This window comes from Dromiciops gliroides, chromosome 3, assembly GCF_019393635.1.
Source record: "Dromiciops gliroides isolate mDroGli1 chromosome 3, mDroGli1.pri, whole genome shotgun sequence".
Lineage (NCBI taxonomy): Eukaryota > Metazoa > Chordata > Mammalia > Microbiotheria > Microbiotheriidae > Dromiciops > Dromiciops gliroides.
Genome location: NC_057863.1, coordinates 644,873,196 through 644,944,198, shown reverse-complemented (window position 1 = coordinate 644,944,198; position 71,003 = coordinate 644,873,196). Strand labels below are relative to the sequence as shown.

At 44.4% G+C, this 71,003-nt stretch overlaps 3 protein-coding genes and 2 non-coding genes across 6 annotated transcripts in view; 3 read left to right on the top strand and 2 right to left on the bottom strand.

Annotated features, from left to right (window-relative positions):
* NOP53 (NOP53 ribosome biogenesis factor) overlaps positions 1-4,810 on the top strand; it is a 6,297-nt gene extending 1,487 nt beyond the window's left edge. The window contains exons 3-13 of one of the 2 annotated variants that reach the window (XM_043996710.1): positions 383-467; positions 1,069-1,271; positions 1,502-1,572; positions 2,064-2,159; positions 2,285-2,389; positions 3,071-3,238; positions 3,390-3,565; positions 4,125-4,191; positions 4,428-4,504; positions 4,593-4,649; positions 4,738-4,810. In XM_043996710.1, coding sequence (XP_043852645.1) covers positions 383-467; positions 1,069-1,271; positions 1,502-1,572; positions 2,064-2,159; positions 2,285-2,389; positions 3,071-3,238; positions 3,390-3,565; positions 4,125-4,191; positions 4,428-4,504; positions 4,593-4,649; positions 4,738-4,744 — 1,112 coding nt within the window. In that variant the 3' untranslated portion in view covers positions 4,745-4,810. Of the gene's footprint in view, positions 1-382; positions 468-1,068; positions 1,272-1,501; positions 1,573-2,063; positions 2,160-2,284; positions 2,390-3,070; positions 3,239-3,389; positions 3,566-4,124; positions 4,192-4,427; positions 4,505-4,592; positions 4,654-4,737 lie in introns of those variants that run through there. The other variant, XM_043996711.1, reaches the window with a different exon arrangement.
* On the top strand, positions 4,236-4,360 carry LOC122752404. Its single transcript, XR_006356150.1, has one exon. It is a non-coding gene; the product is annotated as a small nucleolar RNA SNORD23 (small nucleolar RNA).
* A 28,741-nt stretch (positions 4,811-33,551) lies between the features above and the next one.
* On the top strand, positions 33,552-33,658 carry LOC122752228. Its single transcript, XR_006356014.1, has one exon. It is a non-coding gene; the product is annotated as a U6 spliceosomal RNA (small nuclear RNA).
* A 21,802-nt stretch (positions 33,659-55,460) lies between these two features.
* LOC122748221 (60S ribosomal protein L23a-like) lies at positions 55,461-55,892 on the bottom strand. Its single transcript, XM_043993896.1, has one exon. The coding sequence runs from the start codon at positions 55,890-55,892 to the stop codon at positions 55,461-55,463; it is 432 nt and encodes a 143-aa protein (XP_043849831.1).
* A 13,308-nt stretch (positions 55,893-69,200) lies between these two features.
* Positions 69,201-70,757, bottom strand: LOC122745788 (serine hydroxymethyltransferase, mitochondrial-like). Its single transcript, XM_043991239.1, has one exon. The coding sequence runs from the start codon at positions 70,721-70,723 to the stop codon at positions 69,650-69,652; it is 1,074 nt and encodes a 357-aa protein (XP_043847174.1). The 5' UTR covers positions 70,724-70,757; the 3' UTR covers positions 69,201-69,649.
* Between the last annotated feature and the right edge of the window lie 246 nt (positions 70,758-71,003).

The window sequence follows — 71,003 nt, the reverse complement described above, 5'->3', positions numbered from 1 at the left end:
TTGAGATCTGACTTGCTTGATATGTTGGTTAGATTTGCTCAACTTTTTCTTATTCTTTGTCATAAAGGATGGTTGGGGGGGGGGTGATAGGAAATGGAAGTAAAAGATAGTAATAAAATAGAGTTTCAAGAGGAAAAAGGCAGTCCCATGCCTGTGTATGGGGAAACGTTTCCTTGGGCTTAGGAGAACTCCCCAGATTGGGGGAGGGCCTGTGGGCTAGGCCAGAGGGAGAGCTTGAGCGAGTTAAGCTTGTTGTAGCTGCTCTTTGGGTAATGTAGGGAAGGGCAATTGTCTTGTTGGAGGTTAGGATGCCCAGTGATCTTGGAGACCATCTTTGTCAGACCACAAGTGATGTTCTGTTTGACTCCTCCTTTTTCTCTAGACTTGAAGATAAATCAGAACGTGAAGAAGTCTTTCTGGACAGAACGGGTTTTAGAATCACATTCCAAAGTACCTTCCCCAAAGAAGTGAGTGAGGGACCTTCTCTCCCCATGTCTGGCTTCATTTTGAAAGAGGAAGATCCCTGATCAGAGGAGGTTTCCCCACTACTCCAGTACACAGGCACAGGATTGCCTTTTTCTTTCTTAAACTGTGTTTTGTTGCTATCTGTTGTTATACGCCTTTATTTCTTACCATAAATGGCTTCCTGGCCAGGGGGCAAGGCTGGGCTGGGCCTTGCAGAAGGGGGGGGGTAGGGGTTCTGGAGGGAGGAAGGGGACTTTTTTGGGAATAGAGGGGGCATGGACAGGATCCTAGGGAAAGAAAGGCTGGGCACTGACCTGGGTGATCCGGGTAGTTGAGCTGAAACATGTAGATGGGATGCTGTGGGCCATGGAGAGTCGCAGTAGGTTCCTGAGGAGGGTGTGGGACAAGAGTGATGGCTCAGAGGCAGGGAGGCAGTGCTAAATGAGGGAGCCTGCTGCAGTGAGAGACTGGAGGGGTGGAGCCATCAGAAGCCAGGGATGGAGGCCATGGTCCAGGCCACAGGGCATGAGGAAAGCAGGTTTCCAGTTCTTACACCAGGGCTCCCTTCCCTCATCTTCCCTCTTGTCACCCTCTTCTTGGCAGCATCCTCGCCCACCAGATCCCCAATGGGAAGAAGCTGAAACGCAAGCAGCGCTTGTGGGAGCACTTGGCCCAGCAGGGGAAGCTGCCCCGGGATGTGCGGAAGGCCCAGGCCCGGCTGCTTCAGCCCCCAAAGCCAAAGACCAAGCCCTCTGATGCCGAGGAGACAACCAGCCGTCCCTTCTATGACCTCTGGGCCGAGGACAGTAAGCGAGGCGGGATGGCTGGGTCTGAGCACTCGACAAAAGCTCTGGGTTCTAATTCCCCTCACTGGGTGGGCCCTGCAGTGAGCTCAGGCTGACCGGGGTCCTTGCAGCTCTGGGTTGGGAGTCTCTTCATCAGGGGCATGAGTTTGGAGGGAGGCTCCTCTTCTCTTCCCTTAATCCCCCATCCCCACCATTCCCTGACACCTGGTCTCCCACCTCGTCCTTTCTAGATCCTCTGGACCGCCCCTTGGTTGGACAAGACCCCTTCTTCTTGGAACAGACAAAGAAGAAGGGAGTGAAGGTGAGCAGTGTCTGCGTGTGACAAGTGACCAGGAGTGTTGGGGAGGGGACCAGGAGAGTGGTGGGAGTGTGGAAGAGGCCGCCGTGGGCAGCCCTGCAGGGAGAGAGGCCTGGGGGCCTTTGGATCCTAGACTGGGAGCTGAGGGGCCTCATGGCCATCCAGGGGCCATGTTCTAGTTGGAAATGCCTCTGGTTGCTACAAAGAGCCTGGGGTCAGGTACTTGTGCCCTTGCATGGGTCACTTCCCCTCTGAGCCTTAGTTTTCTCATCTGTAAAACAAGCATCCAGCTAGATGATTTGTGCCACCTCCAGTCCCATAAGCCTTCCTGCAGGCTTAGGGCAGGGAAGAGACTCTGGCAGGGCCACACGACCAGTCAGTTGGACTAGATGCCTTCCCATGGCTTCTTCTGGCGGCTGGCCTGTAGGACTGATAGGGGGTGAGGAGGGGTGGGTGAACTGCTCTCTGCATGCCCTCTCCTCCCTTCACTCCAGCGACCTCAGCGTCTACAGATCAAGCCCTCTCACGCCCCGGCTGTGGAAGTGATATCTTCTGGTGGCTCTTACAATCCTTCGTTCCAGGATCACCAGGTAGCCCCTCCCTTCTCTCCCCCTGGACCCCCTAGGCTGCTCCTAGAGCATGCTGGGGGCTGCTCCTTCCTCCTCACAGGGGCTGCCTCAGGCCCTTGACTGTCCTTCCTGTCTGTCCCTGCCAGGCCCTGCTCCTCCAGGCCCATGAAGTGGAATTGCAGAAGCAGAAGGTGGAAGAGAAACTCAGCCGTCAGCTGGCCTTCCCCACTGTGGGTGAGGCCCCCACCCAGGTGACTGCTGGGGATCCTGACTGGCTGGTCGGCTGGTAACAGCTGCCATTGGGAACCCCAGTGTCCCAGCAGGCCTTCCCTTTCTCCTCCTCATCCCCAACTGAATCCAGTGTGCTAGACACTTAAGTATTTGACACCGGAAGGAGACCCCCACACACCAAAGAGTTGACTTTAAACTGGAGAGGGGGCTGCCCTTGCCAACTGATAAGTACATCCGGGATGATTTGGGAGTCCCCGGGAGGAGCGGCCCAGAGAGCCAGCAGGGTGAGGCTGGCCCCGGGGCCTTGAAGTTCTCAGTATGCAGGTCTGGTGTGTGTCTGTGTAGACAGGTCAATAGAGAGAGAGGTGGAGATGGGGTGCTCACTGGGGAGTGCCTCCCCAGAAGGAACCTCAAATCCAGAACCCCAAAAGGACAGAGCTAAAAGCCAGGGGGACCAGGAAAGCCGTCCTATGGGAGCTGGTGGCAGGGGATTCCTGAAAAGGAGGCGGGTGGTCAGGGCCTGAGGGATCACGGTGGGGTGTCATTGGACTTGGGAGTTGAGGGTTATTTAAGTAGCTGTGTGGAAGCCTCGATAGGTGAAAGCCTGGCAGGCAGGACTCCGGGCCAGAAGTGATGAGTCCCTGGACCTGGGCAGTAGAAGCGGGGGCCACAAGTGCTTGAGCAGCCCCTGTCCTTCCCAGGAGTCGACGTTCAAGGAGCTGTGTGAGGGACTGCTAGAGGAGTCGGATGGGGAGACCCCCGCAGAACTGGAGGGAGACGGGGATGCGGATTCCCAGGCACACAGACCCCCAGGCCCAGAGAAGAAGACGGAGCAGCAAAGGAGGCGGGAGAAGGAGGCCCAGAAGCTGGTGAGGGGCTCCCTGGAGCAACCCCGCAGAGGGGCTGGGTTGGGGTGACAGGTCTCTGGCACCTGGGTGGCTTGTGCAGGCCTAGACAGATCAGACCAAAGTGCCACCTTCTGACCCCTGGGCCTGCGGGGGGTGGGGTGTCTCCCTATAGAAAGTCCAGCAGGCAGCAGAGCGGGCGGCGAGGAAGAGGCGCCAAGAGGTGTTCCAGCTGCGCGGCATCAGACTGCAGGTGGCTCAGCGGCTGGCTGAGCTGGCCCGGCGCCGAGAGAGGCGGAGGCTCAAGAGGCTGGCAGAAGATGAGAAACCCCGCCGGCTGGGTCGGCTCAAGTGAGCAGATGGGGGTCACACCCACCAAAGTGCTCACTGGTCTGCCCCAGTGTTTCCTGGCGTTCAAGGCCCCCCCCTCCCCCCCAAGTGTAGCCCTGGCCTTCTTTTGTAATTTTTTTTTTTGGTGGGATAATGAGGGTTGAGTGACTTGCCCACTGCAAGTGTCAAGTGTCTGAGACTGGATTTGAACCCAGGTCCTCTTGAGTTCCTGGTGCTTTATCCACTTCGCCATCTAGCTCCCCCCCCCTTCTTTTGTAGCTCCTCCCCCTATGTTTCCTTCCACTTCCCCTGGTTGGGGGTCTTTCTCTTCAGACCTGTCTGTCCCATGGCACCCCCTTCTCCTGACCTTCCCAGCTCCCCATGGTGAGTCCCAGCCTCTGCCCCTGGGTCCTCTCCTGGCTGGGAAGGCCAGGAGCCCGGGAGGAAGAAAAGAAGGGTGGCATGTTCTGTCTCCCTGATGTGAGCCACAGGATTTCAGAGTGGGGGGGTTGGGGGGGTGAATAAGGAGACCCCCACAGGCAGACATGCCGCTCATGTCCCTTCTCTTCCTTTGTGCCAGATACCAGGCTCCGGACATTGATGTTCAGCTCAGCACGGAGCTGGCAGATTCCTTGAGGAAGCTGAAGGTATTGGGCCTTGATGGAAGTGATGGAGGAGGGGAGGGGTTCTGTGCCCAGTGATGAGACTCATCCTTGCACGCCTGAGGCCCTACCCTGATCGCGGTTTGGGGCAATGGGCGACACTATGGGTCCCCTAGGCAGGCCGGGTTTGGCCTGTGCCCAGGGGCTGAGGGCACAAGGGGCTGGTTCTGGGGCTGGGATCGGGGGCTCTTGGATCCATCTGATGTCCCTCTCTTTCCTAGCCTGAAGGTAGCATTCTTCGGGACAGATTTAAGAGCTTCCAGCGGAGGAACATGATTGAACCTAGGGAAAGAGCCAAGTGAGTGCCCCAGGTGGTTGGGCCACACAGGGAGGGAGAGACACAGAGGAAGGGGCCCCATCTCTGAGCTGCTTCTCTCTCTGCCCAGGTTCAAGCGGAAATACAAGGTCAAGCTTGTGGAGAAGCGATCGTTCCGGGAGCTCCAGTGAGTATCCTCCAGTCTCTGCGCCCCAGCCTGGCCGCTGGCCCCGTGCTGGTCTGTAACCGTTTCATGGGCTTTCTTCTGCCCACAGGTTATAGCTGCAGCCCCTCTGGATGCCTGCTCTGCCTGGTCCCTGATGCTTCATTAAAGTTCTTTGATCCGGCCTCCACGTGCTCCAAGTCTCTGTCCATCCTTGGGGTGGGTCTGACTTTTCTTTGCTCTAGGCCATTGTGCTCAGCCAAGGGTCTCTGCCACATTCTAAAACGTTAGAAATCACAACGAGCACGTAGAAAAGAAAGCTCCGTTTGCGGTAATTGCCCACAGGGGCTTCATTGGGCATGGGTCTGGTCAGACAGAAGGCTGCATGTGGATGGGATGCCCCTGTTTTAGCAAGCATTTGCCAGACTCTCGTGGCTTCCTGAGGGGAAGAGATGGTGGGCTGGGAGAGGTCGTGGGGTTAGGTAGAGCCATGGCTGGTGGAAGGCACAGCCCCAGCCTCGGGGGCACCTTGAGTGAGCCCTGGAGGAGAGGCCTGTCATGCTCTCCTCCTCCTTCAAGATGCCCCCAGGGTCCCCTGGGGCATGGAGTCCTCTTGGCCACTTTGTATCTGCTCTGGATGGATCTTTTATGTGCCCTGACGCCATCTCCTCCGGAGGGTGCAAGGCCCAGGAGGGCCAAGGTGCCTTTTCTTTTTCCTCTCTCTCCAGTGTTGGGCACAACACGTGGCACCGATCAGCTGCTTGATAATATTTCTGCACCCAGGGAGAGGGCGTGATTGTTGGCAGATAGACCCAATACAGGCCAGATCGTGGACCCCAGATGCAGCCAGCAGGTGCCACAGAGGCCTTCCCTTCTCCCCTCTAAGGTCACACCATGTTAATCAGGGGCCACCATTGGAGTTGTGGGCTCTGTATCACACATACCTCCTTTTCACTCCTGTGGGAGTTTGTTCAGTGGAGTCCCCAGTATGTATTTTGTGGCTGCAAACACATTTGGAGACTTCACAGGAATTCAAAAGAATTTCCCAAGCCCGTGTCAGATAGTTGAATTTTGCAAGAGAGCTCTAGGCAGCACCGGGAGAGAGGGTGGTATGACGGATGACGACCAGCCTGAACCTGCCCACGCAGCTTTTTGGGCTGGACGTTTATCTGGACAGGCAACTCATGCCCTGCCGTGCACTCCAGAGAGCTCCAGCCTCCTTTGCCAGAGGCATTCCAGTCACTACACCCCAGTAGGTGGCAGTGCTGGGGGGAGCAGAGACACCAGCCCTGGCATGTAGATGCTCAGCAGATTACTTGTCTCAGGTACCATGTGAGAGTTTACCTGACCACGGGTGTCCTCTAGGCATGTTCCCTGAACATATGCATACCTCTGATCTCTGTGTTCTTTGCATGTGTACCCTCCCCATTATTGAGGTGACAAAGGGGAACCCCCCCTGCTCCCCCTGCATGCTACAAACAGATGGGGCCATTTAGAGCCCAAAGAGAGAAAAAGACCTGTTCGTGGCCTTGTAGTGAATTAGGGGCAGAGCCAGAACCCTTCAGGGGCCTGTTTTCCTAGTCTCTCTTGGGTTTTCCTTTTTCTTTGTATGCTTTTCTTAACCTCCTGTGGAGTTCTAGCAGCAATTCATAGGGCCCTTTACCTACAAAATCACTTTTCTTCAGGGACTGTTTGCATTATCTTTGTTTTTATTTTCCTTTTTTCTATTTTTTGGGGGGGTGGGCCTTGGCAATGGGAGTTAAGTGACTTGCCCAAGGTCACACAGCCAGAAAGTGTCCAGTGTCTGAGGCCGGATTTGAACTCAGGTCCTCCTGAATCCAGGGCCGGTGCTTTATCCACTGTGCCAACTAGCCGCCCCCTTGCATTATCATTCTATTTTGAGTTCTGAATTCTCTCCCTCAAGCCCCTCTCCCACTCATTGAGAAGACAAGCAATATATCAATTATACATAAGAAATCATGCAAAACGTTTCAATATTAGCGATATTGCAAAACTGAGAAGAAATTTTAAAGTGAAAAATTCTGTTTTCATCTGCATTCCCAGTCTGTCAGTTCTCTCTGTAGGTGGAGAGCATTTTTCATCATGAGTCCTTTGGACTAGCATTGCTCATAGTAGGTAAGTCATTCCCAGTTGATGATCATAACCAGTATCGGCGTTACTGTGTACTGTGTGCATGAAACTGTCTCCACGTCTTAGAGCACAGTAGTGTTCTATCACAATCCTGTGCCCCAGTTCACACGCATCCCCTCAATTTCCAATTCTTTGTCACCACAAAAAATTGCCAGAAATGTTTTTGTACACATGGGTTCTTTTCCCTTCGGTTGCTTTAGGATATAAGCCTAGCAGGGGTATTCCTGGGTCAGAGGGTATGCATAGCCTCATAGCCCTTTGGCCATCGCTCCAAATGGCTCTCCAGAATGTTTGGATCAGTTCACAACTCCACCAACAATGCATTGGTGTTCCAATTTTCCCACACACCCTCCAGCATTTATTTTCCTTTTTCATCCTTTAGCCAATCTGGCAGGGATGAGGTGATGCCTCAGGGTTGTTTTAATGTGCATTTCTCTAATAGTGATTTAGAACATTTTTTTATGTATCCATCAATATCTTTGATTTCTTCATCTAAAAACTTACCCATCAATTGGGAAATAGCTTTTATCTTTTTAAATTTGACTCAGTTCCCTCTATATTTGAGATATGAGGCCTTTATCAGAGAAACTTCCTATAATTTTTTCCGTTTCCTGCCTTCCTTGTAATAAACTTTACACTTTCTATGCTATTTGATCATTCAGCATTTATTAAGCAACTTACTATTGTGTTCTGTAGGGCTACTGGGTGGTGCAGTGGATAGAGTGTTGGGCTTATAGTCTGAAAGACCTGGGTTTAAATTTAGGCTCAGACACTTCCTAGCTGTGTGACCCTGGGCAAGTCACTTCACCCTGTTTGCCTCCGTTTCCTTGTTAAATGAGCTGCATTAGGAAATGACAAAACAGTCCAGTGTCTTTGCCAAGAAGACCACAAATGGGGTCAGGAAGATCAGGCACAACTGAACAACACTGTTCTAGGCACTAGGATTACAAAGACAAATTGTTTCAGGAGCTTAGGCAGATACCAAACCTCTCAAAGGAGATGCAAGGTAATCTTGGGTAGGAAGAAGGCAGTAGGGACCAGGGAAGTGGTAACACTCTCCTGCAGAAGGGTGTGGGAGCTCACTGGGCCATCTCCTCCCTAGGCATTGGTGTAGGTCTCTGCTGGAGCCAAGGACCAGTGATCAGCCAAGGTACCTCTAAAGACTTGCCTGCCACGCTGTGTTCTCTCAAGGGCCTCCTCACATCTAAGCCAGGAACAGGAGGCAGGACCAGGGTTTGCTCATGTAACGTGAAGCTCTTCCTGTCTCACGTCAGTAGTCCAGGAGTGCCAGGTGCTGTGCCTGCACAATCAGACCTCCAGAGGAAACCCTCAAATGAAGGGAAATACAGATCCATTGGTTTATTTCCAAGAATACATTTTCTAGAAGCAGGCGTGGGTACATTGTCCATGTCTAGGAAGCTGGGAGAGTATTCGAGGTGATGAAAATGGAAATCAAATGGTTCACCTATGCAAGAATCATGGTAGATGGAGCTCAGCTGTTGTGGGAGACAGCCCCGCAGCCATGCTCCACGTGGTCCTAACAGTGGGAGGGAAGCTGTTGGCCTCGTACAGAAGGAAAGTGAGCGATGCGGTGCCTCGTCCAGTTGAATGAATCGATCTGAGGGAGGTGGTGGGGCTTCTACATGGGGGAGGTTAGGACTCGGTGCCCCAGAAGGCTCCTTCGACCCCTAACATCTTACTTGGCAAAGCTCCTCCCTGATCCAACAATCTGTGCCCTGGGATCCCGTCCAGTGCAGCTAGGCTGCTGCATGTGGTATTAGGAAAGCTTGGGTTCCGATGCTGTCTCAGACACTTAGTAGCTGTGTGATCCTTGGATCACGCACTGACTTTATCAATCTCCGTTTGCTCTTCTCTCAAATGGGGACACCATTGCCTACTTCACAGGGTGGTTGTGAGAACCAAGTGAGAGGATTCAGTAATCTGCTTTATAAACCTCTAAAGCACAGTATCCTAATGAGCTGTTGTCTGCTCCGAGGCTCAGCCCAGCATGCAATAAGGCAAGGATTCTCAAATCCTTTGGTCTCTGGACCCCTTTACACTCCGTGGCGCCCTCCCCCCCACCAGCCAGGGCAAGGAGGGTTAAGTGACTTGCCCAGGGTCATAGTAAGTGCCAGGTGTGTCTGGGGCTGGATTTAAACTCTGGTCTTCCTGAATCCAGGGCTGGTGCTTTATTGACTGTGCCACCTAGCTGCCCTCCCCCCCTTTACACTCTTAAACATTATTGTGGACCCCCAGAAGGTTTTATTGCTGTGGCTTATATATTGATACCATATTGAAAATTTAAAATATTTTAGGATTTTGAAATAATGAACCAAAAAAGGAAAAAAAAAAGCTGTTGATGGGGTAGGCCATGTAAAGGTAGCATCATGTAGGAAGAAGTTCCCAGTACTGTGCTTCTAGTCTCTCTTGCTGAGTTATATCAGGAAAATCCCTTCCCCTCTGTGCTCCTTAGTGGCAAAGGGGAGCATGATTCACATAATGCCACACTTGTGGATGTTGAGAAGAGAAGACGCTAAGCTGGAAGAGGCTGCAGAAATAGGAGCTTCTGTTACTGTTACAAGTGTCCAGAGAGGGGCCCAGGTGGGGAAGGCGCACGGAGCAAGGAAAGGCTTGCAGGGCTGCTCTGGCTCAGCTCCGCGTGTCGCTTCAGGGACGTGTCCGGGTTGGTCGTGATTCCCCAATAGTCTAGGGCCCTCTTCACAGTGAATCTGAACTCATAATGGGGGAAGTGCAGCATTCCCATACAGCTCCATCAGCTTCCTCACTTCCTCCTTGACACAGCCCAGCAACAGCCTTGACAAATGCCCTGTTCCAGGCTATACTCTGGCGTGATGGAGTCCCGGGATTCAGGATAATAGGGTCTCTTGGCATTGCCCTTCCCAGGGTCCCTTTGGGCGTCCACTGGGCACTGCTGCTCATGCCACTGAGCTCTGGGTCATTCTGTTCCTTGCCATGCTCATGTATCTCCCTAGCACACTGGAGCAGCCAGCTCACCTGGAATGGCCACTCATTGGCCAGGAGTACCCAGACAATCACCGCCTCTTTCCTGGGCAGTTTATCCTTCACTTTTTGGGGGGGGGAGGGGCAATGAGGGTTAAGTGACTTGCCCAGGGTGTCACACAACTAGTGTCAAGTATCTGAGGTTGGATTTGAACTCAGGTCCTCCTGAATCCGTGGCCAGTGCTCTATCCACTGTGCTACCTAGCTGCCTCTGAGCTTGTCGATTTTTGCCCTCGAGTCATGCACCAAATTACATATCCTTTTTCCAATATTCCACAGAAACCCTATGATTCATGGGGACTCAGAAATCAAGAGACTCATTTGGAGACTCATTTTGTTTGCAAAGACATTTCAAATTAAGGAAGTAGGCAATGAAGCCAAAAACAAGTGAAGTCACAAGGGAAATAAACAACAGGCGCCGCAAGGCACTTTGTCTTTCCTTCTCCATCCTAGACAGGGATTCCAAAGAGCTTGTGAAAAATAAGCAGCCACAGAGGGTGGTGACCAGGCTGGCCCAGAGAAGGTCACTGCCAGCAAACTCCCAGGCCTGGAAGGGGACAGACATGTAGTGGGTCAAGACCAAGGTCTTGTCTTCGGGGGACCTTAAGCTCACATATGGTGATCTTCCATAGACGGATGACAGCACTGAAACAAATAGTTCTGACAGCCACACTGGGAGCTGCATTCTGACTCTCTGCCCTGCTTCATCCAGGACTTGGTCTGTAAGGGGAAAAAAAGGATCAGGTGGCAAGTATCAAGTGCCTACTGCATGCCAAGCACCATGGTAGATGCTGGTGATATAGGACAAATAATTCCTACCTTCAACAAGCCTCTGTTGTCTTTGGAAAAACAACAGGCACATGGATAGACAAAAACCAGATATATACAAGATACATAACAATATTGGGGATCCTAACATTTGGGGGAACAGGAAAGGCTCTGGGTAGAAGATGAATTGAACAGAACTTCAAAGTGTAGTGGGGGTGATCAGTTGGATGAGTCCCCATAATCAGATTGAAGAGACAAGGTTTGGACTATTAGTAGGAGGGATGTTCTGGGCATTTGCTGTGTCCACTGGCTTCTCCTTGAGGCAGGGAGCTTTGCTGGGCTCAAACAGCACGTGTGGCAAAGGGGAAACAATTCCTGAATTGATGGAAGAACTTTTTCTCTGTGGAAGTTTCCTTGGATGTAGTTTCCTGCTGTGGTCTTCTGAGGGTCCTGAAGCTTTCTTTTCTTGGTTTGCTTTGTCTATCTTCAGCTCATGATGTAGACGCTGGTGTTGGCAACTGTTACACACTCCTTCATCTTTCTTGGGTTCCTTATCCTGGCTCTCCATGATCATGTCATGGGGACATGAGCAGACCTGTGCTTTAGGAAAATCTCTTTAGTGGCTAAATGGACGATGGACCGAAGGAGGGAGAGACTTGGAGGCAACCAGACCCACCAGAAGCTATTGCAGTGGTCCAGGTGTAAAGAGATGAGGGTCGGCACCAGGGTGGGGGCAGTGTCAGAAAAGACAAGGAGATGAATTTGGGAGATGCTGCAGAAGTGAAATCAACAGGCCTTGGCAACAGCTTGGTTGGGGGTGGGGACGGGGATGAGAAATAGTAAAGAATCCAGGATGACTCAGGTTTTGTGTGGGAGACACTGGGAGAATGGTATTGCTCTGTTCAGTAATAGAAAAGGTAGGAAGGGGGTAGGGCTTAGGGAGAAAGATCCTGGCTAATATATATATTTTTTGTCATAAAAGTATTTTATTATTTATGTAAAGATAGTTTTCAGCATTTGTTTTCATGAGATTTTTAGTTCCAAATTTTTCTCCCTCCCTCCCCCCTCCCCATGACAGAAAGAAATCTGATATAGGTTATATATGTACAATCCCATTAAACATATTTCTGCAACTAATATAAATTTTTTAAAGAAGAAAACCAAATTTGTTCAGTCATTTTTCAGTCATGTCAGACTCTTCATGACCCCATTTGGGGTTTTCTTGGCAGAGATACTAGAATAGTTTGCCATTTCCTTCTCCAGCTCATTTTACAGATAAGGAAACTGATTCAAACAAGGTTAAGTGACTTACCCAGGGTCATAATAGCTAGCAAGTGTCTGAGGCTGGATTTGAAGTCAGGAAGATGAGTCCTCACTCCAGGCCTTGTGCCTGGTTTCCATAATTACTAGTCTCCTAAGTGAAAAGGGTGAATGCATAACCAATGAAGATGAAACAAAAGTAATTATTAGGAGCTGTTTTGTCCAATTATGTGCCAATAAAACTGCCAATCTAATGAAATAAAGTGAATATTTACAAAAATATAAATTACCCAGATCAATGGAAGAGGAAATGGAATTCCTAAATAACCCTATCTTAAGAATAAGAAATTGAAGGGCAGCTGGATGGCGCAGTGGATGGAGCACCGGCCCTGGAGTCGGGAGTACCTAAGTTCAAATCCGGCCTCAGACACTTAACACTTACTAGCTGTGTGACCCTGGGCAAGTCACTTAACCCCAATTGCCTCACTAAAAAAAAAAAAAAAAGAATAAGAAATTGAACAAGATATAAATGAACTCTCTAAGAAAAAAACTCAAGACAAGATGGATTTACAAGTGAATTCTACCAAATATTTAGAGAACAATTAGCTATGTAAAAGAGTTTGAAAAAAAAAGATAAAAAAAGAGTTCTATCAAATCCTTTCTGTGACACAAATTTAGATACCTAAATCAGGGAGAGCGAAAACAGAGAAAGAAAATGATAAAACAATTTCCCTAATGAATATTGATGCGAAAGTGTTAAATAAAATAGGAGCAAAGAGATTACAGAAATATATCACAGAGATCATACGCTGTGACCAGATGGGGTTTATACCAGGAATGCAGGGCTGGTTCTGTATTAGGAAAGGTATCAGCATAATCAACTGTATCAATAATAAAAACAACAGAAATCGTATGATTATCTCAAGAAATGCAGAAAAGGCTTTTGACAAAATATAACACCCATTCCTATTAAAAACACTAGAAGTCATAGAAATAAATGGAACATTTCTTTTTTCTTTTTCTTTTTTTTTTGGGGGGGGGGCGGTGCAATTGGGGTTAAGTGACTTGCCCAGGGTCACACAGCTAGTAAGTGTTAAGTGTCAGGCCAGATTTGAACTCAGGTACTCCTGAATCTAGAGCCGGTGCTCTATCCACTATGCCACCTAGCTGCCCCGAAATAAATGGAGCATTTCTTTTTTCCCCTTTTTCAAAATTTTTTTTATTCTAAACATAATAAACACAAAATAAAATTGGCATTTCTGTACAAATTGTAGAATAGAAGAGGATTGTGTACGAAATTGCAGCTATCTATTATGTATAGCTTGCTTTTCTTTTTAATTAAATAAGTATAACTTGTGGCTTTCAGAGCTGTCCTACTTGTCTGTGCTTTTTAAAAATAATCATAGGGGCAGCTAGATGGCGCAGTGGATAGAGCACCGGCCCTGGAGTCAGGAGTACCTGAGTTCAAATCCGGCCTCAGACACTTAACATTTACTAGCTGTGTGACCCTGGGCAAGTCACTTAACCCCAATTGCCTCACTAAAAAAAAATAAAAAATAATAATCATAAAAGTATTTTATTATTTTCCAGTTATATGTAAAGGTAGTTTTCAACATTTGTTTTCATAAGGTTTTTAATTCCAAATTTTTCTCCCTCCCTCCCTTCCCTCTCCCTCCCGAAGACAGAAAGCAATTTTATATAGGTTATACACGTACAATCACATTAAACATTTCTGCATTAGTCATGTTGTGAAAGAATCAGAACAAAAGGGGAAAACCTCAAAGAAGAAAAAACAAACAAAAGTAGAAACAGCATGGTTCAATCTGCATTCAGAATCTATAGTTCTTTTTTCTGGATCTAGAGAACATTTTCCATCATGAGTTCTTGGATCATGAGCATTTCTTTCCTTTTAAAATTTTTTCTTTCTTTTTCTTTTTTTATGAGCATTTCTTAAAATGATAAGTAGTATCTCTAAAACCAACAGCATCTGTAATGGGAATAAAGTAGAAGCCTTTCCAATAAGATTGGGGCAAAGCAAGGATGTTCATTGTCACCATTATTATTCATTAACATACTAGAAATGCTGTCTATAGCAATAAGACAAGAAAAAGAAATTGAAGGAATAAAAATAGGAGGAAACAAAACTATCATTCTTTGCAGATGCTATGGGGACATACTTAGAGAATCAACTAAAAAGCTACTTGGAACAATGAACAACTTTGGTAAAGTTGCAGGATATAAAATAAACTGACCAAAGCATCAGCATTTCTATATATCGCCAACAAAATCCAGCAGGAAGAGATAGAAAGAGAAATTCCATTTGAAATAATTGTAGACAGTATAAAATACATGAAATTCTACCTGCCAAGACACACACAAGAATTATATGAGGGGCAGCTAGGTGGTACAGTGGATAGAGCACTGGCCCTGGAGTCAGGAGGACCTGAGTTCAAATCCAGCCTCAGACAGTTGACAATTACTAGCTGCGTGACCCTGGGCAAGTCACTTAACCCCAATTGCCTCACCAAAAAAAAAAAAGAATTATATGAACAAAATTACAAAACATTTGACACAAAGATAGGTCTAAGCAGTTGGAGAAATACTAATTGCTCATAAGTAGGCCAATCTAATATAATAAACATAGTAATACTACCTAAATCAATTTACTTCTTAAGTGCCATACCAATCATACTACCAAAGAATTGTTTTAGTGAACTGGAAAAAAAATAATAAAAGTCATCCAGGGGGGCGGCTAGGTGGCGCAATGGATAAAGCACCGGCCCTGGATTCAGGAGTACCTGAGTTCAAATCCGGCCTCAGACACTTGATACTTAGTAGCTGTGTGACCCTGGGCAAGTCACTTAACCCCCATTGCCCCGCCAAAAAAAAAAAAAAAAGTCATCCAGAGGAGCAAAAGGTCAAGTACTGAGAGAATTAATTTTTTAAAAAAGTAATGGAAAGGAGACAGCTAGGTGGCGCAGTGGATAGAGCACTGGCCCTGGATTCAGGAGGACCTGAGTTCAAATCCGGCCTCAGACCCTTGACACTTACTAGCTATGTGACCCCGGGCAAGTCACACAACCCCAATTGTCTCACCAAAAAAATTAAATTAAAAAATTAAAAAGTGATGGAAAGGGGGCAGCTAGGTGGCACAGTGGATAGAGCACCAGCCCTGGATTCAGGAGTACCTGAGTTCAAATCCGGCCTCAGACACTTAACACTTACTAGTTGTGTGACCCTGGGCAAGTCACTTAACCCCAATTGCCCTGCAAAAAAAAAAAAGTGATAGAAGGCAGCCTAGCAATGCCCAATCTCAAAATCTGTTGCAAAGTGGTAATCATCAAAACAATTTGGTACTGGATAAGAAACAGAGTAGTTGATCATTTGAATAGATCAGGTACACATTATACAAAAGCACATGATCATGATAACTTATTGTTTGATAAACCCAAAGATCCAAGGAATTGGAACAAGAACTCAATATTTGAGGAAAACTACTGGGAAAACTCGAAAGCAGTCTGGCAGAAAATAGGCATAGACCAACATCTCTTTTTTTTCTTTCTTTTTTTTTTTTTTGTGGGGCAATGGGGGTTAAGTGACTTGCCCAGGGTCACACAGCTACTAAGTGTTAAGTGTCTGAGGCCGGATTTGAACTCAGGTCCTCCTGACTCCAGGGACGGTGCTTTATCTAGCTGCCCCTATAGACCAACATCTCACACTTTATACTAACATAAGTTCACGTATACATGATTTAGATGTAAGGTGACACCATAAGCAAATTAGGGGAACACAGAATTGCTGGTCACATCTGTGAATAGGGGAAGAGTTTGTCACCGAACAAGAGACAGAGAAGACCACAGGAGGTAAAATGGATAATTTTGATTAAATGAAATTTAAAAGGTTTTGCAAAACCAAACTAATGTAGCCATAATTAGAAGGAAAGAAGGAAACTATGAAAAAATATGTGGTAAACTCCAAAGTGCCTCTTCATGTCCATCAGATTTACTAAGATTAAAAGAAGAGGAAAGGTAGGGGCAGCTAGGTGGCACAGTGGATAAAGCACTGGCCCTGGATTCAGGACTTCCTGAGTTCAAATCCAGCCTCAGACACTTGTGGCATAACTAGCTGTGTGACCCTGGGCAAGTCACTTAACCCTCATTGCCCTGCAAAAAAAAAAAAAAAAGAAGAAGAAGAAGAGGAAAATGGCACATGGAACTATACCCCCAAAGCTATAAAACTCTGCATATCTTTTCACCCAGCAATACCATTCTTAGGTCTGTACCCCAAAGAGACAAAAATGAGCCAGTAAAGAGGGAGAGAGTGAAAATAAATAAAAGAGGGGGCAGCTAGGTGGTGTGGTGGATAAACACTGGCCCTGGATTCAGGAGAATCTGAGTTTCAATCCGGCCTCAGACACTTGACACTTACTAGCTGTTTGACCCTGGGCAAGTAACTTAACCCTCACTGACCTGCCAGAAAAAAAAGAAAAAAAAAGAACAATGACACGTCAAAAAACAAAAGTAAACATAACAAAATTATAAAGATCAAACATGATTTGAGTAAAGAGATATGAGAGAACACCTCCAACCCACTCCTTCATGGAGATGGGAGGTCCACAGGTGCTGTACATGTTAGGGAAGCTAGGTGCCTCAGTGGATAGAGCACTGGCCCTGGAATCAGGAGGATCTGAGTTCAAATTGACCTTCCACACTTAACACTTGCTAGCTGTGTGACCATGGACAAGTTACTTAACCCCTATTGCTTCAAACATCTGGGGCCATCTCCAGTTGTCCTGATGTATATCTTGCCACTGGACCCAGATGGCTATGGAGGAGAGAGTGAGACTGGTGACTTTGTATAGCCCTCCCTCACTGAAATCCAATTCACTGCAAGTCATGATATCATCTCCTGATGTCATTGTCCTTTTTGAGAATGAAGAACAAACAACAACAACATTCCATGTTTGTACTTTTTCAATGTGTTAATTAGTTGAACTGAATTTCCCCACTTCTTTTTCTTTTGTCTTAAAAAATACTTTTTGTTTGTTTGTTTTGCGGGGCAATGGGGGTTAAGTGACTTGCCCAGGGTCACACAGCTAGTAAGTATCAAGTATCTGAGGTGGGATTTGAACTCAGGTACTCCTGAATCCAGGGCCGGTGCTTTATCCACTGTGCCACCTAGCTGCTCCCAAAAAAATACTTTTTTGTAATATGGTATGGCTCTATCCAAGAGGGAGGAGAAAGGATACTTGGGAATCTGGTGATGTAAAAATGCATCAATGGAAACTTAGAAAACAGTCAGATAAGCTATTTATCTATTTTATTAGCTATATTAAACCAAATCTAAGATTAATTTATAAATTCAGTGGATTGTTGTTTTAAATTTGGTTAATTTCTTCTTTGATTTTGAGTGGTTTTACTTTGTTGTTTAGTCGAGAGTTTTTATATGTTCTAGTCTTTTTTTAGTTGCATGATAAAATCATTGATTTGTTCTTTTGTTGTCAAAAGTTTATATATTATATATACATATATACACACATATTAGATATGCATATACGTATGTAAATATGTGTATATATGTGTCTATGCATATAGATACACATACACACATGCATATATATACATATACACACACATTTATATTTTTTGTAAGGACTGCTTTTACTGCAGTTCTTAAATTCTGGTATGCTGTCCCATTATTGCCATTTTCTTTGATTAAATTTTCTATTGTTTCTATATAATTTCTTCTTTGACCCACTAGTTATTTTTTCCCTTTTTATTTCCATTTGTTTATTATTATTTTTTAAAGTAGTAAACATTTTTATTTATAGTTTTGGGTTCCAATGTTTATCCCTCCTTCTCTCCCTCCCCTCCCCCCTTCCTAAGGAAGTAAGCAATCAGATATGGGTTATACGTGTACGATTATGTAAAACGTTACCATATTAGTCCTTTTGTATAAGAAAACTTGATTAAAAGAAAAAAATGAAAGAAAATGAAAAATAGCATGCCTCAGTCTGTGTTCCATCAATATCAGTTCTTTCTTTGGAGGTGAATAGTATGTTTCATCAATAGTCCTTTAGGGCTGTCTTGGATCAATGTATTATTGAGAATAGTCAAGTCATTCACAGTTCTTCATCAAACAATATTGCTGTCTCTGTGCACAGCATTCTCCTAGTTCTGTTCATTTCACTATACATCAGTTCATACAAGTCTTTCCAGGAATTTCTGAAATCATCTGGCTTGTTATTTCTTATAGTACAATAATATTCCATCACCATCACATACCACAGCTTGTTTAGTCATTCCCTAATTGATGGGCATTTCTTTGATTTCCAATTCTTAGATGCCACAAAAAGCACTGCTATAAATACTTTTGTACAAATAGGTCTTTTTCTCTTTTGTTTTGTTTTTTGCAGGGCAATGAGGGTTAAGTGACTTGCCCAGGGTCACACAGCTAGTAAGTGTCAAGTGTCTGAGACCGAATTTGAACTCAGGTCCTCCTGAATCCAGGGCTGGTGCTTTATCCACTATGCCACCTAGCTGCCCCTAGGTCTTTTTCTCCTTTGGGGGATATGACTTCTTATAAATTTGACTTAGTTCCCTATATATTTGAGAAATGAGATCTTTATCAGAGACAGTTGTTATAAAAAGTTTCTCCCAGCTTTCTGTTTTCTTTCCACTCTTGGCTGCAATGATTTTGTTTGTGCAAAACCTTTTTAATTTAATATAATCAACATTATCCATTTTATATCTTATAACACTCTATCTCTTGTTTGGTCATAAATTCTTATCCATAGATCTGACAGGTAAAGTATTCCATGCTCCCCCAATTTGCCCATGGTATTACCATTGATGTCTAAATCATGTACCCATTTTGACCTTATCTTGGTATATAGTGTAAGATATAGATCTATACTTAGTTTCTGCTAAACTGTTTCCCAGCAGTTTTTGTCAAATAGTAAGTTCTTGTTCCAAAAGCTTGGATCTTTGGGTTCATCAAATGCTAAGTTACTATGGTTATTTACTACCGGTAATAACAATAGTATAAGAATAATCAACTGTGAAAGACCGACCTACTCTAATCAATACAATGATCTACTATAATTCCAAAGGATTCATGATGAAAAACACTGTCCATCTCCAAATAGAGAACTGATAAACAGAGTAACTATGGTGGCATATGTTTCCTAATGCAGAAATAATGGGGTTTTTTTTACTTCATATATGTAATGTGTATCATATTTCTTGCCTTTTCAATGGCTGAGGGAGGGAGTAATAGGATAGAGATGATTTGGAACTGAAAATTGAATTGAATTAAATTGAATTGAATTTTTAAAAAAGAATTCTGTTTCCAAGGTCCCTCTCGGCTCTGTAATTCCTATTCATTCTTTTTAAGAAAAAAAAAGTTTTAATTGTGAATTTAACAAACTCCCCAAAAGAAAAGAATATTGACAATAGGTAATTTATTCTAAGTAAAGGCAACATCATATAAGAGGAGAAAGTGTCGTGGGCCATGTCCAAGGCTCCTAGTCTCCTTTTCTTGCTGTGTGATTTCTGGAAAGTGCCTTCACCTCTCTGAACCTTCCCGGTAAAAGGTCTAGAGGAGGACACTTTGTAAGCAGTAAGAGCCTATATAAATGGGTGCTATCATTGTTATTTTAAGCACCTAGTGATGGGGAAAGCTGGAGGAGCTCAGCCAGGAGAGATGCTTGGAGGTTCGTCTGGACAAGAAGGGCTTTCCAGAAGTATATGGGATCTGAGGTGGGTGCTGAAGGAAGGGGGGAAATGAGAAGGGTGAAGAGGATAAGGAAAAGGGTGTTGGAGGAGAGCGGGGCAGAGGAGGATGCCATGCTAATTTGAATGGAGGATGTGGGTAGGGGAAGGAAGCCTTGAATGTCAGGATAAGTTGGGGCTTCAGTCTAATTGGCCCTGCACATTCAACTGGTTCCCTGCACCCCAGATTTCATTGACTACTTTCCCCCCACACCCCTGCTCCCTCAGGGTAGCTGCTAGGGTGGAGTTGGCCTCAGGCAGGACATTGAGGAAGCTGATACTGAAACTGGCCCAGTCCCCCAGGGTCATGCCCAGGGTCTGCCTGATCTCAGAGTTAAGGCTGTAAACCAAGGCTCGTCCATTCAGATTCTCCTTCCGGATCTTCTCCATGTACTGCTTCATGTTGGTTTCAGAGATGCCCAGTTGGCTGCTGTTCTGCTTCAGCTGTGAGAGAAGGAGAATGGCTGGGAGTTAGGGAGTGAGCTGTTTCTGGCCCCAAAGAGAAGGTCAAGTCTTCCCAATCCTAGTCCTTCAAAGGGGACAGATGGGGGGCAGCTAGGTGGCACAGTGGATAAAGCACTGGCCCTGGATTCAGGAGGACCTGAGTTCAAATCTGGCCTCAGACACTTCATACTTACTAGCTGTGTGACCCTGGGCAAGTCACTTAACCCTCATTGCCCTGCAAAAAAACAAAAGGAAGGGGCAGCTAGGTGGCTCAGTGGATAGAGCACCGGCCCTGGAGTCAGGAGTACTTGAGTTCAAATCCGACCTCAGACACTTAACACTTACTAGCTGTGTGACCCTGGGCAAGTCACTTAACCCCAATTGCCTCACTAAAAAAAACCCCAAAAAACCCCCAAAAAACAAAGGGGACAGATGAGGATGGCAAGGGAGAGAAGTGCTGGGAAAGGAAAGGACAAGTGTGAGGAAGGGAGGAGACAGACCAGACCCCCTCCCCACCCCATTCCAGCTCCTCACTGCCTGGCACACTTCTTCTGTGGACATCTTCAGCAGGGACAGTGGGAGGAACCGATGACACCTGGCGGCTTGCTTCAGTGTCGGCTGCTTCGGATCAGCTCCATGTGTCGCTTCAGGGACCTGTCTAGGCTAGTCGTGATTCCCCAGTAGTCTAGGGCCTTCTTCACGGTGAATCTGAACTCATGGTGTAGGAAATGCAGCATTTTGAAGAAGATCTCCGGGTCCCCATCCAGCTCCATGAGCTTCCTCACTTCCTCCTTGACACTATCCAGCTCGGCAACAGCCTTGACGAATGCCTGGCTCAGGCTATCCTCCAGCTTGATGGAGTCCTGGGATTCCGGATAATAGGGTCTGTTGCCATTGCCCTTCCCAGAGTCCCTTTGGGCCTCCACTGTGGGCTCCTGGTCATTCTGTCTCTTGCCATGCTCATGTATCTCCCTCCACTGCTGGTTGTCTTCAGCACACTGGAGCAGCCAGCTCACCCGGAACGGCCACTCATTGGCCAGGAGGACCCAGGCGATGACTTCCCTGCAGACCTCACTGTCCTGATTCAGGAGGGGGTCTCCCGCTTCCCATTTTGTCATAGGCAGCTGTTGCTTCTCCTCTCCCTTCTTGGGGAATACTTCTTCCTCTGTGGACAGTATCTGCTCTGGTCCCAATCTTAGCTTATCCTTGAATTTCTGTTCCCTGAGTTTCAGGGTGATCCAGCTCGTATAAACCACCCGCTCCATGTGGGCTTGGTTATTTGGGAGAAACTTAGCAACCTTCTCTTCCTTAAGATGGGTGATGATTGTTTGGAATTGGTCAGTAACACTGGCTCCCAGATCCCTGTTCTTCCTCCCTTCTTCAAAGTCACCTTTGTGTTTTGCAGGCTGCCAGCTCCTCGCCTTCACCTGGCAGTCCTGTTTGTCTGGCTTTCCTGAATGTTTAATCTCATCCAGGAGATTCTTCTTGTCTTCCCTGTTCATGTGGGGCACAGAAAAGGGTAGTGTGATGAGCTGATTCAGGTACTGGTAGCCACTCCCAGTGAGGCTGCCCACCTTCTTGGACCTCTCCACACTGTCAGCAATAACCTTGGAGTCAGCAGCCAGAATGGAGATAAATGGGGCTTTGGGGTCCGAGTGGAGGATGCAGAGGGCTTCCAGGGCGCCCATCACCTTCTCAGGGGGGCAGGCATCTAGGTGGCTGATCTGAAGCACCACCTTGATCTGACTTTTGTTGTATGCCCCCAAGACACCCAAGAATTTGGTGAGGACACTGGCCTCCTCCTTCACAGAATGCATGAAGCCCAGCTGGTTAGAGCACGTGGTATCATTCATAAGCTTGTTGATGCTTTCCTCAGAGTTCTGGAAAAAATTGTATATCCCTCGCCCAAGACTCCACATAGTCATTATACTTATTGGGACCCCAGGGATCAAGAGTCTCTTCATGGTGTCAAAGGTGTCCAAGTCGAAAATAAAGGAGTAGAAGCCAATAATAATGAGAGTGATCACCAAGAAGAGAAACAGCATTCGTTTAAGGTGACGTTTCATCACTCGATGTCTCTGTTTTCTTGGGGCTTCTGTGGGATCCTGCACAGGGATCCCAAAAAGCTTGTAAAAAATCAGTGGTAGCCAATATTTCTCCTCAATGCGGCTACAGAGGGTGGTGACCAGGCCGGCCCAGAGGAAGTCACTGCCAGCAAACTCCCAGGCCTGGAAGGGGACAAAGATGTAGTGGGTCTTGACCCCGACCTTGTCTGCTGGGACCTTGGGCACACACATGGCAATTTTCAATAGAAGGAGCATTTGATGGTAGAAGTGAATCAAATGCTGAATACTACACTGGGAGTTGGAACTCTCTTCAGTTCGATCCACTTCAATCAGGATATAATCTGTAGGGGGAAGAATTTAATGTCAGGAGGTATTAAATGACTGCTATGTACCAAGTACTATGGTAGAAGCTGGAGATATAGGGAAAAAACCAACAAAATAATGCCTGCCCTCGGGGCAGCTAGGTGGCACAGTGGATAAAGCACCAGCCCTGGATTCAGGACGACCTGAGTTCAAATCCGGCCTCAGACACTTGACACTTACTAGCTGTGTGACCCTGGGCAAGTCACTTAACCCTCATTGCCCTGAAAAAAAAAAGGTATATATGCAGTAACATTGGGTATACCAGCAGTTACGGAGAATAAGAAAGTCCTTGGCTAGAAGGAAGGTCTTGAGCAGGGCTTTGAAGTATAGTGGGGGTGATCAGGAGATGCCCTGCTGCATTTGCTGAGTCTCTATGCTACTCATGAAATGACATGGCTTGTACTTTTGTCAGTAGGAGGGACCGTCCCATGCATCTAGACTGAAGCTGTGGGACTTGTCAGAGGGTTTGGGGATATAGGCGCCATGTAGTGGAGCTTCCTCCTCGTGACTAGGTGTCTATGACCCAAAGGGATAGACTTGTCGGGAGAATTTGACTGTTTTTGGTCTCCAAGTGTGGCTTCATCTCTTCTGGTCTTTTCTCAAGATTTCTCACCCTTAAACCTCCAGAAAAGTTGGAGAGGATTGATTTTCTTTCCTTTATTCCCCCTCACCCCTCAAGCAACCAGCTAACAGCCGAAACACAAGAAAACAGGACATGTGCTTGCTCAGGGAAGCTTCCGACTGAAATGTCTAGATCTCCTAATTCCTGAATTCTGTCTTCTGCCATCCACTTTTCTTTCCTTTTTGTTGGCGAAGCAATTGGGGTTAAGTGACTTGCCCAGGGTCACACAGCTAGTAAGTGTCAAGTGTCTGAGACCGGATTTGAACTCAGGTCCTCCTGAATTCAGGGCCGGTGCTTTATTCACTGCACCACCTAGCTACCCCCTCCATGTACATACTTTTAATCCTCTCCATGAACCAACTCAGACGATGCCTACACGGCCCATAAAGGCCCACAGTCACAGGCGCCTTCACATGATGCAGAATTTTCCCCAGCGTCTCACAGTACAGGTCCTCAGGCAGTCGTTCTGGGGAAACAGGATGGACAAAGAAACAGGTGAGTTTGACTCTCATTTCCACCCCCTGACTTGTCTAATCTTTGCTAAAGACCCAGGGAACTCCTTAGTTAAATAATCGAGACTCCACTATGAGAGTGTAATTTAGAGAAATGTACATGGGCCCCCTTGTGAATCCAAATTGCTTATCAATCCTTTTTTTAAGTGTATTTATCACCACTAAGATTCATCTCACTGTCACACATGCTATAAGGTGTCACGACATCATACCTGAGAACTGCATACTCTATCCATCTCTGCCCTTGGATGGAACTCTGTTTTTATTGTAGTAAATTAGTAATTCCCTATGATCCAACCTAGTTGCCTTCCATCAAGGCAGACCTCTCTCAGGAGCTTGCCTGAAATTGCTATGGCTATGTCACTCCAATGCTAGATTCCAAATTCACTTTCTTTTCATCCAAGCCCCACAGGGCATTACTGGATCTTTTTGTCCAATTCCAATATACTTCCTGTGTAACATCTTTTCATTTTGTCCAAATTATTTGCGGACTTTTCACACCTGTGTTATAACTTGGATTGAGTGATTGCTTCAATAGAGGTATCTAGGAATTTCTCACACTTTGTTCACTTATTTAATTGTCATGTAATAAACATTTATTAAACATCTACTATGTGCCAGGCACTGTGCTAAGTGAGCAGTGGGGATAAAGAAAGAGACAAAAGATAGTCCCTGCCCCTGAGGGGGAGACAACATGCAAACATATATATATATAAAGCAAGCTATATATACATGCTAAATGAATAATTAGCAGAGAGATGGCACTTGAATTAAGAAGAACTGCAGTAGATTTCCTGTAGAAGATGGGATTTAGGGGCAGCTAGGTGGCGCAGTGGATAGAGCACCAGCCCTGGATTCAGGAGGACCTGAGTTCAAATCTGGTTTCAGACACTTGACACTTACTAGCTGTGTGACCCTGGGCAAGTCACTTAACCCCAATTGCCTCACCAAAAAAAACCAAAACCAAAACAAATGACAAAAAAAGATGGGATTTAGTTGGGACTTAAAAAAAAAACAACAACCAAAATCTGGCAGCTGAAGGTGAAGGTGAAGGTGTAGATAATTCCAAGCATGGGGGGGGGGGGATAGCCAGAGAAGATGCACAGAGCTGAGAGATGGAATGTCTTGTTTGTGGAACAGCCAGGAGCCCAGTGTCACTGGATCAAAGAGTAAGGTGGAAAATAAGGTGTTAGAGGACTGGAGATATTGGGGGACTGGGGGTGAAGAGAGGCTAAATTATGAATGACTTTGCTTTTTGTTTGTTTTGTTTTGTTTTGTTTGTGGGGCAACGAGGGTTAAGTGACTTGCCCAGGGTCACACAGCTAGTAAGTGTCAAGTGTCTGAGGCTGGATTTGAACACAGGTTCTCCTGAATCCAAGGCCAGTGCTTTATCCACTGCGCCACCTAGCTGCCCCCCATGAATGACTTTGAATGCCAAACAGAAGATTTTGTATTTGATCCTCCAGGTAAAAGGGAGCCACTGGAGTTTATTAAGTAGGGAGGGTAACATGATCAGAACTGTACTGGAGGAAAATCACTTTAGTGGCTGAATAGAGGATGGACTAGAGTGGGGAGAGGCTTGAGGCAGGCAGACCCACCAGCAGGTTGTTACAATAGTGCAGGTGTGAGATGCCGAAGTCCTATGGTGGTAGGGGATGGCAGTGTCAGAGGAGAGAAAGAGGAAAGGGTAAAATGAACAGACCTTGGCAACAGATTTGATATGAAGCATGAGAAAGAGTGTGACAACTAGGTTTTGAGCCTGAGAGACTGAAAGGATGGGATTAGGAGCGGGTGGGGGGGTTGGGGGTGAGCTTTAGGGGGAAAAATAAGGAGTTCAGTTTTGGACATTCTGAGTTTAAGATGTCTGCTGGAGGGGGCAGCTAGGTGGTGCAGTGGATAGAGCACCGGCTCTGGATTCAGGAGGACCTGAGTTAAAATCCGGCCTCAGACACTTAACACTAGCTGTGTGACCTTGGGCAAGTCACTTAACCCTCACTGCCTCGTTTAAAAAAAAAATGTCTGCTGGATGTCCAGTTCAAGATGTCCAGAAAGAAGAAAAAAAGATGTCCAGAAAGGCTATTGGTGATTCGAGTTGGAGGTCAGCAGAGATGGATAGGCTAGGTACATCTGGGCAGGATAGATAAATTTGAGAATTATTTGCATGGAGATGTTCCTTCAATCCATATCAGCTAATGAGATCACCAAGTGAAGTAGTATAGTGGAAGAAGAGAAGAGAGCCCAGGACAGGACACTGTGGATCACCTAGGGCACAATTAGAGGAAGATCCAGCAAAGGAGGGCTCATATGGGTAGGAGGATAACCAGGAGATAGTGGTCCCATGAAAACCTAAAGAGAAGATAGTATTAGGGATGAGAGTGATAAACAGGGTCAAAGGTTACAAAGAGAATGAGGATTGAGAAAAGGCCATTGGATTTGTCAACTAAGAGATCATTGTTAACTCTAGAAAGAAGATTTTTGGTGGAATGGTGTGGTTGGAAACTGGGTCATAAAGAGTTAAGAAAAAATTGAATGGAGAGGAAGTGGAAGCACCTCCATACTTTTCTATGCATCCCCTTCTTCCCAGTATCACTCCTTTCCTACCCCATGGCTACCACAATCCTTTTCTTCAGTTGGTGACCTTTTCTAGAAGTTCAGGCACAAAAGGCACTCTTATTTCAGCATTTTGTATCTGCAACCCACTACTCAACTAGGTAGTACCATTGATAGAATTCTGTATCTGGAGTCAGGATTGTTGTTATTTGTTACTTGTCTTCTGTTCTCGAAGAGGACCAATGACATCAAGAGGGTGATGTTATAACTTGCAAGTGAATTGGATTTAAGGGAGGCAAGACTATACACAGTCACCAGCCTCACTCTCTCCTCTGGAGCCATCTGGGTCCAGTGGCAAGATATAGATCAGGACAACTGGAAATGGCCAAGGATGTAGTTGGCCTTTTTAAGCTAAGGTCTTTCCCAGGTCTCAGTTTGCCTGGAGCAACACCCATTCAGTGAAATGAAGCAGAAAAAATGGCTTCTTTTACCTAGTAAAAAAAAAAAATCAGTCTGGGAGGGGAAGACTCTCAGGGTTTCTGGCCAAAGCAGAAACAATTGCTATTTACACTCACCCAATCATCAAAACCCAAACAATAGCCAAGGGAAGCCTGACCTAACCTGGAGTCAGGAAGACCTTAATTCAAAGCCTACCCCCAGAGACAACACTTTAAAGAAACAATTTAATTTTTGTTTACCTCAGTTTCTTCATCTGCAAAATAGGCTTGATAATAGCTCCTACCACCCAGAGTTGTTATGAGGATGAAATGAATTGATATGTATAAAGAGCTTTGTAAATCTTAAAGGGCTATATAAATTCTAGCTATTATTACAAGTTTGGGGATCAATGGGATTGGTATACTGTACCTGGGATAATCCAGTTAAACAGTTTCCTCAGGAGGGATTCATTGCTGGCATTAAACAGTGCATTTCTAGGTCTCCCTTGAACTAATGGGGCTACAATAAAATTGAGTGAATGGGAAGCTTTCTTTGATTGGAAAACATGAGGAGTCTCAACTTATTAGGCTTAAGGATTTTGATTAAAAAAAAAAAAGGACTTTGATGAGGAAATGAAAACTGGACCTCAGGCTCTGAAACAAAAATCTATTATGGCTAGTCTTGTTTTCCTCTTCTACTGGGTTCTACACCACCACCCTGCTTTACATTCAATTAACGCTGTCCAAGGTTCTGGAGGCACTGGAGCATCTCCTGAAGAAGATCTAATAATGATTGTAGGCATACAAATATCCTTTTCCTATCTCTCCATTGTGAACCCTCTAAATGTAGTTTAATCTGTAACCTGACTTAGCTTACTTAAAGGGTCTGTTTAAGCAGGGTTTTTTTTTTTTCTTTAGAGGATGTATGAGTTTATGACTCTGCTTAAGTTGTTCAACTTTCATGACATTGAAGGAATCAAGTGATTATGAATCGGTCTTTTTAAACTATTATAGCCTAAAAGAATGCATGAAGTTTCAATATGTAAAAGAGTTAGTTCTATGTCTCTCTGATGTAATTTGAGTATGAGAAGCCTTGTTAGAATCCTGATCAGTTCAGAAAAACCTGGAAAGACTTACATGAACTGATGCTGAGTGAAATGAGCAGAACCAAGAGAACATTGTACATGGTAACAGCAACATTGTGTAATGATCAACTGTGATACTCAACTCTTCTCAGCAATACAGTGATCCAAGATAATTCCAAAGGACTCATGATGGAAAACATTCTCCACATCCAGAAAAAATAACTGTGGAATCTAGATGCAGATTGAACCATACTGTTTCTACTTTTTTTTGTTTTTGTTTTTGTTTTATTTTTTGAGGTTTTTCCCTTTTGTTCTGATTCTTCTTTCACAACATGACTAATGCAGAAATATGTTTAATGTGATTGTTCATATTTAACCTTATCAGATTGCTTGCTGTCTTGGGGAGGAGGGAGGGAAGGGAGGGGGAACCAGAAATCTTATAAAAACAAACGTTATGGGCCAGCTAGGTGGCTCAGTGGATAAAGCACTGGCCCTGGATTCAGGAAAACCTGAGTTCAAATCTGGCCTCAGACACTTGACACTTACTAGCTGTGTGACCCTGGGCAAGTCACCTAACCCCCATTTGCCCTCAAAAAACAAACAAACAAAAAAAACAAAAAACAAATGTTGAGAAATCAATGATAGATTTAAAAAATCTGCCTGTAATAGGAACTTTGAAGGATGATTTCTGTTAGCTATACCCTTTTAGTCATGTAAGTAATAAATAAACCTTTCCAATTATACATTGCTCCTCTTAAAAAAAAAGAATCTTGATCAGGATTCAGGGGTTATTTTTCTACCCCCACCCCAACCTGTATGTAAACATAATAAAATGTAGCTTTTACCTCTATAATTTCTGCTTTGTGGTAGATTTAATTCAGCAGCAATACCATACCACATGAACTCAGAAGAGATATTTCCCTCCATAAGACTGCTAATTATCTCCAATTTATCCTATACGTAGTTTTTTTTTTTGTATAGTTGTTTGCATGTTACTAGCTATGTGACCCTGAGCAAATCATTTAACTTCTGTCAACTTCTGTTTCCCCAACTGTAAGATGGGGCTAATAATAATACCTACCTTCCAGCATTGTTGTGAGAATCAAATTAGCAAAGTACTTAGTAAAGTGCTCTGAACATAGTAGGTGCTAAACAAATGGTTATTGATTTTATTTGACTTCTTTCCTCTTGCTCACTAAAAGGACTTCACCGATTAACTCTACTCCCTAGTCAATAGGCTCATCTCCTTTGTTTTTACAGGTTTGGTCTCAAAAACTTATTGTCATTCCCAATTCCTGGTTTTAATACACAAATAAACCACTCATGATTTCATAACCTTTATAAGGCAGGGAATGGAAGCCTCTACATTTCATGTCCTTCATTGGTCATGAATGGGCCACTCCAACTTTTGCATCTTTTAGAATCTGATTGGCCACATAGAGTAGCCATTTAAAGTCTGAAATGGGCATCAACTGACCCTTATGGTAGGAATTAGCAATTCAATTTAGACATGACTGAAACAACTCAGCAACAACAACAGGAAAAAAGATAAGGGAGCCCTTTGAGATCAAACCAATATAGCCTTCAAAGAACCTTCAGTCAAACTGATGAGGAGGCTGAGAAATGCATAGACATAATTGTCAACCCAGAGGCTGGAATAGAGGGGAGGGTCTTTTAAATCCCTAGGTTTCAGAACAACTGACAGGTATTATTTACTATAATCAACCCAGACTTTGGAGAAAGGAGTGTCTTCACCTGCCCAGACAACAGGTGCCTCTACCCTTCCATGTGAAGTTCTCCCACTAAGACAGCCTAGGGCAGAATGACTTCATGAGAAACCCCAGTCTTGCCAAGCTGGCCCACATACCGAATGCTTTGTTAAGGGCTCTGAGACTTTAGACTTTATCATAGATTGCAGAGCAGGTGTCATCACCCTCCCTTATGCAGAATTATCCTTATCTATCACTTTCAAATGGAAGTAGACATTTCTATCTCAGCTGCTGTTGTTGTTCAGTGATGCCTAACTCTCTGTGACCTCATTTGGGGTTTTCTTGGCAGAGATACTGGAATTGTTTGTTATTTCCTTTTCCAGCTCATTTTACAGATGAGGAAACTGAGGTGAAAAGGGTTAAATGACTTGCCCAGTGTCTCACAGCTAATAAATGACTGAGGCTAGATTTGAACTCAGGAATATGAGTCTTCCTGATTCCAGATCCTGCACTCTGTGTGCTATGGTGCCACCTAGTGCCAGGAGTAGAATATGACAATAGCCATGATGGTGATGATGGTGGTGGTGGTGGTGATAGCTTTAAAACCCACCCCTTCCAGGAGCATCAGCAAAGTGAATTCTGGTACAGGAACTAGAGGAAGTGGTAGTGTCAAGGCTGTTTGCAAGGTGGGAGAGGAAGTAAAGTGAAACCCCACTGAGAGAAGGGACTCTTTCCTGTTGTTTTTGTATCCTCAGTGCTTCTCAAAGGACTAGACACCAATGCTTTTCAATTCATTCATCCAAAATTTGATAAATTCATTCAAATTTTCACTTCTTCTAACCACATGCTTTCTCACCAGTTACTGACCCTCTTCCTACTACTATTGAAACTATGTCTGACCAGCATGCTCATTCTCTCTCTTTTTTTCTTTTGCAGAGCAATGAGGGTTAAATGACTTGCCCAAGGTCACACAGCTAGGAAGTGTCAAGTGTCTGAGGGCAGATTTGAACTCAGGTCCTCTTGAATCCAGGGTTGGTGCTTTATCCACTGCGCCACCTAGCTGCCCCAGCATGCTCATTCTCACACCAGCCTTCCACACCCTTTATTTTATGGGAAGGAATCTCCTTTGCAATCTAGGATATGCCACTTATTCTACTACAGAAAGAGCAGAGGTTAAAGAACATTCATGGCAAAGGGGTAATTTACAGCACCCCGTTGCTTGAAGTTGTCCTCCCCTTTCAGGATCTCATGAATTTTCCTTTAAGCAAGGTGAGGCTTTCTGTTGAGCTTGTAGAGCTTTCTTTATTTAGTCTTTTTCCTCAGATATCAATGCAAACACCCCTGTCAAGCACTGCTGTTCTAGGGACACTGCTAGGATATCCACGACAAATCTAAAATCTTCCAACCTTTCCACATTCATCCTCTGGTCAAGGGATGGGGGAAAGAGACTAGGTCTCCACTTCTGAGGTCGCCTCCTTGTTCCAAAATGGCTTCTATTTCATCTAACACCAGCAGGGTATGACTAAGCCTCTTGACCCAAATACAATCTCCAGTCATTGATTTATAAAGAGTTTTAAGATTTGCAAAGAGATGTGTGCATAGATAGATGGATAGATAGATAGTGTGTATAAATGTGTATGTATGTATATATGTGTGTATGCATGCATTTATGTATTGTCTAAACTATCTAATGAGTGGTCGCCAATCAATTACAAGCTTTAGCAAGAGTTAGACTTTTAAGCATTTATTAAGGAGAATAAGAATTTGGTAAAGAGAGAGAGAAAGGCCTAGATTCCTATCTATTAAAGGGAGAGCACATTTCTAGCTCCCTTCTCCGCCAGCGTCCTCAGGAAAGAGCCCTAGAGTCAGCGCCAGTCTCCTCCTTCCTCCTCCCACTAGCCCGCGTCACTTCCTGATACCAAAGAAAAGACTCCTGGTCTTGCCCTCAAAGACCTTCGCTTCATGGGCAGAACTCCTCTACAGTAAGTCTCCAGCAGGTGGCGTCATTCCAATCGTTACAGTGTGCATATACACATGTACATATACAATTATATGTATATTACAGTGTGTCTGTATCCCATGTGTGTGCATGTGTATGTGACACACATGTAATATACATTGTGTTGTGTCCACCTGTTGTATGTATATGTGTGTGCACATGCGTATGCATGCATGTATAATATCACCTTGTTTAGTCCTCACAACAACCCTGTAAAGTAGAAACTGAGCCTGCAAGAAGTTGAGTAACCCATTCTAGATCACAGGGCTAGTAAGTCTGCCTGATGCAACATTCGAATTCAGGTCTTCTTCACTCCAAGTGCAGCACTCAATCTACAACACTCATCTTTCAGGGAATTATGCAAAGTTCTCCAACTCAACAGCATTTTCCTGTCCCTCACCACCCTTAATCAGTTGGAGGAGTAGAAACACATAATAGTATCTGGAATGCTGAGTTGCCCAAGACACAGGCTGAAACCAGACAGAGGCCCCATGCTCTTCTGAGTGTGAAACCCATCCTAAATACATAAAACTGAACTCAGCCCACAGGAAGTACTCATGAGAAGACTTGTAAGATACCAACATCCCCACTTGAAACCCTTGGTATTCAATTTTTCATTGTGACATTGATGAAATATCTTAAAGCCTTCCATTCTCAAGTTCTGGAGGCATCGCCAAGAGCCCTCAATGGACTGTGTCACTCCCTACAGCCCAAAGATTGGGTTCACATGAAGTGACATCAGTGGAAGATACCTTTGGAGCCCTACTTATCAGTACTGTTAACTATGAACACTGCCAAGAGGTCTTTCGTCATTCATTTCCAACTGAGTGCAGACTTCCTCTGTGAGCAAGTATTCCTCTCCCTGTCATCTCACCTTTTTTGGTCTTTAGTCCCAGTTGAGCCAAAAATCAGAGCCCCAAGGTTAAAGTAATGATGGGAAAAGGAAGACCATAATATAATGTTGGGGAAGTAAGTTTAGGAAGAACAGCTCGTGATGGGAGGTTCATTACTGTCTAGTCTTCCTTGTATCTCCTGAGTGATCCCATTGAGAGTTACCAAAAGACCCTAAGATGCTCCAATCATACCCTTGCAGGCTACCCTGCTACTTCCCCTTCTTCCTAGAGAAGGACTTGTATCCCATTGACCTTTTGTTGTTATTGATGATGATTGGTTGGTTGTCTTCAGTATGTCTGACTCTTCGTGATCCCCTTCGAGGTTTGTTCGCAAAGATATCAGAGTGGTTTACCATGTCCTTCTCCAGATCATTTTACAGATGGGAAAACTGAGGCAAACAGGTTTAAGTGACTTGCCCAGGGTCACACAGCTAGTATGTGTCTATGGCTGGATTTGAACTCAGGTTTTCCTGACACCAGGCCTGGTACTCTATCCACTACACCACCTAGCTACTCCTATACTATGGCATCTGTGGTTTTTGATATGTTTTCCATCGATGATAATGATAATATATTTTATGAAACTGTTATTTCCTTCTGGAAGGGAATGGATATAGTTGTAGTTCCTGGAATTTGTGGTTTGACCAGGATAGGGTCACACTACTCCCTCATTACTAAATCTAAAGAGAGAAAAAGTTCTCTCTATAGAAAGTGTCCACATCAAATGTTGTACAGTAGGAGATCAAGTGTGACCCTTCATGTCATATGCACCTCATTCCAGGAGGCAAATCTGGTTAACCTTAAGGAAAGTGGGAGTGTTTCCCCATCAGTCACTGAATATTCTTGAGTAAATTCATCACTGCTCCAGGGCTGGGACTTGCCGACCCTTCCATCTGCTGCAGCTGACCTTTCATGAGTTATCTCCCCCAATTAGAGTGCAAACTCTGTGAGAACAGACCATCACAATTTTTATATTCTTACCCCCAAGGCTTGGCAAATAGCAAGCACTTGATAAATTCTTTTTCAGTCATTCATCCATGGTCAAATCTGTCTCTTAGGAGTATTAATTTGGCAACTATATAGGAGATGGATTAGAGAGGAAGGAGAGATTGGAAGGCAAGAGACCAATTAGGAGGCTGGTGCAACTATCTAAGTGAGAGAGTTGGAGGACCTGAATGAAAGGAATGGTGCTATTAGTGAAGAGAAGGGCCTGGGTGTGAGAGATGTTGCAGATGGAGAAGACTTGGCAGTGGAAGAAGAGGGAAAAATCAAGTGGGATCACTTCAGAAGCACATATAATAAAATTAGAACAATACAGAGAAGATTAGCATGGCCCCTGTGTAAGGATGACACACAAATTTGTGAAGAGATACAGAAGAGGGGGAAACTATGTGGCACAGTGGATAAAGCACCAGCCCTGGATTCAGGAGGACCTGAGTTCAAATCCAGCCTCAGACACTTGACACTAGCTGTGTGACCCTGGGCAAGTCACTTAACCCTGATGGTTGAAAGAAAGTAACTGGATTATGCCAACTCAAAGAAACTCCTGAAGCAGTGATAAATTTACTGTTTCTCCCTTCTGATTTACTGCCCTATGCAATATTTTTTTTTAGTGAGGCAATTGGGGTTAAGTGACTTGCCCAGGGTCACACAGCTAGTAAGTGTTAAGTGTCTGAGGCCGGATTTGAACTCAGGTCCTCCTGAATCCAGGGCTGGTGCTCTATCCACTGTGCCACCTAGCTGCCCCTTGTTTCTCTATTATTTTAAATGTTTATTGTTTGTTTTTTTGGCAAAGGTAAGACAATCCTGATTGGTAAATGTTTTAATAAGGAGGTGAGTTAAGAGTGACCTCAGCTCCTCCCAACTACTTCTTCACTGGGAGACAGGAGCAATCCTCAGGTGAAAGATTCAGGATTGTCTTATCTTTGCCAGGGGTGGTCTAAAAGATATACTCTTGGCCAATCAGAAGGAAAACACACCTAGGTTTGAAAGACCTTGTCTGGTCTTATTCTGGGTCTTTAGTCGTTGAGAGAGGCCATTGTCCCAATTTATTGATTGCTGATAGATAGCCTAACTAATAAATTGATCGTGCTTAGGTCCCTGGCTTTTTGGCTTAGATGGCCAGTGTGACCCATTTTGCTGACAGTATACTCATCATTATTAATAAAATATTATCCTGGGGGCAGCTGGGTGGCACAGTGGATAGAGCACTGGCCCTGGAATCAGGAGTAACTGAGTTCAAATCCGGCCACAGACACTTGACACTTACTAGCTGTGTGACCCCGGGCAAGTCACTTAACCCCAACTGCCTCACTAAAAAAAAAAAAAATAAATAAAATAAATATTATCCTGCCCTGGAGAAAACTATGTCTCAGTATGCCTTTGTTGCAATTTTACTCACCACACCAAGGTTACACAGCTCATAAACATTGAAAATGAGACTGCCAGGGTTTCCTCCCTCCTTCCTCCTTCCTTCCAGTAAGCCTAGTATTCTCTCTACCACATCCTACTGCCTTCACCCTGCCCCTCCTACTATGTTTGTCAAAGAGACAGCTGGGAGGATGCATTCCTTGAGCATACTGACATAGTTGGATCCCCTGAGGATTGGGCTCCTCTGACCCAGATGTGAGAAGACCAGAGACATGGGCTCCAAGATGGGAGAACCAGTCGTGTGTCCTCTTTGGGGTGGGTCCACCTGGCTCTGGGATAACCCAGTTTTTAATTGGACTGGATGAGACTAGAGATAATGACTGACACAAAAAAGCCAACCCGACCCTATGAGAATAACTCACTCTTTCTCTTCGTGATGTTGAAGCCAGCTTCCGGAATGGGGGATGTTGGCTCCGACTCTGAACCTATGAAAAAAAAAATGGCCTCTATCAGAGAGAACATCCAACATTTATAGATTCATAAAATCTCACATCTGGAAGAAGTCTCATAAGCACCTGCACTAAACTTTACAGAAATGCCCTAGAGCAGGAGTTCATCACCATTTTGGTGCCTGGGCTCCTTTGGCAGTCTGCTGAAGCCTAGGGACCCCTTCTCAGAATAATGTCTTTAAATGTATATAATAGCGGCAGCTAGGTGGCACAGTGGATAGAGCACCGGCCCTGGAGTCAGGAGGACCTGAGTTCAAATCTGGCCTCAGACACTTAACACTTACTAGCTGTGTGACCCTGGGCAAGTCACTTAACCCCAATTGCCTCATTTTAAAAAAATGTATATAATAAAATACATTGGGTTACAAAGAAAACCCATCATATTGAAATGCAGTTAATGATTAAAAAAAAAAAACACAGGGGCGGCTAGGTGGTGCAGTGGATAAAGCACCAGCCCTGGATTCAGGAGTACCTGAGTTCAAATCCAGCCTCAGACACTTGACACTTACTAGCTGTGTGACCCTGGGCAAGTCACTTAACCCCCATTGCCCTGCAAAAAACAAAACAAAACAAAACAAAACAAAAAACCACACAAGTCCATAGATGCCCATTTGAAAACCCCTTTGCTACAGCAAGCACAACAAGGGGTCATTTGACCTTCAGTTGAATACTTTCCAAGAAGGCAAAGCTTCTTACTTCCAAAGGAAGCCCACTCCATTACAGAATAGACCTCACTGTTAGGAAACCTTTCTTCTTCATTGAGTCTAACTCTGCCTCTCTTCAAAGAAAGAGAAGAGAGACCCATAGATGCAACAATATTTATAGCAGCTCTCTTTGTGGGGGCAAAGAATTGGAAACTGAGGCAGTGCCCATCAATTGGGGAATGGCAGAATGGGAATGTGGTAGAACGCTATCATGCTTTCAGAAATGGTGAAGGGGGTAGTTCCTGAGAAACCTGGGAAGACTTGTAGAAACTGAGGCAAAGTGGTCTGACCTGAACTAGGAGAACAATATTCAAAGACAGCAATATTCTTCTTTTTTTTTTTTTGCGGGGCAATGAGAGTTAAGTGACTTGCCCAGGGTCACACAGCTAGCAAGTGTCAAGTATCTGAGGCTGGCTTTGAACTCAGGTCCTCCTGAATCCAGGGCCGGTGCTCTATCCACTGTGCCACCTAGCTGCCCCAAAGACAACAACATTATAAAGACAAATTCCTTTGAAAGACTTGGGAATTCAGATCAACACAGTGACCAAGCACAATTCCAGAGGACTCAAGATGAAACATGGGACCTACCTCTAGAGAGAGAGCTGATGAACTCTGAGGGCAGACGGAGACAAATTTTTTTGGACATGGTCAATGTGGGAATCTATTTTGATTGACTATACATATTTGTAATAGCGGATATTGATTTTCTTACTTTTTCAGTGAAGGGGAGGGAAAGAAAAGGAAGGGAAGGGATAGAAGGCAGATCTTTATGAAAACAAAATTAATTTAATTTTTTAAAAATCTACATCTCTGGAACTTAATTATAATCTTGCTCCCTAGGGCCAAACACAATTCTCATTCCTCTTTCCTGTTACAAACCTTTGAATAGTTGAAGACAGCCATCAAGTTCCCACCCCCAAACATTCTCTTCTCTAGCCTAAAAACTCCTTTTCTTTCCACTCATCCCAGCATGTTTTCCAGTCCCCATTACCAGGCCTGGTCCTGTCCTGTAAGACCCCAGACAAGAATGGAGGGATGGGGATAAAGGAGAGGGATAGACAAGAAACCTCTCAGACCCAGGGTCTGGCAGGAATGAGATGGTGCTGGAGATAAAAAGTTGCAATGAATTTGAGATTCTTGGCCTTGAAAGACTCTATGGAAAAGGAGCCTGAAGGGCAATAGTGTGTCCCATTAAGACAGGAGAGGGGGAGCAGCTAGGTGGCGAAGTGGATAAAGCACCAGCCCTGGATTCAGGAGTACCTGAGTTCAAATCCGGCCTCAGACACTTAACACTTACTAGCTGTGTGACTCTGGGCAAGTCACTTAAACCCAATTGCCTCACTAAAAAAAAAAAGACAGGAGGGGCAGGGGGGGTGGCTAGGTGGTGCAGTGGATAGAGCACTGGCCCTGAAGTCAGAAGGACCTGAGTTCAAATCTGGCCTCAGACACAACACTTACTAGCTGTGTGACCCTGGGCAAGTCACTTAACCCCAATTGCCTCACTTAAAAAAAAAAAAAAAAGGGAGGGGGCAGAATTCTGCCCTAGGGGGCCTTCTGAAATAGCCAGAGTCCATGGAACAACCCCTTGTTAGGGCTTCATATGGAAGGTTCAAACATTCTGGGACCATCATCCTCCACCTCCAAACTTACTGGTAATCATTGGTTCTGATTCCATCCCAAATTCCGAGAACTTGTCATTCATGTTATGCTGGATATAACACCTGAAGGGAGAATCACCAATTTCATTATCTATCATTTATATAACATTACAAGATTTGCAAAACACTTTACCAATATCTCATTTGAACAACAACCTTGAAAAGTAACCTTGAAAGATAAGTGCATTCATTTGAATACCTTTTTACAGATGAAGAAACATATTCATTATCAAGGGCCTCCTCCCTCAGGTGCCTAGCTCTTGGCTGGCCAGGCAGTGGGGAAGGCTGGGTTAAATCCCTGACTAGCGCTGGTGAGATAAGGCTCCTTTCAAAGAAACCTTCTGAGACCCTTCCAGGCCTTTGGAAATCCCATGGTCCTGTATGGAGCTCACTTTGAAAGGTGGAAGGAGTTCACAGAGGGGAAGAACCCAAGGGGTCAGGACTAGTCATGAGGCCTTTCTGGAATGAGGGATGGGCCAACCTCAGCTGAGACCTAAAGGATCAAAAAGCCTGGGGAGTATAGAGAAGAGGGGAAAAGGCACTGACAAAAACCAAAGCCCATCTGCTAACAGACCAGACTACTTTATCTTCTCCTCATCTCTGTCAACACTTTATGACCCACCTTTGGACAGCTCCATTCACCACCAGCCAACAAGGACCTCAGGTGTAGAGAAGGCAAAAGAAGTATCTTATGCTTGAAGAGACGCCTGATGTCCTGTTTGGCTCTGGATCCCCAGGTGAATGTTTAAATAACATCTCAACCAATGAGAGAATAAGATCTGAACAAACCTAACCTGTTAGAGGCGCACACGTCAGCAATCAAAGGTGTGGAAAGAAAGTCTATAGCAATTCAAGTATTGGGACAAGAGGGTGGAGACCAAGGACTAATGTAGTAGTATTGAAACAAAAGGGCAAGTGAGTGTCAGGGGTTTCCCAGCAGTGCACATAGGAGGGGTTGATGGACTGGAAAAGAAATGAGCCTTTGCTTGAAATGTTTGAAAAGCATATTTATTGACTATGAGTGTAGAATGTTGCAGGGATGTCCAGGCTGAGTTCATTTGTTAATTAAACTTGCTGACAGCATTTTTCCCTCTCGTTTAAAATTCTTCTTTTTTTCCTTCTTCTTCATCCTCATCTTCTTCCTCTTCCTTATTCTTCCTCCTCTTCTCCTCCTCTTCCTCTTTCTTCTTCAAGGGATGGCTTTCTGGAAAGCAGAAGGCGGGAAGGGAAGAAACCTTTAGAAATGGAAGTTATATCAAAACCAAAATGCAATGAGGCTGGACAGTGGCACCTTCCATGAAACTGGCATTGGAGGAGGGGAACACTCTAACCCCTTTCTTTGAGAAATGTGCTCTAAATTTGGAACTATGCCCAAAGGGCTATGGGATTGTACATACCCTTTGATACAGTAATACCACTACTAGGTCTGTATCCCAAAGAGATCATAGAAGAGAGAAAAGAACTCACATATACAAAAATAGCAGCTCTATGGTGGCAAAGAATTGGAAATTGAGGGAATGGCTAAACAAGTTGTGGTATATGAGTGTAATGGAATACTATTGACGGGTGACCCCACAACTGAACCTCAAGTGTTTCTTTCCCTGAACTTTGGTCACTGAACAATGATCCTGGAGAGATGCATATTTCTGTCTTTGTCAACTACCTCCTGAGTCTGAAAGATTTGGGGTTACTGATCAGTTCTGGCTGCTCAGCTTCAGGCATCTTAGAGAGAGAAGAGGATGCTTCATGTGACTTCTAATGATAGGAGGATATAAGGTAATGACATGTCCCAATGGATAAATGGGATATGAACAGGTAGTTTTCAGAAGAAGAAATCAAAACTATCAACTGTCATGTTTCAAAATGATCTAAATCACTATTGATTAGTGAAATGAACATTAAAACGATTCCAAGGTGCCACCTCACTCCTATCAGATTGGCTAATGTGACAGAAAAGAAAAATAACAAATGCTGGAGGCGATGTGGGAAAACTGGGGCATCAACGCATTGTTGGTGGAGTTATGAACTAGTCCAGCCATTCTGGAGAACAATCTGGAACTATGCCCAAAGAACTATAAAACTGTTCTTATCTCTGACTCAGAAATACTACTACTAGGTCTGGATCCTAAAGAGAGAAAAAACAAAAATGAAAAGGACCTATATGTACAAATATATTTATAGCAGCTCTTTTAGTGGTGGGAAATAACTGGAAATAGAGGAGATGTCCATCAATTGGGGAATCACTGAACAAGGTGTGGTATATGATTTTGATGGAATACTATTGCGCGTTAAGAAATAATGTGGGGGGGGGCAGCCAAGTGGCACAGTGGATAGAGCACCGGCCCTGGATTCAGGAGTACCTGAGTTCAAATCCAGCCTCAGACACTTAACACTTACTAGCTGTGTGACCCTGGGCAAAAAAAAAAAAAAAAAAGAAAGAAAGAAATGATGAGCAGATTGGTTTCAGAAAAACCTGGGAAGACTTATATGAACTGATGCAAACTGAAGTGAGCAGAACCAGGAGAACACTGTACACAGTAACAAAGGCTGTATTAGGGGCAGCTAGGTGGCACAGTGGATAAAGCACCGGCCCTGGATTCAGGAGTACCTGAGTTCAAATCCAGCCTCAGATACTTGACACATACTAGCTGTGTGACCCTGGGCAAGTCACTTAACCCCCATTGCCCTGCAAAAACCAAAAAAACAAAACAACCCAAATGCTGTATTGATTATTAACTGTGAAAAACTTAGCTACTCTGATCAAGACAATAATCCAACACCATTCAAAGGACCCCTATGAAAAATGCCATCCACCTTTGAAGAGAAAAATGATGAACTATGAATGCAGACTTTCTTTGTAAACTTTAATTTCATTGTTTCATTTTGTTTATGTTTTCTTTTGACATATGAATAGTATGGAAATATGTTTTGCATGACCTCAAATGTGTAATCAAAATCAAATTGTTTGCTTTCTTGTGAAGGGGGAAAGGTAGACAGGAGGGAGAGAGTTTAGAACCCAAATTAAAAAAAACAACAGGGGCAGCTAGGTGGCACAGTGGATAGAGCACTGGCCCTGGAGTCAGGAGGACCTGAGTTCAAATCTGACCTCAGACACTTAACACTAGCTGTGTGGCCCTGGGCCAAGTCATTTAACACCAATTGCCTCACCAAAAAAGCCCAACAAACCAACAAACAACAAACACTATTTGGGGCAGCTAGGTAGTGCAATGGATAAAGCACCGGCCTTGGATTCAGGACGACCTGAGTTCAAATTTGGCCTCAGACACTTGACACTTACTAGCTGTATGACCCTGGGCAAGTCACTTAACCCTCAATGCCCCCCCTCAAAATATTATAAAGAACAAACATGGGGTGGCTAGGTGGCACAGTGGATAAAACACCGGCCCTGGATTCAGGAGGACCTGAGTTCAAATCCGGCCTCAGACACTTGACACTTACTAGCTGTGTGACCCTGGGCAAGTCACTTAACCCCCATTGCCCCACAAAAACAAACAAACAAACAAACAAAAAAACCCAAAAGAATCTTCCTACACCTTAGATTTCTGGTCTTGGCTGGAGAACAGGGTGTATTCATTCATATGGCCATTACAAAAGGGCCCATAATGGCATGGAATTGGAAAGTGAGGGGCTGCCCATCAATTGGGGAAGGGCTGAACAAGTTGTGGTATATGAATGTAATGGAATTCTATTGTGCTGGAAGAAAGGATGAGCAGGCAGATTTCAGAGAAACCTGGAAAGACTTGCATGAACTGATGATGACTGAGAAGAGCAGAACCAGGAGAACATTGTACACAGTATCATCAACATTATGAGTTGATCAACTGTGATAGACTTGATTCTTCTCAGCAATACAAGATAGTTCCAAAGGACTCATGATGGAAAAGGCTCTCCAAATCCAGAAAAAAAAGAACTGTGGAATATGGATGCTGATTGAACCATACTACTTCTTTTGTTTGTGGTGCTGTTGTTTTTCTTTTTTGAGGTTTTTCCTTTTTGCTCTGATCCTTCTCTTATAACATGACTAATGCAGAATTATGTTTAATGTTATTGTACATACATAACCTATATCAGATTACTTGCTGTCTTGGGGAGGGGTGCTGTTGGGGAACCCAGGAGGCTCTCTGTTGCCCCTCTGATTGAGTTCCCCCTCCCCATGCTTGGGCTGTGGTCACTGAGGTAACCAGAGATTCCAGAGACAGTGCTTGGCTGGCCTCCTGTGGCAGACAGCTGTGCAAACTTCGCTCTGCCTAAGCCTAGAACAGGTTCTGACAGGTCAAGGCTGAAAGGTTAAAAGATTACTCTTATTCTCTAGAATTATTCTTGCAGAGATTTTATTTGATTAACTGTGATTTTCTGCTATAAATACTGGATAGTAAAGCACACACAGTTACACACATAATGTGACGCTGATGTGTCAGTGATTAATCGTCTCTGATCCTCAACTTCTGTCAAGGGAATTGAACCCTCAACCCCAACAGGGTGGAGGGAGGAGAGGGAGGAGAAAAAATTTGAAACTAGAAATCTTATAAAAACAAATGTTTACAGAAGAGTTCCAGGGAACTCATGATAGAAGAGGATCTCCAAATCCAAGAAAAAAAAAAAAAAGAACTGTGGAGTATAGATGCTGAATGAACCATACTATTTCTTTTGTTTTTGGTGCTGTTGTTTTTTTCTATTTTGAGGTTTTTCATCATTGCTCTGATTTTTTCTCTTATAACAGGACTAATGCAGAAATAGGATTAATGTTATTATGTGTATAGATATATGTATATGTATACCTATATAGATATATAGATATAACCTATATCAGATTACCTGCTGTCTAGGGGAGGGGGGAGGGAGGGAACAGAGGGAGAAAAATCTGAAATTGTAAAGCTTGTATAAACAAAAGTTGAGAACTATCTTTACATGTAACGGAAAAAACAAAATACCTTATATGTAAAAAAAAAAAAAACCCCAAATGTTGAAAATGATCTCTACATGTAACTGGAAAATAACAAGATACTTTTATCATTTTTTTTTAAAAAAAGAGCCCACAAGACAGGATTCACTCATGATCAGACCCTTCCATTCCCTGCAGGAGCAGCCTTCGAGGCCAAGAATCCCAAATTTGTTGTGCTTCACTGTCTCCAACACCATCCCATCCCATCCTTGCTAGACGCTCAGAAACAACCATAGGAGGGCTTCCCTGCATCCCTACAGGAAAGAAGGATTGGACTTGTTCTCCTGGTCCTCAAAGAGCAGAAGTGGGAGGACTAGAAAGCCAACCCTCCCCAGTGACCAGATGGCCTGCACAGGACATGTGCTCAAGGCTTGCAATCAGATGTGCAGAAGGGCACACTCCCACCCGGCAGTTCTGGGCAACTCAGAGAGTCAGCCTCAATTTTTGAACCCAGTCATAAGAGAGCAAGGCAACAGGTGGGTCCCCACTTGGGTTTATCCCCAGGATTCTGTGTCAGCACCTGATATGGGACATTTGCTGTGTTATGCTCTAGGGATACAAAGCAAGGCAAGCCAACAACCAAGCTTCCCCTCAGGGCGCTTACCCTCTAAAAAGGGAGACAACAACCATGTCCAAATAAGAGCTCTGAGAGATGAATAAGAAATCACCAGCAGAGGGGAGACAGTAAAAGAAAGGAAAACTTGGAAAGGCTTCTTGCAGAGGGTGAGACTTAAGCTGAGGCTTGGAGTAACTGAGTGAGCATAGACAACGGGTGGCCTGCCCAGTCCTCTCCCCATCAGAAGGCAGGATGCTTTTAGTGAAGGGGAGGCAGGGAAGGGTGGTTGCTCTATCTTCTATGCAGCCATGGTGGCAGTAAGCACAGAGCTACCTCTGTCTCTGTGTTTATTCTTTTTTCCTCAATCTTTTTTTTTTTTTTTTTAGTGAGGCAATTGGGATTAAGTGACTTGCCTAGGGTCACACAGCTAGTAAGTGTTAAGTGTCTGAGGCCGGATTTGAACTCAGGTACTCCTGACTCCAGGGCCGGTACTCTATCCATTGCGCCACCTAGCTGCCCCTTTTTTCCCCAATCTTAATAGTATTTTATTTTTCCCAGTTACATGTAAAAATAGTTTCCAACATTTGTTTTTATAATATTTTTGAGCTCCAAATTTTTCTCCCCCCCCCTCCCTTCCCTCTCCCTTCCTCAAGACTGAAAGCAATCTGATATAGGTTGTATAGGTACAACCACATGAAACATATTTCCATATTAAGCATGTTGTGAAAGAGCAAAAGGGAAACATCTCAAAAAAGAAAAACAAAAACAAAAAAGTAGAAATAAAATGGTTCAATCTGCATTCAGATTCCACAGTTCTTTTTTTATGGATGTGGAGAGCATTTTCCATCATGAGTCCTTTGGAATTGTCCTGGACCATTGTATTGCTGAAAAGAGCTAAGTCTATCACAGTTGATCATCGCACAATGTTGCTGTTACTGTGTACAGTGTTCTTCTGGTTCTGCTCACTTAACTCAGCATCAGTCCACTTAAGTCTTTCCAGGTTTTTTCTGAAATCTGCCTGCTCATCATTTCTTATAGCACAATTGTATTCCATTATATTCATATACAACATTCAGCCATTCTCCAATTGTTGGGCATCCCCTCAATTTCCAATTCTTTGCCACCAAAAAAAGAGCTGCTATAAGTATTTTTGTACATGTGGGTCCTTTTCCATTTTTTATAATCTCTTTGGGATACAGACCTAGTAGTGGTATTACTGAGTCAAAGGGTATGCACAGCCCCATAGCCCTTAGGGACTCTCCAGAATGGTTGGATCAGTTCACAAATGCATTGTTGGCAGAGTTGTGAACTGATCCAACTATTCTGTGTTTATCCTTTCCTGCTATAAGGTGACTTGCTCATGGATCCAGCTCAGTATCAATCCCCCAAAGAGAAAGGGATGACCCTTCAGAAGTGACCTTTAGGAACCCCACCAACAGCAGCTGGGACGAAGACTCATCTTGCATCAATGTTGTCTTTGCACATGAACTTGGTACAATTGATGCTATATAGAAACTCAGCTAAGTCTCTGCCCAGAGACCAAGGTAAGATAGGAGAGAGTGTACTCCTGAAGCACTGCTGGGGAAATATTTGTACTTTTGTTCTTTTTACATCTTTGAAGTCAACATCCCTTTGTAAAACGTAATTGATGTTAAATTTAAGTGATGTAAAAAAAAATTGAAGTGATGAGGTGCTAGTCACTGGCACCTAACATTGGGGAGAAACATCCAGTGGGGCCCAAGAGATACCCTCAAACCCTTCAGGTTGCTCCCCTAGAATCCTGTGGAATCTAGATCTATAATAATGGCCCATGGCCTATTTGCCACCCTTGGAAGGATACCCTAGACAGCTAGGTGGAGCAGTAGATAGAGAGTTGAGCCTGGAGCCAGGAAAACCCAAATTCAAATCCTGCCTCAGGCACTTACTAGCTGTGTGATTTGGGGAAAGTAACTTAACCACTATCTGCCTCAGTCTCTTCGTCTGTAAAATTGCACCTATCTCCTAGGGTTGTTGTAAAGGAGTTAGCACAGTGATGGAAGCAGAATAAACACTTGATAAATGCTAGTGTAACGATTGGAATGACGCCACCTGCTGGAGACTTACTGTAGAAGAGTTCAGCCCATGAAGCGAAGGTCTTTGAGGGCAAGACCAGGAGTCTTTTCTTTGGCGTCAGGAAGTGACTTTGGCTAGTGAGAGGAAGAAGGAAGGGACCAGCACTCTCCGGCGGAGAAGGGAGCTAGAAATGTGCTCTCCCTTTAATAGATAGGAATCTAGGCCTTTCCTTCTCTCTTTACCAAATTCTTATTCTCCTTAATAAATGCCTAAAAGGGGGCAGCTAGGTGGTGCAGTGGATAGAGCACTGGCCCTGGAGTCAGGAGTACCTGAGTTCAAATCCGGCCTCAGACACTTAACACTTACTAGCTGTGTGACCCTGGGCAAGTCACTTAACCCCAATTGCCTCACTAAAAAAAAAAAAAAAATTTTAAAAAATACCTAAAAGTCTAACTTGCTAAAGCTTATAATTTATTGGCGACCACTCATTAGATTTTAGACAGTCTAGCTAGAATTTTAGCCCTTAACACTAGCTACAATTATGATTATTGTTGTTATCATTATAACCAAGGCAACTAAGTGAGGAGGGTACTGGGCCTGAAATGACAAAGACCTGAGTTCAAATGCATCATTAACTAGCTGTGTGGTCCTAGGTAATGACTTAACCTCTCTGTGCCTCACTTTCCTCACCTGTAAAATGGGAGTCATAACAGTACAACTTCCAGGGCTGTTATGAGGATCAAATAAGATATTGCTTGTAAAGCCCTCAGCACAGTGCCTGGCTTCATAAATGCTTGTTCCCTTCCGCTGATGAAAGCAGAACAAGGGGGGCAGCACTGGCCCTGGATTCAGGAGGAACTGAGTTTAAATCCAGCCTCAGACATTTGACACTCACTAGCTGTGTGACCCTGGGTAAGTCACTTAACCCCAATTGCCTCAAAAAAAAAAAAAAGCAGAACACAGGAATTCACGAACCCCAGTGCAAGACAAGAAAGGGAGACAAACATTTTTCAGATATTTTCCAGGACGACAGAGCAGCCAGGGACTTATTCTGTCTCTTTTCCAATTTCATTCTGAAACTGTACTTTTCAACCATAATATGACTGTTCTCCTTTTGAGTCATGTGAAGCTAGGAAGGAGATAAGAATCTTAACGGGGCATGAGCCATAGCTGGACGTCTTCCCAGAGCTTAAACTCGAGAGGGGACAAATGGATCAGTTTGTGCTTTCGTTGTTGTTGTTCAATTGTGTCTGACTCTTGGTGACCCCATGGATGCCAGCCCCTTCTGTCCTCCACTATCTCTCCTTCCTTCCTTTTTATTCTTCTTTTTGTTTTTGCGGGCCAATGAGGGTTAAGTGACTGCCCAGGGTCACACAGCTAGTAAGAGTCAAGTGTCTGAGGCCAAATTTTAACTCAGGTTCTCCTGAATCCAGGCCGGTACTTTATCCACTGTGCTACCTAGCTGCCCCCTCCACTATCTCTCAAAGTCTGTCTAGGCTCATGTTCCTCCTTGCTTCCATGACACCATCCATCCTTTTGCCTTCAATCTTTTCCAACATAAGGGTCTTTACCAAGGAGTCCTGTCTTCTCATTATATGGCCAAAGTATTTCAGCTCCAGCTTCAGTATTTGATCTCCCAGCAAATGACCCTGAAATAATTTAAGTATTGACTGATTTGATATCCTTGCTGTCCATGGGACTCTCAAAAGTCTTCTCCAGTTCCACTATTCAAAAGCACTGATTCTGTGGCTCTCAGCTTTCCTTATGGCCCAACTCTTACAGCCATGTATTGCTGCTGGAAAAACCATACCTGTGGGCAGCTAGATGGCACAGTAGATAAAGCACCGGCCCTGGGCAAGTCACTTAACCCCAATTGCCTCACTAAAAAAAAAAAATTTTTTTAATTAAAAAAAAAATAGGGAAGGAGGTAGTTTTAGGAAGAAAGCTCATAGGATGATATGGTTATAACTAGGAGCACTTTCAAGGGGCATCTAGTTTGATTCCTTCATCTTACACATGGGGAAACTGAGGTCCATGGAGGTAAAGTGGTTTGCCCCATATTGCACAAGCTGAAAAGTACTGGCAACAGAATTTGAATCTGAACTATTGCTCAGATAATTAATTCTCTTGGGGGCATTAATTCATTAATTTAGTTAATGATTCATTAATCACTGCTAATTATTTGGTGTTCAGTCATTAATTTGGTGGTTTATTCATTTGGGTATTAATTCTCTTTTGCTGAGTTTAAGATGCCTTTTGAAACTATCTGTCAGGCAGTTGGTATTGTGGGACTGGGAATCAGGCGAAAAGTAAAGGTTGCTAGGTTTAGGAGACAAACAGCTGAAATAAAGAGAAAAAACAGGCAGGGGCTTTAGGGCAGTTGATGAACCAGGAGGTCAGCCTGTTTGAGTGGACGCTCGACTGGACACCATGTGTATACAGACATCTCCAAGGGTAAGGTCGGGGATTTAAATGCAGAAAGGGAGGTTGGGAGCCAGGTCCTGATCTCCTTAGGAAAGGCGAAGGATCAGAATCTGAAGATGGCTACTCTGGAGGTTACTAAGAGAAGGTGCAGACAGGAGACAGGGTAGAGTCCCTCCACTCCTGCGGATCCAGGAAGGGTGTTTCTGGGTGTATTGATGAGAGCCACACTCCCGGAGGGCTTCCTGGAGGAGCGGGCAGAGGCGAACCTAGTCAGAGCCCTGAATGACTAGGCAGCCTGGGAAAACCCTAGACAAGGGCAGAAAAATCCCTGGAAGAAAGTCTGTGACGATAAAGGCATTTTTAAAAGGAAGCCATCTGACCACCAGAGGGCGGGCTTGTACTGAGCATTGTGTGCCATAAAGGGGGAGGGTCAGGACCAAGGCTGGAGGGCTGGTACTTAGCATCGACCCCAAATAGGGTCATTTCTGCCCCTTGTCCTTCAGAGGAAAGCCCTTACTCTGGCATCAGATCCTGAAGGCTCAGACCCCAAAGCACCCTTTGAGAGCAAACTTCTTGCTTTACAAATCAGTCAGTTAAGCATTTATTAGGCACTTATGGCATACCGGGCAGTAGTGAAAGCATTAAAGGGCCCCCAAGTGAGTGGCAAACGTGGAGTAGGTGTCCTGGCTTCCAGACAGACTCTGTCCTAGAAGGGACCATGGAGTCATCTCGTCCAGTCCCTCATTTTGCAGAGGATGAGACTGAAAGCCAGGGAGGGGAAGGGCCTCGCTCCGGGTCACCCTTGGACACAGAGCTAGAGCCCAGTTGTCCTTAAAGTCTTTTTCTCCTGCCTGAGAATGAGGAGCACTGGGGGCAGAGGGTCGGAGGAAGGTGCCCCAGTGGGGGAGGGGGACTCAGTTCTCTTCAGCTTCCACTGAGCCCTGCCCACCTGACACAGAGGGATTAGGGATTAGCACTCCCACCTGCTCTGAAATAGACGGATCAGACTGGACACCTCTGGACACCTGGCAGCTGGCCCCGGCTGGGGGGGAAGGGGCCTGGCAGGGATCCAGACCCCAAGGCCTGGCCAAGCAAGAGGAGAGTTCTGGGGGAGGAGAGAGACATGCTGGGAGGCCTGCAACTGAGTCCTGTGTCTCCCACTCAGTGTGGAACCTTCTCTGAATCACTCCACTTCTACTTCATCTTCTGGAAAATGAAGGGGGATGGGGGTCGGGGTGGACAGAACACACTGAATGACCTTTAAGATTCCTCCCAGATGGGGCAGTGCAGATTGGTGGCACTGCAGTGGATAGAACTCCAGCCCTGGAGTCAGGAGGACTGAAGTTCAAATCCGACCTCAGACACTTAACACTTACTAGCTGTGTGACCCTGAGCAAGTCACTTAACCCCAATTGCCTCACTAAAAAACAAAAACAAAAACAAAAACAAAAAAAAGATTCCTCCCAGCCCTGACATTCCCAGTTCTAAGGCCCCTCCCAGCACTGACATTCCCTGTTCTAAGGCCCCTCCCAGCTCTGACATTCCCTGTTCTAAGACCCTCCCAGCCCTGACATTCCCTGTTTTAAGACCCTCCCAGTTCTGACCTTCCCTATTCTAAGGGCCCTCCCAGCTCTTACAGTTCCTGTTCTAAGGGCCTTCCCAGCTCTGACACTCCCTGTTCTAAGGCCCCTCCCAGCTCTGACATTCCCTGTTCTAAGACCCTCCCAGCCCTGACATTCCCTGTTTTAAGACCCTCCCAGTTCTGACCTTCCCTATTCTAAGGGCCCTCCCAGCTCTTACAGTCCCTGTTCTAAGGGCCTTCCCAGCTCTGACACTCCCTGTTCTAAGGCCCCTCCCAGCTCTGACATTCCCTGTTCTAAGACCCTCCCAGCCCTGACATTCCCTGTTCTAAGACCCTCCCAGTTCTGACACTCCCTGTTCTAAGACCCTCCCAGCTCTGACATTCCCTTTTCTAAGACCCCTCCCAGCTCTGACATTCTCTGTTCTAAGACCCTCCCAGTTCTGACATTTCCTGTTCTGAGACCCTCCCAGCTCTGACAGTCCCTGTTCTAAGGCCCCTTCCAGCTCTGACATTCCCTGTTTTAAGACCCTCCCAGTTCTGACCTTCCCTGTTCTAAGACCCTCCCAGTTCTGACACTCCCTGTTCTAAGACCCTCCCAGCCCAGACATTCCCTGTTCTAAGACCCTCCCAGTTCTGACATTCCCTATTCTAAGGGCCCTCCCAGCTCTGACATTCCCTGTTTTAAGACCCTCCCAGTTCTGACCTTCCTTATTCTAAGGCCCCTCCCAGCTCTGACCTTCCCTATTCTAAGGCCCCTCCCAGCTCTGACAGTCCCTGTTCTAAGAACCTCCCAGCCCTGACATTCCCTATTCTAAGGGCCCTCCCAGTTCTGACCTTCCCTATTCTAAGGCCCCTCCCAGTTCTGACCTTCCCTATTCTAAGGGCCCTCCCAGCTCTGACAGTCCCTGTTCTAAGGCCCCTCCCAGCTCTGACATTCCCTGTTTTAAGACCCTCCCAGTTCTGACCTTCCCTATTCTAAGGGCCCTCCCAGCTCTGACATTCCCTGTTTTAAGACCCTCCCAGTTCTGACCTTCCCTATTCTAAGGGCCCTCCCAGCTCTGACATTCCCTGTTCTAAGACCCTCCCAAGCTCTGACATTCCCTGTTCTAAGGCCCCTCCCAGGTTGACATTCTCTGTTCTTGAAAAAAAATTAAATTCTGATTTCTTTTGTATAACCATATTTTAAAATTAATCTGTTTCTCCTACACTCCCCTCCCCATTCAGCAACATTTTAAAAACAAAAACAAATCCCTTGATATATAACTACCTGGTCTGCGAAACAAATTGCCTCATTGGTGCCCTCAACTATGTTTCTCTCTGCCTTTTACATCCATGCCTTCCTTTACCCTTCCCCGGGAAACCTCCAGACTCCAGCCCTGTGATTCCCACCTGGGAAGACCATCCCCTCCCTGCCCTTCCCCCCGCCCCCCCCCCCATTCTCCCTAGGATTGAAAAATTCCTCCACTTTGGGGAGATGCCCAGACCAGCCACATCTCATTCTTCTCCAGGCTGCCTTCTGGACTTTCTCTCCCATCTCCCCTCATTTGTACCTTCAGCTGTGTTACTCTCCAACCCCCCTTTTCTGTTTCTTTTACTGTGCTGTTTTTCCCCATTAGAATGGAAGCACGCTGAAGGCAGGGGCTGTCATTCTGCCTTTACTTGCTTAGCACAGTGGTACACATGGTAAGAACTTAATAAACTAAGCATTTCTTCACTGACTGACTTGACCTGTCTACCCCTCGCCTGATCAACCTTTTACAAACAGACATTTCCTGAACTTGGAGAGAGAGCTGGCCTTAGAGCGAGGAAGTAATGGGTTCAAGTCACACATTAGCTGTGTGACCCTAAGCAGGTCCCTTAACCTCGGGCAGCTCTCTAAGTGGTAGAGATGTTCTTCACTGCTAGGAGTTTGCTTATCCAGGACCTCCCTCCTTATAATACAGGGACTGCTGAAAACTCAGAGTCTGTGTGTCTAGCGTCACACAGCTAGTAAGTGTCTGGGGCTGGATTTAAACTCGGTCCTTCCTGACTCCAGGCCCGGTGCTCTTAAGCCACATCTTACCTGGAGTCATTCAATTCTAGTCAATTCACCAAGCTCTTAATTGAGACCCTAGTATATTATGGAACCAGTCAGAATTGCAATAGACCTACTGGCAAGAATTAAACAATACCTGCCCTGAAAGAGTTTCCTTTCTAGTGGAAATTATTTCTAGATTACCCTTCATTTACATTGTAAACTTTGTTTGCAGGTGGTCTCTCGTGAGCTCTCCCGGAGGGCAAGGACTGCCTCGTGGCCTTTCCTTGTAACCCCAGGGCTTAGCACAGTGTTAGGCACAAAATGGGCTCTTAATAAATGTTTGTTAACTAGGAGAGAACCGTCAGTCCACCAATACACAGCAAACTGAAGAAAGCCCGGCAAAGAAAACCACAAAAAGGTCTCTGCCCTCAGGGGGCTCACAGGGGGAGACATTATGCAAAGAATCCTAGATTAGGACTGTTTAGATCTTGGGGGAAAATCACAAACTTGGAGGAGTTTTGGGAAGGGTTTCCTTCAGAAGGTAAGATTGTAGCTGGAATAAGGAGGACGCCAGGAAAATTGAGAGGCAGCGATGAGGAAGAAGAGAGTTCCAGGGGCTGGGGCTGGGGGTTAAAATGACCAAATAACCAGAGTCAGGAGGGTGTTTTCTTTGTGAGGCATTTGCTATGCCAGAGTCCCTGGATCAGAGAGTGACCTCATGGTTCTTTTGGTGTAAGATGATGGCCAACACCCTTTCTTGGGTGGTAGTGACAGTCAGTCAATAAGCATTTATTAAGCACTTACTGCATGCTAGGCATTGTGCTAAGAGCTGATGATACAAAGAAAAGCCAAAGAAGGGGTAAATGAAAGGGAGTAGACACTTAGAAAGGTAAGAAGAAGCTAGGTCACAAAGGGCTTTAAAAGCCAAACAGAAGATCTTATAGGGAGCTCCTGGAGTTTATTGAGTAGGGTGACATGATCAGATCTGTGCTTTAGGAAAATCACTCTGGTGCCAGAACAGAGGATGGACTAGAGTGGGGAGACCCACCAGCAGCTATTGCAAGAATGCACTTGTGAGGTGATGAGGGTCTGCACCAGGGTCGGGGCAGTGTCAGAGGAGAGAAGGGGTCTATTTGAGAGATGGAGCACAGGTAGAAACAAGACTTGACAACTGGTTGACTGGAGTTAGAGAAAGAGGAGAACTCGGAAGTGAAATTGACAAGTGGATTGTCAGACTGGGTGACTGGGACTGTGGTGGTGTCCTTGACAATAACAGGTTTGAACAAGTGGAGTTTAAAATGTCTATAGGACTTCCAGATGTCTAACTGGCAATGAGAGATGCTGGACTGCAGGGTGGTAGAGAAGTTAGGACTGGAAAAATAGATCTGAAAATCATTTACATAGAAATAATGTAGAATCCTGAGAATTGATAAGGTTAAATTAACTGGGTATCTTTTTGGTTTAGAAGGAAGTGAAATTCCTCCCCATTGCAGATGACAGGGAGGATGGTAACTAGGAAATATAGTTATACATTTCAGGTTTTACCATGAATCTGCCCAGTCAGATCTCTGTTATGTACTGCCAAGGGCACTAAGCTATCAACTCCAGAGTACGAGGGAATCACAGGGCAGACATTGCTGCTAGATTACTTGCTAAATCCATTCACTGGTCAACCCTAGCCCTGGTTCCCTTTCACCTTACTGTACCCCAAGGTATCTCCCCCTCCTATACCAAGGAGGAGATTATAAAATTTTAGTGTTACCACTTGCTTAAACCCATATGTTGCCTTGGGCTATTTGAATTCCAGAGTAAGAATCCTACTGCTTCTTCTCATACTAGAGTTAGAAGAGGAACCTGGGATAATTTTCTTTGGTGGGTCTGGAAAACTGCTGCCCTCAACTCTTCCTTTTTTTGTTTTTGTTTTTGAGGGGCAATGGGGGTTAAGTGACTTGCCCAGGGTCACACAGCTAGTACGTGTCAAGTGTCTGAGGCCGGATTTGAACTCAGGTACTCCTGAATCCAGGGCCGGTGCTTTATCCACTGCGCCACCTAGCCGCCCCACTCTTCCTTTTTTTAGGTAACTTGAACATGAAGCTATGCTTACAAATTTAACATTGTTAATAGAATAAATTTCTAATTCTACTGCATTAGGGTTACAAGAATTGGAAGAGTGTTCCAACTCTCTGGCAAATGTGGTCCTGGACTGAGGTGGAGTCTATATGGTTCAGAACACCTCCTGAAGGTTGAGCTCCAGTACAGTGGTTACCTGGATGGCTGAAACTGTTCACAACTGTTTGCTTTGTCCAGTTTTTCATGAAACTCTTAGATTTATTCTGTATTGGAGTCCCTATTGCCCCTTGGTCTGTTTGTTAATCATTTGTGTTTTGTGTTGTGCTTCTTGCATTTGTAACTCTGGTTCCTAGATCTCCCTCGATTCATAGACCCGCTGTGGGCCCCTACTTTACCACCACTCAGCAGGAAGCAGTAACAGAAGAGATGATCTTCATCCTTTTTCCTGGGGTATATGAAAAGGGGTGAATGATGTAGGAAGCAAAAAAGGGGATAACAGCTCTAATTTAGATCTGAGCTCTAAAAGGGATTCAGATCCCAGTTAATAGATAACTTAAGACTTGAGTCTTCATCAATACAAGTCAGGGCCTAGGATCTTGTTACCCACATTAATCAGCACCCATAACAAGAACATATAGAGGCAGGTCAGAGAGACCTTAACTATAACAATGATACAGAGACAGGGCATAGAAATTCAAACTGATCAGTGAAATATTTTGAAACTAGACATGGGAATCAAAAGGTGATGCCCTTCTAGAACCAGATCTGGGTCCTAATTTAGGGGAAGTACAGTTCCGTACCTGGGAGAATGAGGAAAGACCTCAAGGGGAATGAAGAGAATAGGAGCAAGGCAGGTAAGTCAAGTGGACATTTATAAGCATCTCTCATGTGCTAGGCACAGTGTAAAGTACTGGGGATTCCAAGGAAAGCTTGGAGGAAACTGAGGTGAACAGGGTTAAGTGACTTGCCCAGGGTCACCCAGCTAGTAAGTGTCTGAGGCCAGATTTGAACACCTGACAAGTCTTCCTGAATCCAGGCCTCCCCCCACACCAACTCTATCCACTGTGCCACCCAATTTCCCCTCTGCAAATCTATCCTAACCCATACACCAATCAGGCTATCTCTAACTATTTCCAAGTCCTTCTCACTGTCATACACCCTTCCTGCCCCTCCTGTATTTCTGGAGGGTCTGTCAATCAATTCTCTATAGCCCCTGCCAATCTTTCCTATTACATTCCAGACCAAAACAGTCCTCGGAGGATGCCCCTCCCCATACTCTGAGCCATTCTCATTAGAATATCAGCCCCTTCAGGGCTGGGACTGGTTTCCCTTTGGCTACAAAAATGTGTTTGTTATCAAAAAAGCAGGGTAGGCCAGAGCCCAATCAAGAGATTGTAGAAATGTCTATTTAAAAAAAAAATTATATTGGCATCTTTTATTTTTTTATGGGTTATACATGTATGATTATATAAAACATTACCATATTTGTCAGTTTGTACAAGAAAACTTGATTTAAAAAATTAAATGAATGAATGTGAAAAAATAGCCTGCTTCGATCTGTTCCATCAATATCAGTTCTTTCTTTGGAGGTGGATCGTATGTTTCATCAGTAGTCCTTTGGGACTTTCTTGCATCATTGTACTGCTGAGAATAGCTAAGTCATTCACAGTTCTTCATCAAACAATATTGCTGTCTCTGTGCACAATGTTCTCTTGGTTCTGCTCACTTCACTATACAGCAGTTCATACATGTCTTTCCAGGCTTTTCTGAAGTCATCCTGCTTTTCATACACAATAATATTCCATCACCATTGTGAGAAAATGGGTAGTGTCTCCTCTCCATGAGGATATAATAGTCAATCATACTCCTCCTGACCTGTTTTTAAGACACCCCTTCTCCCCCTTTAAGCTAACAAAGTCACAAGGTTCAAGGAGCCCTGGTCTCAATAAGGTCTGCTCTGGAATTGTGTCCATATAAGGAAGAATAAGGTCCACTCCTGAGTTATGCCCATATAAGGAAGAACGGATATGGGATGGTAATACTGTGTTCTGATTAGCTAGGGTTTTTTTTTGTTTTTGTTTTGTTTGGTTTTTTTTTACACTGGGAATTTTCTTTATTAAATAGTAGTAGTATGCAGGACAATTCAGGTAAAGTGAGTTGCTGATGAACGAAAGGTCACGTGGCTATTAAGTGTCAAGTGTCTGGGGAAACATTGGAACCGAGTCCTCCTGGACACCGTTTAGATGATTCCAATTTTGTTGGCAACATCCAAAGCATCCTAGTCTGGAGCCAGTCGGACATGGGCCTTCTTCTCTCCGTCAGGCCTCAGCAGTGTGTTGACCTTGGTCACATCGATGTCATAAAGCTTCTTTACAGCTTGCTTCATCTGGTGCTTGTTGGTCTTGACATCCACAATGAAGACAAGTGGGGTGCTGTCCTCGATCTTCTTCATAGCAGACTCAGTGGTCAAGGGAAACTTAATGATGGCAGAGTGGTCAAGCTTGTTTCTCCTCAGGCACTTTTCCGAGGGTACTTGGGCTGCCTTCGAAGCCTTAGAGTCTTGGGTCGCCGGAAGGTGGGGGATGTCCGGGTCTTCTTCTTTTTGTGGCTGTGCACACCCTTCAATACCACCTTCTTGGCCTTCGAAGCCTTGGACTTGGCTTCGGTCTTGGGGGGGAACAACCGCTTCCTTCTTCGCCTTCGGCGCCATCTTAAGGAAAAGGTGATTAGTTAGTTTTTATACGTAGATTGTAATTCTTGAGTAATCGGAACAATGATCAAAAAGGGGAGGGTCCATTTGCGTTAGGGACTAGGGTTTAAAATGGCCTTGGAGCCCCCATTCTTTGTACCTACTAGCTGCACACTAGGGTGCCTCCTTCTCAAGAGAAGGAAATAAATGAGCCTTTGTCACATCACTGTTGAGTTCCTGAGAATTATTGAGAAGAGGATTGTTTTCCCTCACATCCATCATATACCATGATTAGTTTAGCCATTCCCCAATTGATGGGCATTCCTTTGATTTCCAATTCTTAGCCACCACAAAAAGAGCTGCTATAAATATTTTTGTACAAATAGGTCTTTTTCTCTTTTGGGGATGTCTTTGGAATATATACCTCTGGATCAGCTAGGTGGCACAGTGGATAAAGCACCAGCCCTGGATTCAGGAGGACCTGAGTTCAAATCTGGCTTCAGACACTTGACCCTAGCTGTGTGACCTTGGGCAAGTCACTTAACCCCAATTGCCTCACTAAAAAAAAAAAAAAAAGGAATATATACCTAGCAGTGGTAGTGCTGAATCAAAGGGTATACACAGGTCTATAGCCCTTTGGGCACAGTTCCAAATTGCCCTCCAAAATGATTGGATCTTTTCACAACTCCACCAACAGCTGATTAGCGTCCCAGCTTTCCAACATCTCCTCCAACATCCACATCTTTAATTTTTACAAAGCAAAGGCAAAGTGGATAGAGCTCTTTCTGTGTCTAGAAGACCAGAGTTCAAATCCAGCCTCAGATACTTACTAGCTGAGTGACCCTGGGCAAGTCACTTCTGTCTGACTTGTTTTTTTCAACAGTAAAATGGGAAAATAATAGCACCTCCCTCCCAGGATTGTTTAGAGCAGGGCTTCTTAAACTTTTTCCACCAGTAACCCCTTTCCTCAGAGACATTTTTATATGACCTGGGGTATATAGGTATATAAAACAGATAGACACAAACATTTACTGTTGCCAAAATTTTTGCAACCCCCCCACATTCAGTTATGCCACCCCATATGGGGTTGTGACCCACAGTCTAAGAAGCTAGGGTCAAATTGAGATAAAATATTTGAAAAGCTCACTTAGCAGAGTGCCTGGCAGACAGTAAGCACTTAAAAAATGCTAACTATTATTATTTCTCATCACCTTCATTTCCAAATACAGTACAGGGGAGTTGACCAGATTACATAGGAAGAAGTAAATGATTTGTCGATTCGTTATAATGACTTGTTCTATTAGCCTTACAATTTCTTCCATTTTTTAAAATGCATAATAGGTAAAGATAAACCAAAGAACCACAGTATGTCTCATATGTCTTATGCTTCATTTTGTAGAGTGTTTTGCAGATGCACGGTTCAGTTACTCCTAAACACTGGATTCATTGAAGAATTTCCTTTCTAATTCATTAATGCAAACTTAAGTTCAGCTGAAGTAACCTAACAAAGTACCATTATGTTCTGGTACTAAGAAAGTGACCTTTCAATAAAGCTATTGAAATGCAAAAAAAAAAAAAAAATGCATAATAGGGCCCCTCTTTGTTGCAACAGTTTCATGGTTTGGCCTCCAGTTCACAAGAAAGGTATATTTTCCCCCTTTAATTGGAATTAATCGAATGGATGAAAGAATACTTCTTTTTTTGCTTTTGGTTTTGGTTTTGCAGGGCAATGAGGGTTAAGTGACTTGCCCAGGGTCACACAGCTAGTGTCAAGTGTCTGAGGCCAGATTTGAACTCAGGGCCTCCTGAATCCAGAGCCAGTGCTTTATCCACTGTGCCGCCTAGCTACCCTCCAGATCTATTCTTGTTTTTTGGTTTTGGGGGGTTGGGTTTTTTGGGGTTTTGCAGGGCAATGAGGGTTAAGTGACTTGCCCAGGGTCACACAGCTAGTTAAAGTGTCAAGTGTCTGAGGCTGGATTTGAACTCAGGTCCTCCTGAATCCAAGGCCAGTGCTTTATCCACTGCGCCACCCAGCTGCCCCTCTCAATACTTCTTTTTTTTAAAAAAAGTAATTATTTTTATTTAGAATTTTATTTTTCCCTAATTACATGTAAAAACAATTTTAACATCCCTTTTTAAAACTTTGTGCTCCAGGTTCTCTTCCTTTCCTCCCCTCCCCCCTTAAGAAGGCAAACTATTCAATATGTGCAGTCATGCAAAACCTTTCCATGTTGTCAGGTTGTGAAAGAAAACAGGCAAAAAAATGCAAGAAAAAGAAACTAAAAAAAAATTATGCTTCAATCTGTATTCAGAAATGGAGGAGGAAAGGCAGTGAGCTCTCGAACTCATGACACGATCGCTCCAAAAAACATCCAAATAATACCATAGGACAATTCCTGGAGCAGCAAAACCCACAGAAGAATGTGCTGAGATCATCTTCCGACCAAGGACGGCTTGGAAGGTCAGAGGGAGGGGGCTGCTGTGCTGAGACCGGAGTGGAGCCCAACCCCACAGTCACCCTGACACAGATCCAGTCCCAGGAAGACCTCACCAGAGAAGGAGACACCCCAGAGCCTCTGAGTCAGCTGAAGCACCAGCTAAACTCACAGTCTGGTGAGAGGGCTGAACCCTTGGAAGTGGGGAGACTCTAGGGGTCTCTACTGGTGCTGAGGCTGAACTTGGGTTTTTCACCCCTGCTGGGAACTAGGAGGTAGGCTTGAGTAGCAGTGGCCCAGGTGGGGGAGGCACAGGGGCTCATAAGAGCTGACAACCACAACACACAAAGCTGGTTGATTAACAAGTTGGTCTGGGGTCATCTACGGACCAGGGAACAGGTCCGGCGAGTGAAGAACCTTCCTTAAATCATACCACCTGGGACCTTCTGAAGCTTGGGACAGTGCAGCCTGGAAACAGTGCCCCACTTTAAGGAGCTAAAAGTCAAGGAAAAGAAAGGCAAGATGAGCAGACAGAGAAAGGTGAGGACCATAAAAAGTTTCTTTAGTGACAAGGAAGATCGAGGTGCACCCTCAGAGAAAGATATCAATGTCAGAGCCCCTATATCTAAAGCTTCCAAGAAAAATATGAATTGGTCTCAGGCCAATCTGTATTCAGACACCATAAGTTCTTTCTCTGGAGATGGATCAAATTTTTCGTCATAAGTCCTTCAGAGTTGTCTTGAGTCATTGTATTGCTGAGAACAGCCAAGTCACTCACAACTGATCATCTTACAATATTGCTGTTACTTTGTACACAGTACATTTCACTTTGCAGCAACTCATGTAAACCTTTCCAGGTCTTCCTGAGAGCATCCTGCTTATCATAAGAACACTTTTGAGACATTTTTCTTAATCTTTCATTGAGAAACCACCTTCTCATCACTCACCAGATATTAAGCATATCTTTGAGCAGTCCATTTTCCTAAATCTGGCTTTGATTATAACCTATAGATTGTTTTATTCATTCATTTATTTTGCTTTTAGAGGCAATTGGGGTTAAGTGACTTGCTCAGGGTCACTTAGCTAGCATCTGAGGCTAGATTTAAACTCGGGTTCTCCTAACTTCAATGCCAGTATTCTCTCCATAGTAATACCTAGCTGCTCCTAATCTATAGGTTGTTTGTTGGGTTTTTGAGGGACAATGAGGGTTAAATGACTCATCCAGGGTCACACAACTAGTAACTGTCAAGTGTTTGATGCTGGATTTGAACTCAGGTCCTCCTGAATCCAGGGTCAGTGTTTTATCCACTGTGCCACCTAGTTACCCTCTATAGGTTTTTTTTTTTTTTGCAAGGCAGTGGGGGTTAAGTGACTTGCCCAGGGTCACACAGCTAGTAAGTGTCAAGTGTGTGAGGCCGGATTTGAACTCAGGTACTCCTGAATCCAGGACCGGTGCTTTATCCACTGTGCCAGCTAGCTGCCCCCCTCTATAGGGTTTTAATAGGATTTGGATATATGACCCTGTAATATCAAGGGAGCCAATTAAAACAGGTTTTTAGGCTTACATGTTGTGATGGATAAAACTAAATGTGTATGGTCACCTTACCTGTCCCCAGTGTGGGGAAAGCTAGCTAGAATTTACTTATAAATTAGCAGCTTCAGCAAGAGTTTAGGCATTAAGCATTTATTAAAGTATATTTGAGCTTAGCTAAGAGAGAACACGTGTCTCTGAAAGAACAGGAAAACCTATCTACCCTGGAGGAGAGATCAGAGTTCTGCCTGGCCTGGTTCTTCTGCCACCACCAAGAGGTTCCAACCACCAACTGACAAAATTAACAGCACTCCCTGCCTCCCCTGGAAGAGGCGGTCCTTACACACTGCTTCAAGCTGAGGGTGGTCTCATGTTGATGTCGTAGTCCACAGCCTCAGAGAATACCCTCTTGGGAGTCAGGTAGGTGTGGTATTAATCAAGTCAACTTTAAGTGAGTTAATCAGCAGTCAGTCATTCAATCTCTTCTGGTTAGGGCCTTTGGGTGTTAACAAAAAGCCCATGAAGCAAGCTTGATACCATAATGGTTAGAAGAGATGTTTACAAAGCACACAGCATAGAGTCTAGCACATAGTAAGTCCTTAATAAATGCTCATTTCCTTCCTATTCAATGTACAATATGAGCATCCAATATGGGTCTCCTTATATTCCCTCCACTACAGAGATTATATAAAGACTCACAAGCATAGATGAAAAAAAAAAAGATGGCACAGGGATTGCTACCTGTGGAGCACAATCAAGGATGGACCTATAAAGAATCTCTCCAGAATCTTGTTCTTGATCCCCTCTGGCACCTTCTGAGGTCCTAGAACAGGAGTGCTGATCTTCTCATTGGCCAATGAACAGGGAGAGCTGTTGACTCAGTGGACCTTAAAAAGGGAATGATTTGGGGCAGCTAGGTGGCACAGTGGATAGAGCACTGGCCCTGGAGTCAGGAGGACCTGAGTTCAAATCCAGCCTCAGACACTTAACACTTATTAGCTGTGTGACCTTAGTCAAGTCACTTAACCCCAATTGCCTCACTAAAAATTTAAATAAATAAATAAATAAATAAAGGGAATTACTCTATCCTCAGTCTCTTCCCTTATCAGTCTGGCATCAGGATCTCTCCTTGAATAGGTGAAGAAGTAGGTTGCTGTATTACCCCCTGCCTACTTCCTACCCCTTACCCCCACCCCCCTCCAGCTTGGTAGCTTGGAGACTATGAATAGAGTGTCAATCACATATTCTTTCTGTATGCACCAGAACCTAGATTTGGGGCTGCCTCTTCTGGTTTTCTTCTTTCTTCAGTATAGGCAACTGAGTTGAAATTCTGAGTTGGAGGTTTAGAGCTTTGAAGGCAATCTTACAGGTTCAAGCAGTTTGTAGATCCTCTGTCAGAATAAAACTGTTGGCAAGAGAAATGTTCAGAAACTACTCCGGGGCTCCTTGGAGAAAATGATGGTCAATTGGAAGCATTTCCCATTGGAGAGCAACCTGGCACTACTGTGGATTTCTCCATTGTGACCCAAGAACATCTTCATCCTTTAAGATCATTTCAACCCTGGAACTCACAACTCCTCAGTAACTCTGCCCCTTGGACCTCCTCATGCCCTGTGGCTGGAGGGTGGAGCCCAGGTCAGTCATCTCTTCATTTCCCATAGAATGTCTCTCTTTCTCTCCCCATCACTTACCTTCCCTGTATTCTTCCTTTTGAATATTTTCTTCCCCCATTACATTGTAAGCTTCTTGAGGGTAGAGGCTTTCTTTTGTCTTTATTTCCCCAATGCTTAGCATAGCTCCTGGCACATAGTAGGCACTTAATAAAATCAGCTGACTGCTTGTCAAAAGACATGGATGGGGAGAAAATTGTTTAGGTAATGAAGAGCTCACATGAAATGTGAAACACCAGTTTAGCATCCCCACAATTGCTTCATGTCTTGATCTTGGAAGTATCAACTTCCCGGGAGAATATGACAATAATAGAAGTTTTTGTTTGATGCCTGTTTAAGTTTTTGTCAATTCACCTTTGTGAGACTATTGTCTTATATGTTTCTTTTGTGTGGATAAAATAAATAGCTGTCCTATACCTGACTGATATTGTACAGTGAGGACATTTCTAGTTATTCCTTTTGGGGAGACTCATAGACATGACGCAACTAGGTGGCAAAGTATATAGAGCACTGGGCTCAGAATCAGGAAGACTCATCTTTGTGAGTTCATGAGTTCAAATCTGATCTCAAACACTTACAAGCTATATGCCCCTGGGTAAGTCACTTCACTCTATTTGCCCCAGTTTCCTTATATGTTAAATGAGCTGGAGGAAGAAATGGCAAACCACTCCAGTATCTTTGCTAAGGAAACCCCAAATGGGGTTCTTCTCAAGAAGAGTCAGACATGACTGAAAGGACTCAACAACAATAACTAGACATAAGCCAAACCTAAATTTAAAGTAAATTTTCCCAGGCTCTGGGTTGAGGGAATAGAGTCAAAGAGTTTGAGAAATAACTTAACTCCTCTCTTTAGAAATCCAAAGCTGGGATAAAGCACTGGTCCTGGATTCAGGAGGACCTGAATTCAAATTCAGTCTCAGACACTTGACACTTACCAGCTAAAGTGTGTGACCTTGAACAAGTCACTTAACCCTCATTGCCCCACCCAAAAAACAAACAAACAAACAAACAAACAAACAAAAAGAAATCCAGAGCTGAAAGGAGCCCTTTCATGGAGGATGAATGCTCCAAACTCCTGGTCCTCCTTTATCCCACCCACTGTTTTATTGTTGCACTAGAAAGAAACCCTCCATCATTCTCCCCCATGTTTCGGCTAAACAGTGATCTCCTTCTCATCTTCATGTGTACTGCCTGGGCAGTTATTATTACAATTATTTAATTATTATCAATAATTAATAATATATTATTAACTGCATTTATTTTAGAGAGTATCAAGGTTCAGTTCTCCTGGCTCCTCATTGCAGGGCTTCAGCATTTCAGATGTAGATTCCAGCTCTTCTCTCATTAAAGTGCTATTAGACTTTGATTACATTAAATTAAAAAGGTTTTGTACAAACAGAAGCAATGCAGCCAAAATTAGAAGGGAGGCAAAAAGCTGGGAAACCATTTTTGCAGCCAGTATTTCTGATGAAGGCCTCATTTCTAAAATATATAGGGAACTAAATCAAATTTATAAGAATTTAAGTCATTACCCAATTGAGAAATGGTCAAAGGATATGAACAAGCAGTTTTCGGTTGAAGAAATCAATGCTATCTATTGCCATATGAAAAAATGCTCTGAATCACTATCGATAAGAGAGATGCAAATTAAAACAACTCTGAGGTACCACCTGACACCTATCAGATTGGCTAATATGGCAAAAAAGGAAAATAATAAATGTTGGAGAAGCTGTGGAAAAATTGGAACACTAATGCATTGTTGGTGGAGCTGTGAACTGATCCCACCATTCTGGAGAGCAATTTAAAACAATGCCCAAAGGGCTATGAGACTGTTCATACCCTTTGAACCAGTGGTACCACTGCTAGGTCTGTATCCCAAAGAGATCATAGAAGAGGGAATAGGATCCACATGTACAAAAATATTTATAACAGCTCTCTTTGTGGTGGCAAAGAATTGGAAATCGAGGGAATGCCCATCAATTGGGAAATGACTAAACAAGCTGTGGTATATGAATGAATGGAATGGAATACTATTGTGCTGTAAGAAATGATGAGCAGGAGTTCAGAGAAACCTGGAAGGACTTACATGCTGACTGAGAGGAGCAGAACCAGGAGAACATTGTATACAGCAACAAGAATATTATGCAATTGATCCAAAACAATTTCAAAAAACTCATGATAAGGGGCAGCTAGGTGGCACAGTGGATAGAGCACAGGCCCTGGATTCAGGAGGACCTGAATTCAAATCTGGCCTCAGACACTTGACACTTACTAGTTGTGTGACCCTGGGCAAGTTACTTAATCCCAATTGCATCACAAAAAAAAATATTAAAAAAGTACTGTTAGAGATATCTTCTCCTTCTGGATTGCTGGTGCCCAACTCTCAAACTCAGGGACATAAGTAACCTCCAAGGCTGGATATATCCATTTTTCAGGATAATGAAACCTTGGATTGTGCTCAGAAAAAAGAAATAGAAAGGCAGAAGAAGAAGGCAGCTATGACTAATGATTCCAGTCTCAAGCTAGCCTGGGTAAGCACATGTTTCTCTCTGACATGTTCTGTCATAAGTCTTCATTGTTACTGGGTATAGGAGGAAAGAAATCTCCTCTTCCTTCTCCTTTTTTTTTTTTTTTTTTGGTGGGGCAATGAGGTTTAAGTGACTTGCCTAGGGTCACACAGCTAGTAAATGTCAAGTGTCTGAAGTCGGATTTAAACTCAGGTCCTCCTGAATCCAAGGCCATGCTCTATCCACTTCGCCACCTAGCTGCCCCTCTCTCCCTTCTCCTTGCTAGAAGTCCAAGGAAGTGAAAGTTTTTAAAAAGGAAGGGAGGCAGCCAGGTGGTGCAATGGATGGAGAACCATGCCTGAAGTCAGGAAGGCTCATCTTCCTGAGTTCAAATCTAGCCTCTAATGCTTATTAGCTGTGTGACCCTGGGCAAGTCACTTTACCCTGTTTATGTCAGTTTCCTCATCTGTAAAATGAGCTGGAGAAGGAAATGGCAAATCACTCCAATATCTTTGCCAAGATAACACAAAATGAGGTCACCAAGAGTCCAATGCTGATAACAAGATTGAATCTTTTTTGTGTGTGACGTAATTGGAGTTAAGTGACTTGCCCAGGGTCACACAGCTAGTAAGTGTCAAGTGACTGAGGCCAGATTTTAACTCAGGTCCTCCTGACTCCAGGGCGGTACTCTATCCACTGTACCACCTAGCTGCTTCCAAGATTGAATCTTATTGCAAATACTTGTTCATCCATAAACACACAATAAATAATAACTCGAATATATTCTAAAAGGAAGGGAGGCATTTCTCCCTACAGTTACAACTCTCTCCTATACACTTTGGGGGGGGGGGGCACGGCAATGAGGGTTAAGTGACTTGTCAAAGATCACACAGCTAGTAAGTGTCAAATATCTGAAGCCATATTTGTCACCTATACACTTTTTTTTTGGTGGGGCAATAAGGGGTAAGTGACTTGCCCAGGGTCACACAGTAAGTGTCAAGTGTCTGAGGCTGGATTTGAACTCAGGTCCTCCTGAATCCAAGGCTAGTGCTTTATCCACTGTGCCACCTAGCCACCCCCCCCCATACACTTTTTAAGGAAAAAGGGAGCAGAGGCATCATTAACTAGACTATAGCCTGCTTATTTGTCTAGTTCTCTGGTATCCATTCTCCTCTATTCCCATCTCCATGCACACTCACACACAATATGAGTTCTCATTTCTACTTGCTTTCTCTCCTTTCTATCAGCTTTATGTCTATCTGTTTCCTACTGACTAAGAAGGAGAAATATGGGGAAGCAGCATTGCTCACAGTCCATTTTCTCTTCTCTTTGAGCATTGTGGTTTCTCAGCAGGGGTTACTTCCAACGTCAATAGCCCTAGAAACTTTGGGGAATCTGGGTAATGCCTATAAAAGCCAGCTTTCTGGCACCACCAAATCCCCATAGCAACTCTGGGAAAGGGGATATGTACTAATATTGGTACCAACAAGAAAAATTATAATAGTAATAACAATGATACTAGTTGAATTCATCACTTAAGGAGGACACCCAGGGAATTCACCTCATCATTCACTCTCTCCTGATATTCTTCTTTCTTTATTTTGGTTTTGGTTTTTTGCCACCATTCTTTCCTGGTTCTTCTCCTTCCTGTGTGGAGATGGATCACATTTTTTATAAGTGCTTCAGAGTTGTCTTCAGTCATTGCTTTTATTTTTTGTTTTTGTTTTGCAGGACAGTGGGGGTTAAATGACTTGCCCAGGATCACACAGCTAGTAAGTGTAAAGTGTCTGCAGCCAGATTTGAACTCAGGTCCGGTGCTCTATCCACTGTGCCACCTAGCTGCCCCCTTCTCCTTCCTGTCTGACTGGTCTTTCTAGAGCTTCTTTGTAGGATTGTCTTTTGTGTCCCACCCCTTAACTCCAGGGTACCCCAAAGCTTAGTCCTGGTGCTTTCTATGTGCTATCCTTTAGTTATCTCATCAAGCCCCAGAGGTTCAGTTATCATTTCTATGTGGATGACTTCCAATTCTGTATATCCAGGCTCCATCTAACTCCTGAGCCCTACTCACCCATCACCAACTTAGCTGCTGGACATCTCTACCTGGATGTTTCCTAGACATCTCGGTCTCAAAATTTCTAAAACAGAACTCATTATCTGTCCCCCTAGATCCACTTAACTCTTCCTAGTGTTTCTGGTGTGAGGATACTGCCAACCTTCTGGTCTCCCAAGCTTTTTGCCTCAGAGTCATTCTCTACTCTTCCCTATCCCTTACTTCTCACATCAGATCTGGCTGCCTTGACTCTACCCCTGCCACATCCTTCATATATATTCTCTTCTCTCCACTCACAGTCCCCACCCCAGTTCAGACCTACATCACCTCCTACGCAGCTGTTGTTGAGCCCTCTCAGTTGTGTCCAACTCTCTGTGTCCCCATTTGGGGCTTTCTTGACAAAGAAAGTGGTTTGCCATTTCCTGCTACAGCTGATTTTACAGATGAGGAAACTGAGGCAAACAGGGTGAAATGACTTACCCAGGGTGACACAGCTAATAAGTGTCGGCAGCCAGATTTAAACTCAGGTCCTCCTGACTCCAGGGCTGGTATATTGTGTACTGTGACACCTAGCTGCCCTCCTGCATGGTACTACTACATTAAACTTCTATTTTATCTCCCTTCCCATCTCCAATTTATACCCCATACAACTGCTAAGGAGATATTCCTAAGATAAACATTGGAACATGTTACCACTTTGCTCGATAAAGTTCCAGGAGCTTGTTTCTAGGATCAATACAAACTCCCCTGTTTGCTGTTGAAAGCCCCCACTGATGTGTTTATCTTTCAATGGCCATTTGAACTGGCCATTCTTGTTTTTTGTTTTTTTTTCATTTATTTATTTATTTATTTTTGCAGGGCAATGGGGGTTAAGTGACTTGCCCAGGGTCACACAGCTAGTAAGTGTCAAGTGTCTGAGGTTAGATTTGAACTCAGGTACTCCTGAATCCAGGGCCAGTGCTTTATCCACTGTGCCACCTAGCTGCCCCGGCCATTCTTGTTAAAAACAAGACAAAACACTAGAAAACAAAGGAATAAATGGATTTCCCCTTAACATAATAAGCTGCATTTATCTAAAACAAAGTGCCAGATGAAAGGGATAAATTGGTAATTTGTCCAATAAGATCAGGGATAAAACAAAGATGTTCATTATCAACATTGTTATTCAATATAACACTATAAGGGCAGCTAGGTGATGCAGTGGATAAAGCACTGGCCCTGAATTCAGGAGGACCTGAGTTCAAATCCAACCTCAGACACTTGACCCTTACTAGCTCTGTGACCCTGGGCAAGACACTTAACCCCCATTGCCCCACAAAAAAAAGGAAAAAAAATATATAACACTATAAATGTTAGCTATAGCAATAGGACAAGACAAAGAAATGAAGGGAATAACCATAGGCAAAGTAGAAACCAAATTATTTCCTTTTTTGCAGATAATATGATGTTTTAATTAAAGGACCCTTGAAAATCAACTAAAAATTGAAACAATGAGGAACTTTACAAAGTTGCAAGATATAGAATAAATTCACATAGATCATTAGCATTTCTATATATTATCAACAAAACACAGCAGGAAGAGACAGAGAAATTCCATTTAAAGCTACTACAGAATGTATAAAATACTTGGCAGCCTACCTGCCAACACAAACACAGGAATTATATGATTACAAGTACAAAACAATTTTTACAACAAATAAAGACATCTAAATAATTAGTAGTTTGAGTGGTATGGCACTGAATAAGCAGATCAATTTAGGTAGTGTTGTCATTTTTATTATGATGAGTTGACCTATCCATGAGCAATTAATTATTCTCCAAAGGATTATTTCATTGAGCTGAAAAAAATGATAAAAAAATTTATCTGAAGGAACAAAAGGTCTAGAATTTCAAGGGGGGAAAAGTATGAAAGAAGGAGGCCTATTAGTACCAGATCTCAAATTATATTATAAAACAGTGATTGTCAAAATGATTTGAAGATGGATACAAAAAAAAAGAGGAGAGAGCAATCATTTGAACAGATTAGGTGTACAATATTCAGAAGCAAACAAATCTAGTAACTTAGTGTTTGATAAACCTAAAGACATTAGCTTCTGGGGTAAAGAGTCACTATTTGGCAAAAACTATTAAAAAAACCAGAAAGCAAAAAAAGAAAAACCCAACAAAACAAAACAACAAACAGAAAGCAGTTGGGCAAAACCTTGACATAGACCAATATCTTATAGCATGTGCAAATAAAAGCTCCAAAGGGCAGAAATTAGAGAGCAAGAAGAAATTACTTGATAGGTCTATGGATGGGGGAGAGCTCATGAACAAACAATAGATAGAGAGGATCACAAAAGATAAAACAGACAATTTCAATTATATCCAATTTGGAAGATTTTACAGAAGCAAAACTCATTCAGTTAAAATTAGAAGGGAAATGGTTGTCACTCCCAAGAGATATAGGTAAAATTTATAAGACAAGAGTCATTCTCTAATAGATAAATGCTATGAATGGGCAGTTTTCAGAGGAAAAATTAAAGCTAATCATAAGTATAGGAAAAAATACTCCAAATCACTCACTAATCATTGAAAAATTAAAAAAAAATAGAAAAATGCAAGTTTGAGGTTTCACTTCAAATCCATCAGACTGGCAAATATGACAAATGTTGGAGGAACTGTAGGCAAGTTGATGTAATGCTAGTGCTCCGCTGGAGCTGTGAATTGGTCCTGCCGTTCTGGAAAGTAATTAGGAACCATGCCCCCATAGGTTTTTTTTTTAGTTGCAGCATTTTTATTGGATTTTTTTTTTTTAAAGAGGCAGGTCTATTTTTGAGCCCTCCCACCCCCCTCCAATCAGCTTGTCTGCCCCTCTTCCAACTCTATAGAAAAGCAAGGGGAAGCCTAGAATAAGGTGATTTTAACTAATATAAGTTAGGGGAAAGAGGGAGGCGAGAGGATACATCACATCTACCTTATCCCAAACTTAGAAAACTCAGCTACAAACTTAGTGGGCTGGAGAGAAAGTCCACTCTTGGGACCAAGTGCTCTCTTCTCCCTCCAGAGAAAAATAGGAGTAAGGAGGTCCTTCCTCTCCCCATATCTGCCTAGCCGGAAGGGATAGGCACCATCCAGTCCTCTGAAGCAGAGACGTAGCATGGCCTCTTAGTGCTCCTCAAAGCCAGGCATGGGAAAGGTCCTGGCAAAATCTTCCACTCTTTGCCTGAGACTGGCCAGGCGCTGTCTTGTTTCGGGATCATTCAGGAGAAAGGATTTGAAATCTTGGAGCTTCCCTGTCTTGTTCTTCACATCCAGTCCAATGTGAACACCCTCATCGATAAAGTTCACAACCCTCCGGAAGTCATCTTCTCGAAAGTGCCGGGATGTTAGAGCCGGGGCCCCGAGTCTGAGTCCCCCTGGAGTGACGGCGCTCCGGTCCCCTGGACAGGTGTTCTTGTTGGCAGTGATAGACACAAGTTCTAGAACTCGCTCGGCCCTAGCTCCATCCAGCCCTTTGGGCCGAAGGTCGACGAGAACTAAGTAATTGTCAGTGCCGCCAGACACCAAGGAGGAGCCCTTCTGGAGAAGTGCATCCGCCATGGCTCAGGCATTCCGAAGGACCTGCTGGGAGTACTCCCGGAACATTGGGGTGTTGGCCTGCTTGAGGGCCACAGCCACAGCTTCGATGGCGTGGTTATGGGGCCCGCCCTGCAGGGAGGGGAACACAGCAAAGTTGATTCGGTCCTCAAATGTGTAGGGGATCTCTCGCCCAGTTTTGGGGTCCACAGACTGTACCCCTTTACGAAAGAAAATGAGTCCTGACCTGGCCCCACGCAAGGTCTTGTGGGTGGTGGTTGTGACGATATCTGCGTGGTCGAAAGGAGAAGGAATGACCTTGGCAGCCACCAGGCCACTGATGTGTGCCATGTCAGCCAGCAGATAGGCTTTGACCTCGTCACACACCTCCCTCATTCGGGCATAATCAATGAGACGAGCGTAGGCACTGGTGCCCACGATGATAAGTGGCCGGAACAGTCGGGCAGTGACGGCCAGCTGGTCGTAGTCAATGAGGCCAGTTGAAGGATTCAGTTTATATGGCATTGACTCAAAGAAGATGGATGTGGCTGAGATCCGCTTGACATTAGACATGTAACCATGAGTCAGGTGGCCTCCATCAGGCAGATCCAGACCCATGATCCTGTCGTGGGGCTGGAGGACAGCTGTATAGGCAGCCAGATTGGCTGGAGACCCTGAATACGGCTGGACATTGACTCCCCATCTGTCAGGGTCAAGGTCGAAGGCCTCCAAGGCACGTTGCTGGCATAACAGCTCAATCTCATCCACCACCTCTGCTCCCCCATAGTACCTCTTGCCAGGGTAGCCCTCTGAATACTTGTTGTTTAGACAGGATCCCAAAGCCTCCAGGGCTGCTGGGCTACAGAAGTTCTCGGAGGCAACGAGCTCTAGGCCCCGACACTGTCTATCCTTCTCCTTCTGTAGGAGTGCCCGCATCTCAGGGTCACTGTCTGACAGGCTTTCCTGGCCTGTCCAGCCTCTGGAGGCCTCTCCAGCCTGGGCTTTGGTTGCCTCTCCATGCTGGGCCCGAAGAGCCACCTGAAACAGCTGACCGCATCTCTGGAGGGGCCGGAATGCATGAAGCAAGGGGAGTTGCAACATCGCAACTCAGTAGCTCTGGCCAGGTACTCAGGACCCCAGCAGCTCGGAAAAAGAGAGGCCCCCATAGTTTTTAAATTGTGCTTATGTCTTTGACCCAGTGATATCAATCCTAGGTCTATAACACAAAGAGATCAAAGAAAGAGGAAAAGGACTCATATGTACAAAACTATTTCTAGCAGCTCTTTTTGCAGTGGCAAACCAAGGAAGGTGACTATCAATTGGGGAATGGCTGAATATGTTATGGTACATGATTATGCTGTAAGAAATGGTAAAGGGGCAG

Bases quoted from the DNA above. Each gene is read 5' to 3' on its own strand.
- LOC122748221 (XM_043993896.1), bottom strand. From the start codon at position 55,892: ATGGCGCCGAAGGCGAAGAAGGAAGCGGTTGTTCCCCCCCAAGACCGA.
- LOC122745788 (XM_043991239.1), bottom strand. From the start codon at position 70,723: ATGTTGCAACTCCCCTTGCTTCATGCATTCCGGCCCCTCCAGAGATGC.